Here is a 59,648-nt window from a genome sequence, read left to right on the forward strand (position 1 = left end):
ATTTCAATGTTTTTTTTTTCTTGGTTATATTGAACTTTATAGCAATAACGAGGTAGGCGGTTTTGGAAAGAATGAAGAGGCGAATTTGATTCTGGTAACGTAATTGGCGTTGGATGAGGGATGCTTAAAGCGTCAAATGAATGAATGTACAATATATTGTTGTTGAGAATTTGAATTGCATTTATTGTTACGCGCTTTTTTGCCGGCTTCCGGATTGAAAATGTTTGTTTCGAGTAAGTGACGGATCCAGAGGGGGATGATAGGAGCGATCGCTTTTCTGCCCATTCCTGCGAGAGAATAAAATATAAAAATATTATGACACTTTTTCAAAAACTTATCGATTATATAATTAACGTAAATTAAATTATTTAGCCTATAGTATCAGATAGAGATATTAAAGTGTAAATTACAAGCAAATTTTAAATCTTGAAAAAGCAGGTTCAGAGATATACTATACTTTTACACATATCGCCTCCACCCAAGAAAGACTTCTGGTTACGTCACTGTTTCAAATGAAGAATAGGATTAAGGTAGTGGTACTACTATTTCTGGTAAAGATACACGAAAGAATAAACTGAAAGTGAGAAATTGAATTTTACGTTATCAAGTTATACATGTATTATATTTGGCGTATTACATTCAAATATGGTATTTTTAATAAAAAGTATCATACAATTTTTGGAAAATAAATATATAATTATTTGTTAGTAATGTAGTTAGTATGTTCTCTGAAACAAATGCAACAAATTTATGTAATGTGTTACGTTTATTACAAAATTATCCAAAAGAATAAATCCATAAGAAGTTTATAACTCCAAAAATTAAAAATGCCAATATTTGAATATTCAGAAAAATAATTTTGGTAGTTTTTAAACAAAATGTAAATATCCAGTAATTAACCTATTCTGTTAAATAATATCTGTTATTAATAATTCTGTAATAATTATTTTATTAAATCGCTCAAAGTTAAAAGTATAGATAAGATATTAAATGTTAAAATAAATATTTAATAAAAGAAATAAGCGTTAAAATAAATAAAATTGATTACAGTACGCTTTATCGGCACAAATGTACGTGATAGAATATTCTACAATTTCATGTAGAGCGCATTAGTATCGCGAACAGGTATCAGCGCATGTTGAATAGTGTGTTGCTGTCAAGTTCAAGAATTTACAATTCGTTTCTTTTTAAAAAAGTTATATTTTTTGATAAGAGTAGACGTTACCTACGTTAGAATTATTGTGAAGAACTAACATAATTTCAAACGGTATGTTTGATAGTGCTATCGATTCCTGTATATGATAGATATCTAACCTACATCAAAATATTTGTGCACTTTGACGTAACTATTTCATATATCGAGGGAAATTGTACCGTTATTATTTGAAAATTTATATAAATGCGTTTTACTTAGTACGTACATGTTATAGATACAAGTTGTGTATCGTAACGTTAAATTCGATTGTATTTCGATAATGTTTATGTAACCTGTATACGCTTGTAATTATTTAATCTATATTATGTCGTTTTTGTTTTATCAATCTTTATCTTAGTAAATTTTACTTTAACATTTTGTATAAATTTGTTTTGTTATTTTTATAATTTTTTGTTAATGATACTTTATGATAAATACAAAGTACGATAAGTTGAAAGGTTATGTTAATTGCCTTAGCAATTACCAAATACAAAGCATTAGTATGTGATTTAAACCTCTATCAAATAAATGAATGTTGTTTATCAACAGGTTGCTGTTATTTATTCATGCTATTTATATTAACAAACTGATAATAGCTAATAAATTTTATATGCAATTAAGATAGCATCATTATCATAATTAATATGTTTTCATAATTTTCTGTTATAGGTTTTAAATTTCATGCTGAATTTTATTGGATTTTTCATCAAATGAAATATTATTAACATAAAATGGCTGATTGTAAAGATACAGAGAAGGCTGAAGATTCTATGAAACATTATAAATTCGATGGGCAATCTTATATATATAAAGATCCTACAACTAATGTTACATATAGATTTGACCGAGATAAGAATGAATGGATGGTAAAAGATACAGAAGAAACAAAGACAAAAGCTTCTGATGATAATGAAGTTAGGGCACAAGAAGGAGTATTTGGCTTTGAAAATGATACTCATACATATACAGATCCTAATGACGGCAGTGTGTACTTTTGGGACAAGGAAAAAAATGCCTGGTTCCCAAAGGTGAGGTGTGTTTTTCATTAAAGATCTTTCAATAAACTTTTTGTTATTTATATAGCCCATAATGTATTATCATTAAAATATTTTCAAATAATTATTTTTCAGGTGGATGAAGATTTCATGGCAAGATATCAAATGAGTTATGGGTTTACAGATGCGAGTAAAGTAGAAACAAATACTGTGCAACAATCTCAAGCACAAGTAAAGATCGATAAAGAGAAAAAGAAGATGGAAGCCAAAAGAAAAGCACATGAGCCGCCAACCTGGTTCGAAGTAGACGAAGCCCATAATACTGCTATTTACGTGTCTGGCCTACCATTAGACATTACCATGGATGAACTCACAAAGCTTTTCAACAAATGTGGTCTCATAGCACGAGATGAAAAGGGAAAGGACAAGATCAAGTTATATAAGGATACAAATGGTCAACCAAAGGGCGATGCTCTCTGTATCTACATAAAGGTAAGTGATTATTTATCTGGTTTTTGTTGTCAGCTGTTTTATAAATAATTTCATTGGACTTGGAGTAATGATAATATTACTACTGATTAAATTCTTAAAAATAATTACTTTGCACAATTATGAAAATATTTATTTTAACAAAAAGTTAGTAAGATATATGTCTACTATGAAACGTGTAGTATGTTGAATATCACGGAACTCTTTTTATAAAAGTATAAATTTTTTCTTAATTAATTATCTAAATTATCTAAAAAAAGTTTGTTTACTATCACACTTTAGGCTAAAAATTAAATTTCATAGTGATGATTTGACATAGAATTTTTATTGACGTAATGTACATCATGTTAAATGTAGAAGATATGTTTCAATAATTTGGGTATTTTGTAAACAAAACTTAATTCTTCACGAATTAATCGTGGAGTTTCAAGTATTATGCAACTTAATGGCGAATGGGTTTTTTAATTTTGAAGTAACATTGTACAAATACAGATTAATATGTAAATAAGAATGTAATGTACGTAAATATAAATGTTTAAGTACATCACACAATATTTCTCGAATCACTTAGCTTATAATTAAACGTATAATCTTTTTTATCAACTTATAAATCCTGAAACGTTCCGGCCGTAAAAAGGTTTTATTCTAACGGTACTTATATGTATATACAATATCATTAAATTAAAGCATAAAAAATAAAAGTCTTGGGAAATTTATATCGATATATACTGATAACATATACTAAATAATGCGTTCTAGATAAACATCAAATATTATATGCATATATATTTTTTTCTGATATTTTTTGAGTAACATTGATATGCAGTCAGTGCATTATCCATTGGTAGTGATACACGTATGCTTGAAAATTTAGGTATAGTCAACATACAATTATCGATATTTAAGCAGTTTGACTATTTGTGATATATTATCTGCTGCTATGATTGCACTATGGTTTTAAACATTTAGTTAGCGCGAAAAATAAATCCATTGTTTTAAATTGCTTTCTCGTGCTACAATAAACCGAAGGCATTCATCCAAGAAATATTTTAGAACTTATTTCTGTAAGAATCATTTTTTAATAATAAAAAATAAATTAAAACAAAGTGAATAAATAGTTTTTCTACAACGAGTTATTATTTTAAATAAAACAAATTTTTAAAAAGTACATTTGCAATTAGATAATTCTATCTTTTATTTCATTGTAGTTTTGCATTTTATAATTTGTTTCTTCGTATAAATGCCTTCGAATGCCGTAATACTTAGCGACAAGCAAAAACTAACATTGCAAATATAGTTCGCTAATGGACGATCCGCGTTTCATGCAGATTAATTAAATAAAAAAATACAAAATGAAATCTGAACACACATCGTACGCGATACACGAACATTGAAGTTATTACTCTACCGATTCGAGGTAACGTTATTAACTAGACAAGTACATCTTCAAGAATCTAACGTCTATTTAGAAAGAGAGGAACATAAGAAGAGACTGTTTTGAGCCGAATAAATTATATCTCAGTCTATGCTCGACTTTAGTAGCGCCTAAATAACTTCATCATCCACAAATTCGAAACGAAACGAAACGAAAATTATAACTCTTTATTTGGCTGAATGAAAGCTTCGATTAATTCAATTTCTAGCAAAATGCAGAATGGAAGAAAGTGTGTGAAACATAGATACAAAATGATCTTTTAGAAGAATAATGATCGATGATTAAAGCAACCAAATAAAGAGTTAAAATAAATAGCGCTTTGTTTATGGCTTTAAAATAACTTCTTCGCTCGCTAGGTTGTTCATCTTGCTCGGGATTTGTGGCAAAATGTTGTTTACGGCTGTTAGACTTTGTGGACCGTTACTGGGCATATCAGGTGCGAATGCACTGTATTCTCGTCCTTGAGGCAACATCTGTGCCACTTGTGGGTAATTCAGTTGAGTTCTGTTCGAGTGATGTCGCATTCTTGTTCTCGGATATGATCCTTTAACGCTGCAATTAGAATTTTAGTTTACAATTACGAATGTACTATTATGCTATAATATAGTTACGATACATTGATCTCATCATTGATCTCTCATTGATCATTGATACATTCATTGATACATTGAAGATTAGATTTTCAAATGTGGATTTGTGTGGGAACAGATACCAAATACCAAACGGTTTGATATATGCATAAAAATACCGATATATACATTTAATAAAATGTTAATTCTATGAAAATGCATAGCGTTCAAATTTTTTTCGAATTTTACTATGAATTTTCCGGGCAACGTAACGGTCTTTAAGAGAAACCACTTGTCTTCTATGTACAAAATAGTATACTATTGGCAAACGGTATATTTCACAACTTACTATTATTTTATAGGTAAAAGAACTTACCTAGGTGGCCTTGAACCTACATTCACACCATGTGCCCAATCTGAATATTGTTCCGCGTGCTTCTTTCTCCATCCACTTCGTTTCTTATTCTGTCTGTTTGATTTCTTCTGTTCTTTCGAGTACTTCTTGCTCTTCTTTCGAGGTTTCAATCTTTGGTTTTGCGGTGCGTAGGGATCTATCGTTTTTTTACGTCTTCTAACTATAATTTAAACAAAGTATCTAATTATAGATGTCCACTTAATCGCTAAAAGGTTCAACAATCGTATGATTCTTGTATGTGTAAATTTTGTTAGTTTTAAGACGAATGTCTTGACGAATGATGGTTTAAGTAGTATTTGAGCTAGAAACGAGCGTCAAGAAAGTAGAATGTTACCTATACGTCCAGCTGGTACTTCGCACACGTAGTGTTTTCGTTCGACGCAACTTCGTGGGCTCCATTTATACCTTAACGTGGGATCGATCGTGATGCAGTGCCATGCATATTGTTGTTTAGAGTGGTTAGATTGAGGTAAACCAAAATTTTGGAACACCACTTTCTCCCCGGTCACTCCCCATTCCCAAGCCATTTGCTGCCAATTGTATATTCCACCGATCCATCTCTCTAATTTCGCTGGGATATAATATTTCAACCAGTTTAGATATTTAACCAATTTCATCCAAATTTAAGATCATATATTTTGTATCTTTTTATGATTGTAAATATAACTTTATGATTGTATAATACGAGTGGTTTGAAAAGTATCTATTAGGTAATATGTCTTTTTTTATTTTTATTATTAAATATTGTATTGTAAGACGAGTTTTACTTACTGAATTGATCGCTCGACAAGTATTTCCTTAGCATTCGATCTTTACCATTTCTATCGAGAATCGCTAGAGTAGCGTTTCTATCTTTGCAGTGAAAATAGGCCTCTCTCCAAGGTGCCGTACCTCCGCTTAAGTAATAGCAATATCTTTTCAATCGGAAGAATCCTATAGGGCACATGTACCGCCTTATGATTTCATTTTGTCGGCCGATTCTGAGCCTGTTCGTGGCTGCTGGATTGATACTGTTATTGTACGGCTGTGCCACTACTGCTGATATGCCTGTAAAACAATGAAGTCGTAAAGAATAATTAGCTAGCCTTCATTATCTTATCTCATTTATCATATTCTCTTTAACACGGAAGAAAAAAGAAATCATTTTCAAACATTTAAATAGTATTCTCGTAATTTTATCTTTTCTCGTATCATCTGTAGCTGAGAATTTCGCATATTCCGTAGAATGGCAATGGCATATTCTATCTCGAGAATATTTCTCGTTCAAGGAAATCCTTGGGGACGACACAACAGTTCAACAGTTTCGCCTACACACTGTTCACATAAATTTCTCTCCCGGTGCATCTTCTTTGCATGTGACGAGTATTAAACGAATACCTTACATTTATGTACGTTTTATCCGTCGGTAAAAATTGATATCCACGGTTTTAACGTAGGTAGGAATGTGCGATAGCAAATTCATTACGTCATACGATTGCATGCTGTAATATGCGGCGGGACTAAGTAGTTCAGTGTTACGGCCGTTCTCTTCCCCGTGCAATAATTTCTTTCGTCTCTCGTGGCTCTGTCCTTTTATGGAAACAATTGCAGAAAATCGAATAAAACGTCAGACGCAGTTTAGTCGCGGATCCTTAATACCTATCTCTTGTCCTTGAGCGTAATTTAACGATTATGTAAACCGTTTTTACGCATGAATAGGCACAATTATACAGATGGAGTTATATACATTACATATATGAAAATAATTTAGTGATCGTGACGTTCTAAAAGGACATGACTGGTCATAAAATTGAGATTTGTTACACAAACAAGGTGATAATGATTGCTGTATAATAATGTCCTCGTTTATACAGATACCGATTAGGAAATTGTTTAAAAAATCCATTTTTCCAATTTTAATTTTAAACTTGTTTTTAAGTCTCTGCTCTTTCTTTCAATTATAAGACGAAGCATGTCGAAGGATGTCGATATATGTATGGTACGATAATTGCAAAAGATTATTTGTATTGCTGTTTGATAGCAAAAACGCGGAGAAGCTTATTTGTCGGTGGTTTAGATATAGCTAATTACCGTGTGAAATTGAATACACGTGATATAACGACTGCTACAGCTAAAAAGGTTAATAGTCTTTGGTATTTATTAATAGCTGTGACAATCTATCTTAAGAGATATATATGACACTATAATTTACACCGATGATAGACATAAGTCGATTACGACCGAATTCCGCAGGGAATGTGTTAATCTCACTGCGTTCTCTTTAACATTTGCGACCGAATCGTATTTTTCAATCATTAGAAAATTTCTCGAATTTGAGAAAAATAAAAAAGACTTGTTATTTATATGCGTAATTTTTCGTTTCAATTTTTGCTTAAAGAATCATTTTACGTTAAAGATGTTTATAACGATAACTTTTTATAGAAGGAAATAACCATTATATGTACTTTAAAGATGCAAGTTTGAAAGTTTTCTTCTAAAGATTCTTACGCCGTCCGTGCTCAAGTATCAAACATCAGTTAAACTTCCGTGTATTACTAAGTATTCCTAACCTAGTTGGATGCGTTTGATGTTGTCCGGCCTGCGAAGTGTGAATGATATCATCCGAGAAAATTATGCGATGCATTGCTATTACGTCCATACATGGGAATTATTAGGGTAGAAATGCGAAGTGCCAATTACACTGTGCATCTTCCTCTTTGGTTTATTATCATGGAAGAACTCCGGGAGTACGTTAACACGACGAAATAGGTTACTGGTTGATCGAGTTGTTTTCATGAATTCAAACTGCAGTACTCTAATTAAATCATGCACCAGCTATTCTCGTAGAATTCTTCCGCGGTTTACGACCATTGAAAAACTTGTTCTATGGACAGTTTTATTCTTTTTTGAGACTTATTCCTTTCACGTCTGACTGTAACGTAGATGTTTTATAGATGTTCCGTTTCCATGAGTACCAATAATGATACTAGTTTGCATAAAAATTTGCAATCTACCAATCGTTTGGGATTTTTTTGAAGTTGCAACGTCACGTTATTTATTTTCCAAGTAATAGGTAATATTACCCTTACACGTATCATATTTGCAATCACCTTGGATAATGTATCGCAATTTCTGTAATTTCTAATTCTGTAGGAATAACATATTCAACTATAAATTATCACTTTAGGGAACGTTTGTAGGAACACGAATTATACGGGGAAAAGTTTCCATCCGCTGAACACGTTTGGTTTGTTGAGCACATTTTGTTTGCTTGTTTCTCCGGCTGGAAACCATAAACGACAAACAGCCGCGGTAATGTTGCAGCTTTATCTTTTCACGTATTCATTCGCAATTGCGTCGGATGTAGCTTCACCGATATTTCTGTATACCCAGGACACGCATTGAATGTAAATCCGCCTTTCAGCAGATATTGCGAACAACTTTTCATTTTATCCGAGTTGTATTATGACAAATTAATGGTCGATATAATCGAAACGAACGTTTGCATCTTTTTAGTCATACGTTTCTGATTGATAGCAAATTTCGAGTTTTTAAGATTCCATTCCTCTACCAATTAGATATCTTTCATTTTTATACATAAATGTTGAAGATGAAAGAGATTTGTTCAGGATTTAATTCGAGCGATGTCAAAGCAGTCCGAATGGAACTTGATTGAAATTTGGAAATTTTATGAATGCGAATGAATCTTTCACGTGTAAAATCCTTGTTAATTCGACGTGTCTAATGTAACGATTACAAATATTTGAGAGGAACAGCTACCAAGGTTCATAATCTTGTTGAGGTATGTGATGACGTAACGGACTATAGAAGTGGCTCCTTTTGTTAAGGTTTCCAATATTTTCGTTTCTTAAATCTGATTAATTATTTAAGGATGAGATCATCTGATTAGTTTGAATAGCGAGTAAATTATTCGGCTAATTGTTCATATTTAATCTGTAAATCCGTGAGAGAGATCATACATATGACAAAAACAGTTCTCTGTTAATTGGAAAATCAAATTTAACTTTAATTACATACTTGGCCGTTGCAAAACGTGACGAAAATTAAAATCAAAACGTGAGGAAAATGAAAAGATGGTTATACTTGATCCTTATACATGACTCGAAAAATTTACTAGGCTAACATTATCTTAAACGAGTATTATCGAAATTATACAACCACATAGCACGTATATATGTCAGCTGTTTTATCTATTGTCAATATTCGCATATCAGCAGAGCCATGCGATGCAAACTTGCTTTAACCCAAATCGGTGACTGACTTTGAAAATGTGCTTGTACTTAAACGAACGATAGATACCGAGACTATGTTTCTAGAAATCCGCCATTTAATAAGGTGTAATTAAATACTGTACGCCGGACTTTGATATCATCGTGTTATGTCATGAACATTGATAATTAATACGAACGTCTATAACTGTTATTCAGTCATAATTGCGTCTGAACTTTTAATCAGCACGTACATAAGCTGTACCTTTATCTACGTAAGAATCATGTTCATCGATGCGTATGTTGCACTCATGGATAACACGTGTGTCCACAATTTTTTCTTTCATTGACGAGTTACATCTAGCACAAGGCTAACTTTACATGTGCTCTGCGTAATTGTTTCATATTGCTTGTATATTTTAGCTACAGCGGCCGATTTGTTTCACTACGGCCGATCAACAAGTGTCTCGTGTATGTATCTCTTTTGCTAGTCTTTAAAATAACAGACGTTTAGATTAACTGGTGTAATTATAATTTAATAATCTAGTATCAATCATGTATATAATCTTTCTTTCATGGCATACTTTAGTAAAAAGACTATTTTTATGAAATATAGTTGGGGATTGTATTCGTCATGTTTAAAGTCATTACTAGTAGATGAAACGTATAATCATTATAACTTGCTAACACTGCATATAATTCACTTATGTAAGTATTTTTTTGGGATTTGGTTTTTTCCATTAAGCACAAAAATAAAAATGGTTTCGTTATATGTTTATAGAAGATCATGGCGAATATTGATGTTATTAATGATAAAATTTATACTTATTTTATCACTGGTATTAATTCATTGATCTTGTACAGATATCTCCAATAATAACCGCGTTCGTGAATTTAATCCGTTCAAAGTTAATTCGATCCAAGTTAACTAGATCGAATAAAAGGTGGTGAAAAACCGATACTTACGTAATCCATTATTCTGCAGTTTTGGCAGTGAACACTTTCTTATGGTTATTCTAGTTTTGCGACACATTTACGGTGTGATTTAATACCGTTGTGTGTGGTCTTCTGACTAAAGATTCGTGTACTCTCTAACAAAAATAGATGGCCGATCTATTCACTTCGGGCATCTAGGTATTCAATGGTATATGTGGCCTTATTTTTATTAGCCCTACATTACATTACATAACGATAAAGAATTTAATATTTTAGCTTCAACTATTCACCTTATTATTTACCTTACATCTTAAATATGAATATTACTATTTTCATTAAAGATTTCGAAGATAAATATAGATTGCATATTGAAACTTATTTTTAATATTTATCAATATAATATGTCGATACGGTATCATTTAGAAAAGTTAAAGATTTTGTTTTGAAAAGACATTTAATCGAAATTTAATTTTCCTAATCTTATACGTAGAAGTTAATTATTAATTGTTATTATTATGTAGTTTAAAGCGAGAAAAAAAATCTAATCACGAACGTGCATATTTGTCTATCCTCTGGTATTAAATGGTGTGCATCGTGACATTGATTGTATCGTCGCTTCTTCTTTGTTATGTCGAGTTCTTCGGATAATAGTAGGTAAGAAAGATAGAAATCTCGAGTAGCGTTATCGAGTCTCCTAGTTTCGCTTAAAGGCGCCATTAGTAATGAATTTTTTCGTACTCACAAGTGCGTAACCAATCGATATTTGCATTTGGTAGATACATCCTTTTGTATTTAATGACTTGCATATTGCATCAGTTGAAGTTTGTAAATCGTTCTGTTATAACGTTTCATTATGCTCGTATCAATGTCCGACGTTGGCAACGTTTCCACATATTTTTTTTCTCCTTTCTTTATACGAGTTCTAGGGAGAAAATAGTAGAAAATAGAAAAGGAGGAAATGTACTGTAAGGGAACGTCCCATGTTATAAATTTTTAATCTTCCGTGGTGGAAGAAAAATAGGATGGACCGAACCGGCACTCGTTTCTCACCGTGCAGTGGAGTTGTTTCTATTCGTACGTGTCAACAAAATTCTTGAGGTGAATGATCTAAGTTATAAATAAATGGCTAGCTTCTACAATAGTGAATGAAGTTATTTACAATGTTTTCGTTATTCTCTGTTTTCGAAATCTTTCTTAAGATACGCTTCTTCTTTCTTTCTCGATTCGATATATCGGTACTATACGGCTTTTTAATTTAATTTATAGTGGTATCTGAGCGTTATATGTTTTTATTGTTTCATTTTTTATTCTTATTCCATCAAACGAAGTTTTATTTTATTTTATTTATTTCAATGCTAAAGGCGAATGTGCCGTTTTAATGGAATTTTTTCGATAGGTGTGTTAAACGAGTATCGACATATATAATTATCATGTTCGTTTTATCCAGCGATCTCTTTTATGTTTATACTAGCTCTATAAACACAGAGGAACCTTTCTTTCGTATTTCGCTTTACCTTGCAATTTGATAATTAATTCTATTCCTCTCATGGTTTGTTCTCTAAAGCTTTCCTCAAAGGATCCAGTCGCAGAAAGCTTTCACGACGACGACTCGTAAACGCACTCCGTAAATTTATTTCTAAGAGAAAAGCCCGCGTGTGTGCATAAGTTTTTTGATAAACGTTCACGCTTTTCACTCATAAGCAACATTGAGATAGACATTTCTACCGGAATGAAATACAATTGAAACTAAACCGAAGGTGGAAAAAATGTATTTCTTCCCTCGTCAATCTTTTTAGTCTCCTTTCACTTGATATTTCTCGCGTAAATCACAGGCGTTGAATTAAAATCGGTCGATTCATTGGCGAAACTCATTACCTGCGGCACAAAGAACCAGAAGCAAACACCTCCGCATGGTTTCCACCTGCTCTGTCGTTGATTTATTCGCCGAATTCGTCGATGAACAAGCAAAACGGTGCAAACAGAGTCGTCCTCATCCTCGTTCACAAGTTACACATTGATTCACTCATCAAGATCCACTTGATGTCTTTGTCAATTCGAACGAAATTTTCATAAAAATTCACGACCTAAACGATTCTCGATCACGATAATTCTAATCTTTTTTTTCTGTGTTGGCGCGTTCTCGATTTCTCTGTGTCTGAGACACTGATCAGAAGCGGACGAACACACGGGGAGAAGCTTTCACGGTGGAAGTTCGCGAGCGACTGAAGCCGCCGCTTCCATTCCGCTCGACGTCAAGGTACGAGGCGAGCTTTCGATACGAACTCGCGCTTCCCCCGTGTGCCGCATACTTTCTCGATCTCCTGGCATTTTTCAGGTTCCTCTCCTGGCTAGTTGTACGTTCGTTTCGTTTCGTTCGTCAAACGCATCGGGTCCTCTATCCCCATAGCAATGATATTCGACACTTAAGGAACTTCTCCTGTATTCGACTCTTTAAAAATCGAACCACGCGCTCCTCTCTCCCTTTGCCATTCCATTGAGATTTATCTATCCTCGAACGATTTGGGAATGAGATCTGTGGCTTGAATGCGAGTGTGATATTTTGGTCTAGTTACAGCAACGTTCATAAGTATCTCAGTTCTTTGGTCTATTTCTATTCAGTGGTTTAATTAAAGCAGTGCCGCTTATCTTTTTAAGTAAACTGCCCTTAAAATCAGAAATCTACAAATCTATAAATATAATACTTAAATATAATACTTAATATATATATATTAATAAATAAATAAATATATATAACGTTTCGTTCAGATAAAGAATGATTTTTCGCTGTTGCTATCACAATTTTTCCAAACACTTTTTCCCTCATAAAGTAAATATGTTTAGGTGTTTTTTGGGTGATAAATTGGGATTTGAAGGATTAAAAAACTTTAATGTTGGTTCCTTGTAATAAATCCAATATGTAAACGCATTCGGGAATACGCGTAATGAATCGTGCTTTAAAGTTTTAGTCGAAAAGAAACGAATACGAGGGATCGGGAATTATTTATGACTTTGCTAGACATTTTCCTGATCGTGTAAAAAGATTTAGACGAGGAAGAAAAATTACTTCCATCAGAATATTTTGTTTCTGATCTTTTTCTTTTTTTATAATAAAGTCACTAGTATGTACGACGATTTATTTGTATTGTGTTTATATAATGAGACAATTATATTATAATATTATAGTTAATTGAATTTATGTAATTGAATTATAATTTAATTGTTATATCTAATCCGTAGTTTCCTGGACAATTTTCTAGAAACAAATTTTGAAAAATTAATATTTAAATTAACTATTTAAATTGTACATCGATAAAGTTAATTATTCTTCTTAATTTTTAAATAAAGTCGCATACTTGTAGTATTTTCATTAAAATATCACTAACAAGTGTCGCGATCGGACATTTTTATCTCAGTCGATTTCTTTATCAGGCTGCTAAAAAATGATTATCTTTTAAAAAGTTATGCGTCAAATTTCTCTTTATCGGTAAGTAATCGCAAACACTGCAATATATCGTCACGGCAATCTGCCGTTGTATAGAATTATATTAATAATACGATATACCATACAAGGAATAAGAGAAAAACAAAACGATACATCATGGTTGTGCTTATTTTTTTATGCAAATGAACTCGTCAAGGGATGCACTGCCTTTTTCGAAGCGACGCGCGACGTGGTTAAAAAGAGATCGATCTGCACTGGACAGGGGCATTCCAATGCGTCGTCGTTTCTGGCGATTTTTCAGCTACGAGTTTCGGTTCGACGACTCGGACCTACGCTGATTCAGAGCCCGTGTGATAAAATCCGGAAAGAAGAAATATTCTGCTACTAGGAAGGATGAATTTAATCGAAATATATAAAAATTACATTACAGTATTTGCAATAACGATTCGTATACACATCTTTTTTAGTTCTTTAGATTTTTCATCTGTTTTTAACCCATTGATATATTTGTTACTATCGACGTATTGATTGCATTTATTTATCGAGTTATTTACGAAAGTATATACGAAAGAGAAATTACATCACATACCGTGCATGTATGAATACCATCGTCGAGTCATTAATATTCTCATGGAGTAAACGAACTGAACGGTAACAGCCGACAAAGTATCGATGTTTCTGAACCCTTCTCTAATTGGGATGAAGAACAGTTTCTTTCGAGCTCTCGTAGACCTCGCCGCTAAAACGTATCATCGAAAATTTGTCACACGTTTTCCGTCGAACAGACGTTGCTTTTCCTTGAAGATTCATATCTATAATTAGCGTATTGTTCCGTCTGAAAAATGAGAGAACGAGTTCCGATCATTTCTACTGCGTGTCTGAAAGGCGTGGTACCTGCCTTTCTCTTCTTTTTTTATGCTGCAGCGTGTGAAAAATTCGAGGACTCTTCGCGAATACAATTTGAAACGTGACATACTTATATCCCAGCTAACAAAAGTTTGTTTCGTGCATTAAATTACAATGCGTTCAAATAATCATTTTCTTTGGGAACTTCATTTTATAACCGAAATATTGAACATTTTTTTGTACAATTCTGGCTCTCTTTAGTTATTAAGAGTTTATGAACCTACTGGATTTTGCTGAATTTTATACTTTCATTTAAATTTATTCGATAGTAATGCAATTTAATATATGAGTAGTTTGGAAGCCACATTCGAAAATTCTATAAATTAAAAAATAGAGCAAATATGATACGTTACAAATATCTTCCAGAATTTTTCTGTTTAAAGCATGCCAGTTATTTATAAAACTGCAACCTTACTGAAATATTTGTACTATGTAAATAAATAAATAAATAAATATTTGTACTATGTAATTATCTCTGTTATATCGATAGAAATTAGAACGAGCGAGATATCAAATGCAGATCAGTAGCAAGATCAGTCACCGAAAATGTCCAAATAAGATAAAATACCAACGGAATTCAGTCTGACAGTAATCGATTTAAAGAGTAAATAGTAAATCAATTTCAGACGATTATACAAGTTGATTGTATTTGTAATATCGTTGATGTAATATCTCTCTACGAAAATTAATTCATCGTGTAAAACATGTAGTTCTGAAGTATATACGTATAAAAAAAGCTAATATCATTTTCATAGTAGGTTCAATCTCTTCTCCATTAGCGATAGTTTGGTAACTTCTTGGCATGCTTTCAACCAACTTTTCGGCTGAATAAAACAGCAGCTTTCATATTTTTCGAACACCATCGTTCTCGAAATTTATTCCTCGTTTATAATAAACCAAATATTTTCCACGAAACGTAATGATCGACGATAGAAACAGATATGAAACGAATCCTTGGAGATTTTTTATCGTAGTCACAGAAACGAAATTCGATGAATTGACTGAAAAATATTGCAACCGCGTTATTATCTTTACGCAACGTTGGCGATTAAAGAGTTAAGCATCTCCCAGAAAACGTTTACATTTTACTATTCCTCGAAGTCTCTCGATCTTTCCGAATCCGAAAATATTGGGACGGAGGATGAAGGAAGTATAAAATGAATAAAGGGAATAAGGGCTACGGGACCAGTAGCTCGGTATCACGAGAAACTTGCGAGTTTAATCAGTTTTACGAAAGTGGTTGTTACGTAGGTTGGAATAAGAGAAGACTAGCTTCCAGAAAATTGGAATACGTGTTTAAGTTCTGAATACGGGGCGGCTATTGATCTTCTGAATTGCAAAATAAGGTAGGGTTTCAACTGATCGTTGTTCTGTTGAAAATAAAGGCGGTGTTTATTTTTACGAGTATACGTCAGCGAACGTGAAAAATAAATGAAGGAAGTGTAAACTTTGTTCGCGTTTTGTGCAGTAACTATTTTCACTGTTTTTTTTTTTTTAAATAAACGCAATGTGATTCTAACGCTGATGAGATAAACGAATAAAATATTCTGAAACACGTGGAAGAAGTATTATCTTAATTACCGAATTCATTTAGAGCGATGTAAAATATTTTTAGTACCAATATTGATATTGGTATCACAATGAATGAATGAAATAGAAGGAATAAGTAAGAATGGAAACCGTTGTCACGAGAAACACGCGTTTTTAATTAGCTGTTTAAAGGAAACGATTACACAAGACAAATATAAAAAGATGTAAATCATGACTCGCTTAACTCCCGCTTTCACGAGGACTCGTTATTCATTTTGTTCTTTACCTTCCGTTTCATCTACGCAACTGCAGTGAGAGAAATCGCGTTCGCAAAATGTTTGAGCAAGTTCGTAATTTTAATCTATCTTTAAAAAAGATTACAAAAGGAACATTTTAACGCGAATTAAGCTTCGACTGAATTCCACAGTTCTACAGATTTTAATCCTCTTAAATTTAAAGGTCTGCCAATCCCGTATTTTTAATACATGCCCACAAAATTCCTTCATCGCGATGCTATTTGATCTTTTTTCTTCTTTTTTCTGCCAACAAAACTACCGACAAACGAGAAAACATTTATGGTAACTGATTCATTTACGATGATGACTAGACATTCAAGGTCGCAGTTTATGGCAACTGGTAATTAAGAATACAATGAATGATGCTCGAAAGAGGACGATCAATTCGCTAGCTACGTGCCAGCTTTTACTTAGCATCTATGTGTACAGTTATTTGGTATGCATCTTATCTCTGGATACTGATGGGACACGAGTGTATGATTTTTAAACGAGCATAAAGCAACGATTATAATATTTTTCGCGCGTTTCTATATGTTGTCTCGACGATTACACGTGCTTAAAAGACCAGCGTGTTAATTTCGTCAATGTACACGATAGTAATCGTTCCTCGTTGAGAAGTACGTTGTGAATTCGCAATTTCCGTGAAAGAAAATGTGCAGAATGTGGACTTTCCGGTAAACAGCTTTTTCGTGCCTCGCGGTTGGCAACAGCTGAGCAAATATCATTATCTTTATCGTTATTTTCTCGTCCTTGAATTTAACTACTTGCGGCAAGTTGTCGGCTTTTTGCATTAACAAAAATACGTTAAGAATATCTACGTGCGGAAAGAATTGAAAACATATGGCCTTTCTGTGACGAGTGTTTGTATGGTAAAGAAGATAGAATAATGACCCGATCTTGACAACCATTCTTCTCTGAATGATAGTTAAAAGAACATTGTACACATATTTGGAAAAAGGAAATGATAATAGAAAATTTGTACTTCTTGTTATAGAATTATCGTAGAACATCGTATATCATATTTCTATTCTTTTACAAAACCTTCATTGTTGTTCGGAATATTTATATCGTAACTTATTATACGTTTGAAATATTTTAGTCGATCGAGATATTTTATATTTTTGCGCGAACATCGGTGATGCGTTTGTTGAAATTAAATCATCAGTTAGATACAAGATATTTAGGAAACTCTATTAATATTTCGTAATTACGATTAGCAGCATATGAATCGTTTTGATCGTTTGGCTTATTAAAATTCCGTGCAGTTAAATATCAAATTCCAGTCGTTTAAATTTAAAGTACTTAAGAATTTCAAACATTTCGCTGCAATTGTAATTAAGCTACCTTTCATTCCATTTATGTGTAATGAAGCATGTGATGTACGCTCGATATTACCGTAATATTCTACAATTGTCAACTATAAATTACGCTCCGTTTACTTTATTCATTCAACTACTTTGTCCATAAATTACGTACGAACTGTTTGGTTGATATAATTAACGATTAACATTTAAAATTCCGTGGAATTTCATTTATTTGAACGTATTAAGTAATAGTTGATTGTAATAATGAACGTGATGAATAATTCGGTAACAGTAGTAATTTATGTAAAAAATTCAGCTTGTGGAACATTTTAAAGATTCCTGAAACGTTGGTGGCTCTCGCAGTTGTTAATCATCGTTTGCATTCTGCTGAAATACTTGTTCGCGCCGTTTTTCGTTTCTAACTCTGGAAACCATCCAGTAGAAGGAAGGAGACGCAGGGTTAATTCGTATTTACTGTCACGTACCCGACGTACCTTTATTATACTCTCGTCCTATCCTTGGTGCACGTATCCGACTCGCCTGACCGATTTTATCTTAATTACTTCGTTTCATCTCACTTCATTTTCGCTCCGATGCGACGTTTTGCTCGTTCTCTCGGTGCACTGCGTCTGTCGATTCGTTTCTCATTCTCCGTGTCTTATTGCAGCTCTGCGACTTAACAGCCTTTAATTTTCTCTTAATTACTGGAATTACAATAGCCAGTGACAGATCCACGATGTTTCTTTCGATACCAATGATTTATTGGTCTCTATCTTTGTTTATCTTTCTGTTCTCGCGGAATAACGAGCACGTTTCGCTTTCCCGAACTGCAATTGTTCGTCGAATTAGACGCATCACGATCTGCCACTCCGTAGTTCTTGAAGCGTGAAGAAATCGACGCTTCAGAGGCAAATAGGATGACTCTGTTCGATATAATTTCATTTGATACTAATGTTATCGTTTGTAAACGATATATATATATATATATATATCTAAATATATTGCAGCGGGCGTGTTTCTCGCTCGCGCGTTTGTCTGTAAATGACTACGAAAGACTTGATTTGTATTTCGTTTGACCAGTTTTTTGTTACATTGTACAGGCTACGTGATTTATGAATGCAGTAGGTGTAACGTCGGTTTTATTTAGTACTACGCTATTTTTCACTGCTAGCTAAGCTGACAAGCTACGTATGTTCGAACGTCGCGAAGAAAGTAGAACAACGTCTGTGAAATATTATCGGAACTGTGTCTTTCGGTTTTGGTACTTCGAGTATGTTTCGCGTGGAACAACTTTAATTGTTACAGGGCTAACAACAGCAGTAACATCGATGTATTAAAACGTTTCTTTTCTCTAAAAAATCTTGTGAAATAAAGATTATGTGGAAAAGAAGTCTAAGCAGCATTTAGGCACAAATGGTTTCTTCAGGGCAAAGGTAATACGTGTATCGGTACAGATGAAAAGCAAAAATGATAAAAAGAAAAAAAAAAGAACGTATAACATATATACATATCACGATCAAATGCAATGTATAATAACTAGAAAACAAATTCGATACAGAATCTTGTCGAGAATAGTTCGCTAGTGTTGGACGACCAGTCTCGTTACGAGATAAAATCCGGTGATAGATTACTCTTTGGAAAGAGTAAATTTCCGCAATGACTTCGTTAACGGAGGAATTGTCCTCGTAATTTCTGGAACAGGTTGTCTGAAAGCGTTTTCCCGAGCACGGAAGAGTAACGGTTTCGACGACGTTCCGGATTCCCTTGATATCAATTCGAACATCGAACAGATGCAGCTATCAAATAAACGTCCAATTGGCACGTAGCCATTCCTTGCAGTCATGATATTTTCGAAGTGGGTTTATACCCTTAAGTTTAGTCTATGTTTGTTCGGAGAAATAAGCATGTACATTGATACGTAGCTTCATTTTGTTGCGCTTTATTTAAGTTCGCTTCGTATGGAAATTAAATTCTATTTCCCGCTGGAATAGAACGAACGTTGCATTGCATTCTGTACCTTAAAGCGTAACAAATCATCGTACTTCTGCGTACAACGTTTTTATTTCAAATTTTGAACTTTCACGATGATTGTATGACATATTTGTAGTCCGGGCTTCGATTATATTTCTGATAATATGTTGCGCTGTGTTCTCACGTTCAATTAAAAAAAAAAAAGAGAGAAAAAACGAGAAAGCAGTCGAATAATATGATAAAAACATTTGTCAACAGGATTTCCACATTAAATACTTTTAGCGAAAACTCGTATGTTAGAAGCATGCTGCATCATGATTTAAGCATGAGTAAAATTCATTTGTATATTTGCGATGCAGCAAGCTGGCGATCATCAAAAGCGTATACGACAAGCATTTGTAATAAATATCTTTGTTACGATGGTATAATATCGATTTGGTTGGAACAGAGCGAATTGGTCTGCTGAACGTTTCCATATACGTACATACGTGTAACGTTTTCTACCCCACAAACCCGCTTATAGAAAATCCTGAAGCTGTTTTAACTGAATTTATTTGGGAAAAGCGTTTGACGAGTGAGAGAGAAAAAGAAAGAGACTTCGGAGCCACGATACGATTTTCAACGAGCTCTTAGTTGATTTTTATTTTTTCTTCTCTTCCTCTTTTTCTTTTTTTTTTTTTTTTTTCGAACATAGGAAGCCTGGTTGTCGAAGCAAAGTTAAAAGAGTTCGTCTCGTTATTCTCGATGGATGGAGAGAGAAAAAGGATTGCTTTTAACAAGTATGTCAAAGCGATCTCTATACATAGCCAAGGAACGTTCAAGTGTTCGAGTTTCAAAGGGCGTTTCGGACGCGTTTAATCATCAAAAATCATTGCGTGTTCGATCACCTCGCTCGATCAAGCCGTTTTGTAAAACTAAACCCTGTGCCATCGGAGTTGAAATCGTGAAATTCTCAGTTTTTTTTTTTTTTTTTTCAAAGAAACCTTTCGCGCTCCATTTCGCCATACTGAATCGTTCGTAAATGGCACGATGACGCACAAAGGGCGCCGTCGTAATTGACTTAACGCAATTTCATCAGCTCGATATCGGGAGACGCCATTCATTTTGATTTAAAGCATCGTCGAAAAGTAAAAATGTACTAAAAAATTACGAAATTTGTCTTTTTCTATGAAGTTTTGTATGGAATTTATTTCAAATAATTCAGAAGCAGATTTATTTTAAAGAAATTCAATTTGTTTATAAAAAAAAACGAAAATCAAACAGCATGAAATCTTCAGAAGCTTTTTTCATTATGATCAAATATAGTTCGAAACTTATTACAGATTTGTTGGCATGCAGGTGTTGAAAGTAATTTTCGAAAAGCCTATTGTCTAGTTTTTTTCTTGTTTTTCCCTTAGTTTATGTACTCATTGTTGTTATTTCTGTTCTAGTTTGATGCTTGTTAAAAGTTCATAATAGATAGAAAGTATAAAATTAAAAATGCAAAAATCTGAATTGTAATGTTGAGTTAGTTATCGCGGTTGTTTCAGTTTTTTCCAAAAACTTGTTAAACGAGTTACATGGAGCAAAAGTATGTATTGTCTCTTTTCGTTCCATTTTTTTAGTTTCTAAAAATTGTATGGAAAATTTCGGTGATGTAATTGGAACAATGTTGCAATGTTGAAACAAAACTGCGATTCTATAAGATTGTTAGAGCGAAGAAGAAAGAAAGGGAAAATGAAAACTATATTCGCTATAGTTACATTTAGTTAAACTTAATTCGATTAAATCTTTTCTTAGAAGGAAAAAGTTTATTCGATATTTAATTTCGTAATTATTTAAAATAACGAAAGAATATAATCAATTAAAAAGTTCACTATTTACTAATTGCGTATTGATTTACTAAAATTTCCAGCTGAAGTTGACCAACTGGTTTTGGAAAATCAACTGATTTTCTTTTTGTACGTAGCATTAGGGAGTTCGTTAATTACGGTATTATTATAGTTTTTAGGCGAAGATGATAGCTTACTGCATTATTATAACTTTAAAGTTCATAGCTCTCATTATAGAAATTATAACTTGAAAGCAATTTACGTGGAACAAGTGTGTAAAACTAGATATAGTTTATATCTCGTTTGTAAGATGACGCGATAAACCTTTTGAACGACGATATAAAATTCGAAACTTTTATAACATTTACTGAATATTTCAGAAATGTAAATACATTATGTTCTATTTTATATCGTTAAATTGTTCTTATCTTCCTTTCATATCTTTTTATTTTTGTTGCCAAGTTATAGTTATGTTCTATGCCAAGCTACAGTTAGAATGAAACACTTTTACTACAAATAAAAAAGGGAATGGGGCTTTAAAAACTTGTCGCATTGTATATACATATACGTAACAAAAAAAAAAAAAAAAAAAAAGAAAATAAAGAAGGAAAAGGGAGAAACTGTATTTTTACCGCTAGCGCGGGTTTGTAAATATTTATAAAGTACCTTGATTTAAAAATCGTATTTACATTATCGATTGTACATATTGCATAAAGAAAATTTGCGCTATTTTGTATCATAAAAACATGCAAAGCAATTGACTGATTAACGATATCATTTATGTTTTAATCATTAGCTATGAAATTATTCGTCTTAATTTTTTCCTTTTGCCAAGTATCTACACGTGTTTTATGCTGATGTGTTACCGAGTTATTCAATTCAGAGAAAACGGGGTCGCGTAATATTTAGGTTAATAATGTAAAATGGAACGAGGTTTCCAAGTAGATAATGTAACACGATCCGAACCCACTTTTTCTGCGTTGAATGCAACAAAATACGTGAATTTGAATTTTCCTTTTCTCCATAGTCGAACAAAATATCATTTACCTTTCTGCCATCCTTTTTATCATATCTCTGATTTTATGTTATCTTCATAAAGTTCCGCACTTCGCTTCAAAGCTTTTGAGATTCATAATTTTCTATTCACCGAATAGACTGCACAGAAGCTTTATGCTTCGTGTTCAAAAGTAATTTTTTCGGAAAAAGATACGTAACAGGAATGAGATGCCCTATTCGAATTGCAAATCCAAGAAATAGCCGAATGGTATATGTTTGCATATTTTTGAACATTTCTAAATATGCAATATTTTTCAAATATTTATCAGTAGACTCAACTCCACAAGACCAATCCACGCTCCACGCTCCACAAAATTCATTACTAGAAAGAAAATGCTAGAAAGAAAATCACGTTCTTTCAATTCTTTGAAGCAGCAGTCACTCTGAAGATTAGAAGAGAAGCACGCAATAAGTGAAACCTATTTTTTACAGGAAAGCGAGACTTACGTTTTTAGACCTATCGTGTGTTTCGTTTTTAGTTATGTCGTATTGAAATCCCATCAAGCAAATTATTTAGAAAGTGGAATTTCGTGTAGCCGTCAGTTATTTTTGCGGAAAGGAATTTTACAAAGTGCTCTCGATATAGTTGCTCGGTGTACAGCTCCCAGGCTCTTTCGCACAGTTAATCGTGAATAAATCCACGGGTGCTTTCCTGTATGACTCATAAGACACGCGAAGAATATACAAGTTTTCTCTTGACGGCGCGCCGCCTCGATTATTCAGATTTCAGATGTTGCATTACATCGTGGATATTGCATCGTTGGCTGTTTTCGCTGGTTCCTCGGCACGCTGTGTTTAATCAGTGCGGGGCGATCTGACCGAGGTCGCCGACGAATTCAGGGCAGACAAGAGCGAACGAGCGGTGAAATCGCGCGGTTTTACTCACTTTTTATCATCTCCGCGAGATATCGACGTTGTTCCGCGTGATCGCAGATAAACGAGGCATCTCGCGGACGAAAATCCTTTTACTGTTTTTTTTGCCGCTTTTTCAAACCAGTTCCGCCGCTTTTTAATAACGTTCCCTCGAAGTTTCCTCTGATCGTCCCGTACGTTGAACGCCTCGAAGAACGCGATAAATCTTTGAGTTTCGTCGAGTCTCGAAAGTTTTCGAGGAAACCAGCTTTGCTTCGACTTGAATTTTTCGCAACTTCTAACTGAATCCGGTTATTTCAATTATTTAGACTTGGTTGATGCGAATTGTTTGATTTCGTCTCTTTTATCTGTTTTGTGTATTTAACAGATTCGAGAATGTTTTCATCGACTTTTTATTTGAACATTGCAAGGCAGATAAGTGAATGAAATACGATTGAACGTATCGTTGGACAAATTAGATATACGAAGACTCGGCTCGAATATGTATATTCTCCAATTTATTCTCTCCTACTCGTTTGGATTTATCAACTCGGTTGCATACTCGGTTTTGAAACGTCATATTATATATCTTTTATATTTATAATTATTGCTGTTGTACGATATAAATTTCTGTTTCGAATGCATCTCAAAACCACGATAACATTGGTGCATGGAAATCGTAGAATTTAAAAAATAGTGGTAGTTTACACTTTACAGTAGATTTTGCACTATATTTTAGGTTAAAAATTGGTTGATATTTCACGATTATTTCATATTCTACGGGACAATGCAGTTTCTCAGAATTATCTAGAATTAATAACTAATGGAATACTTGCATTCTGGATTGCTACGTACCATGGAGGGGAATTAGCGTTTCAAATTCGTGGCTTGGCAACTTGTAACTCGGTTTCAGCTTGAAGTCGTTGCAATACAATGCGTTGTTGTATCCTGTCGAAAATTATTCTGTATGCAGTTTGGCTGTCAAATTTTCATAACAAATTTCCGTTGCTGCCCTTTAATTACGTACTTGATCGTAATCTCGTTATTACTCAAGTGATCGCTGCATATTATAAGATATTTTGTCAACAAATCTATTAAACTTTTATGCATTCTATACATATGTACATATATATATTACTTATTTTTCCACTATTCGAATATTCTGTTGTCCGAACAAAATGCCTGTTGATAACAAGTATTTCCTTGTGAAAAAAGTGATTGCTGTATTTTCTGCCAGATCCATTATCCGACCATTTTATACATCTAAGAGTCAACCCGCTGATCGTGCACGGTTGCACACGTTGTAAAACAATTCGTGAGAAGGAAAAGCGTGCTGGGGTTAATCGTCGGTGAACGAGCGTAGAGGAAGCGTGGTTTCGTCTGGGAAAGAGAGGAGGAGAACCGGTAGTCTTAGTCGTAGGTCGTAGACTGTAGACGAAGGGGGAGACAGCAACTCGATCTAGCGACGATCCCGACCGGATACCTGAACGGATACGTTCTTCTTCGCCTATACGATCGATCTCTGGGTCGTTTTCCACGAAAGGAACGCATGTCGCGGAACGTTCTCGTTGCCAGCTAACATAGTAGCGCAACTGAAACTGGAATTCGAGTATCAATAATTTACCGCATCGTATGTTCTTCGAGCAAAGTGAACAACCGCTGCGGAATTTGTTCGCGAATTAACGAGAACCGAGGAAAAATGTTAACTAGACGCGCAGGTGTCAAGCGGAAGATCGACACGAGGTTAACTGGTTCCGACGAAGAAAGGTGTCCTTTCGAGTTAGCAGTGTCATTTCCGGTTGAACGTGACGGAAATCCACGGTGTCTGTACCCGTGACGAAGGCGCAGAAACTCATTTCTTGCGAGAAAACAATCATTTTCCTGACACAAAGCGTGGGTCGTGGGCGAATAGAACGTTTAATTGTGATGTTAAATCATTGGATGAACGTAGCTCGTATTATACGTGGATGTTGAGTCTGTGGTCTTAGGATAGAAAGTTTCATTAGACAGGCTTTTTTGCAACTTTGTTCCTAGAGTATCGGGATTTTAGCGTTTTATGAAGTTTGATGTTCGTTGTGGAGATATCGAAGAATACGGCTATAAAAAGTATTTAAATAACATTGTATTTATTATAGCATTTACACACTAATTAATTAGAATCAAGTTTTTATCGTAAAACTGCTCGCATGAAATATAGAATGTTGTTGCAATTAGGTGGTAGATTTTATAAGTTTACATTATATCGTAAACATCAATATTCACAAATATTCCGTGATCAAAATATTCATAATACGCAGTGTTAAAATTGACATTTAGGTGTAAATATATTCAATAATATTAAAATGTAAATATTTTACTATACGATATGATAATGCATTTCTTGTTAAAATGTTGAGATTATTCCATTTTAATTCTTTAAAAACAATTTCGTCAAACGCGTAGGAAAGAAATTACATTTGCCCTAACGTAATAACTTTAACTGGTTTGTTCTAAAGTTAATTTCTAGAGACAGTAAGAGATGCCCAAATTTTAAGCAAACAATTTATTTACGAATGCCTTGTAAATTTCATAAGATATTTGAGAGGAAAATTACATTCATGGAAGCAGATGTAATTTCAATTTTCAGTAAAATGTAAATGCTCGTTTCATTTATTCCTCTTTCATTCTGTGCTCTTGGAATTTTTTATAATCGCATCAGAAAATTACTCGCGTTGCAAACTAAAATGTTCAAAGTGGATAGAATGACATAAATAATACGATAATATGTACACACGTTTTTAATGCAGGTTTAGAACTCATGTTCCTGTCACACTGTACTACGCTATACATAGCGCTCAAAAGTAGCGAGCATTATCGCTAAAAATATATTTCCTGACCGAACGAACGCACAAGACGTAATTTCAATTTATTTCATGCAAGACCTTCGCGTCATTCTTCCATACTTTACCACCATCTTTATCTTTCCTAAGCTCAACGATTGCAAGCAGGAATTTATATCGTCACCATTGCAATACTCTATTTTATTTAAGCATAAATCGAGAGAATTTAATCTCGTTCGAATAGCGGAATGCTCTTTCTACGCTATATACACTGTACTGTATGTTATTATACCAATGCAATGCCGGAAGAACGGAAGAATTTATGGCGATTCGATGGTTCGGCTGTGTGACCCTGCAAACCTTATAACTCGTGTAACCTGCCTTTTCGTCCACGATCGTCTGGTAATTTAATCTTCGCTTTAAATTACGATGTTCCTGTTGCTACGATGTTAGTTCTCGTTCACGTAACGAGTGACTTCGTTCTAATAAGTGTAATCAGCCAAGGTTTCTTGACGTCGAATGAAATTATCGGAACAATGTTGATTTCTCGATCGAAAAAAAAAAAAAAAAGAAGAAGGAAAAATATCGATCTGATCGTATCACGCCGGTTAAAGACGTTCCGTTGGAAACATTGCAAATTTTCATCAGTATCTGTAAATACTGATGTAATTTAATCGTTAACATAGTCAGGTGAGGACGGAAGCAATCGGATAGTTCAAATGATGCTGTGTCGTAATTTTAAGTTCTTTTCTAAAGTAAGTGGTTTGATACTCAATGGAATATTTAATGAGACATTTTATTTAATCATTGTTTTATTAAAATACGTATTTTAACGACCGACTGTGAACGTTTAATTAATACTTAATTTTATGAGTTACAGTGTTGGTAATTGGATTTAAACGGTCGTGTCGTAAAATTGTTTTTGCATAAATTGACTTAAATTGAAATTACATGAATTAGAGCGACGTACTATAGTGGGTTTTAATCTGTGTATAAATTTATGGTTAAATTATTTATATTTGTATGAAATTTATCTTCGTCAAATTTATAGAGAAATAGAAACTTACTTCTTCGATATTTTTAAAATGTTAAACCAAGAACGATATTTTTAATCTTGATAAATTAGATAAGCCAGAACTTCATTCAATAACTTAAAAATAATCTTGTTTATGGCCATTTTGTTCGTACGACATTTCTTCAGCGAAGTAATATTCCGAGTTAGAGAGTTAGTTCAGCGTACACGAAATACAGGGAATTTCACGAATTAAAGAATGCAACGTTGTCTCGGTGACTGGAGCTTCTATTGCGTTTTGAAAAAATTATGAGGACATATAAATTTTTGGCGAGCCGGTAGCGAGCTGCGAGCGTGTCGCATTAATTTCGTACGACTGCGCTGAAATTTAGTTACGCGCGATATATTCGTGGTTGGCGGCAAACCGCGAAATTGGATTCGAAGAAAAGACTGAACAATTTTTTCTTGCAAAGTAGTCCGTCATAATGCTAAAAACGAGTGAACTTTTCTAATATAAAATGCAGGAAAATATGCCACTTTTTAAAACCTGTAGGCCCTCGTTTATTAGAATGGATTATCGGAATATCGATTATTGGAAAATTTGAGGGTGGACCAGCGTAAAAAAGATTATATAACAAGGATAGAAACTGAAAGAAATTGTTACACTTTTATTCAGAAATTTTTGCTTCTGTTTAATATTAATATTTATAAGATAGGGTCGAACTCCATTTACCTACCTGAACTTCATTTATGCGAACGAAATTTTAATTAATAGCCGATTAAATACGCTTGAAATACAATTTGAATACTATTTATATTAAAATATGGAATGTACAAATTCATGCATAAAAGATTAGAATTTGTAATTAGAACGAGGACAAAGTGAAACGATGGCTACAAAAACTTATTCAGTTCATTAAAACGCGTGCGACTAAATCGTAGAGATAATTGCAAGACATAAATTCGAAGCAAAACTTCGGCTATTTCATCGGCCCAACGTAATTATACTGAAATTATGTTACTGAAATTGAATCTAAATATTCTGTTGAAATTATTTTATTGATCTGAATAGGTATATACGGATTTTAAGTGTGAAGGGTAAAATTCATTGGTTACTTCATGAGTTTCCAGGTCAGTTTCGAAAGTACATTAACATGAGATCTTTCTTTTTTTTGATTGACAATTCTATTGGTATTATCGTATTACGATTGTGAGTCATCCTCGTGAAATTGTGATTGACTCATCCATTCATGGATAAGCATAATTTGTCAAATACAAATTCGAATGACGGAACGATCGACTACTTTAAATTCATTGTTTCCATTCGCTTGAGTCACGCATAGTCTCAGTGATACGTAATCCCATGAATGGCCGATGTTCTCACGAAATATTTATCCATAGAACTTTCACGGTTAGAGGACCGTTATATGTATATTGAAAGTGCTCGCATGTCCCAAAGAATAATCTATCGAAACGATAGGAATTATTAAGCTTTCTCATTGACATAAGTTCTCTAGAAAGTATTTGGACAATTTTATTTTAACGTTGGGAACGTTTTTCGAAAAGTGAAGGACAGCTAAATCTAACGATATAAATATCATATCGTAGGTTAATCAAGTAGGAAGTTGAGATAAAAATTGGTTTCTTTGCTTTGAAAGGACAAGAATCAAGGAGCTGTCTTATCAACGTAATGTAAAGAATGCTACTGTTTTTCGTCATTTTTGAATTTTCCATCGCCCCGGTTACATTGCCTGATATTTTTCAACTTGCAACCAAGAAAAGTACTCAAAGGGATACGATAGCGTTTTCAGATACATAGATACTCGAGAGGGAAGTGAATCAGGCTGCTTCCACTCAAGCTACTCTCGTGCAAACACTTGACTTATCAGCCGTTTCGCTTTAATAAGCTAATCGATTCGTATGTATAATTGCTAATGGATATCTTATCGCTGCTGCGGTTATGTTTTCATATTTAATATGAGCTGCATACAATGTAATCTAAATGAATCTAGATCGCCATTACGTCTCTTTTCGTGATAGCTAACGGGATTGCGTATTGCGGTTATCGGTTTTCCAATGATAATAATACCGCGACCGAATATTTTCCTAATGATTATTCGTTACGATTTTACTATACTATTTTTTTTTTAAATGGATTATTACGAAGCAGTTTTGCAGAATTATAAATAGCATAATAGTCCACGGCGAGAACAGACTTTGCTTATCTTCGAGGTATTATGGCTTGGTACCGATATCTTGAAATCGTTTATTTCTTATTAAATGATAATACTTCGATGAATGAGTCTCTCGGAAGCGGGATTGACCAAACGCTTTTGTCGATTCCTTAGTTTCATTATATAAGCGGATGATCAATCTACAATTCTCAAGAAACAGAGTGGTCCATAAAGACCTTAATCGATATAAATATAATAATTTACAGAATAAACATTCAAATATCTGGAAGAAATTTATTTTGTCGATCTTTAAGAATGTTATCTGATACTTTATCCGAATATTACGTGAGTTGTAGGAGAGAAATTTTCACGTTCATATTTCTGAAATGTGAAACGTTATATAAAGAATCCCTTTTGCATTTAATTAATACGAACGCTCTTAGCCAGCAAATATCGAAGGTGATATTTCCACGAATTTCTCGGCGCGAACCGAATTCAGTGTGTTCGATGAATTTAAATTAGTTGCGCGCTATCGTGGAATCTTCCTTTCGCGTAAACATCCATGAATCCATGAACGATCTTCGCTGCATTTTATAATAACGTTTCTGGTTAATGGCATCAGATGAATCATGAGCTGCAGGCCACGTCTCGAAGCTGAAATCGCGTAGGCGTCCAGCGCAGCGTGGCCGAATAGTTCGATGATAACACGATCTCCTCATTTAGATAAATTAATCTAACTAGTACCTTGTGCTCTGTTCATACCCAGGCCCCGGTATCCTTTATCCATACATACTGCCAGCTCGAAGCTGTAATTATCTTTCACCAACGGCAGTGGTGTCTCTGAAGCACGGCCACACGCTTGATACTCGTCGATACCCGTTTCATGTCGATGCAATTAAAATAATAGCAGCACCCTGGATCCTAATTTCGCGCAACCTTATGCCAAAGAACGATAGGAATCCGGTGATACAGAGGTTTTCAATAAGAGATCGATGATATATTTTATTAACTTTCAAGAGAATATTGCTGGATTGTAGTTATCGATTTTGAGAATATTTTGGTATATGACTAGTGTAAAAAAAAATATTCAATGAATATTGACTTTCATCGATAGTCTCGCACAGCGTAGAGGTGAAAATTATCCTCCAGTGTAATTTAAGGGTTGTAAAAATATTTGAGTAAATATCTTGGAAATTATTACAGCTAGAGTAAAAGTGTAAATGGATAAACTTAAAATGATTTCGAAATCTAATATAATTCAATATAATCGTGGATGTTAATCAAATATTCTATAATTTTTATTTCGTAATCTTGTACTGTATAATTGACAAAAATTCACACCTCCAGAAATTTTCTATTTTTCTCATTTGTTGAGTATTATACGAATTTTCAATTTATTTTTACGCGGAAAGATACCAATGAGCAGAGTTAAACACCATCATTTCTTCGCGATGATCGGTGCAACGATAATTACAGGGTTAATGCCTACGTGCAACTGACTCACAAATAAGAGTCTACGAAAGGAGCAAGATTCCCTTAAACATATGTTCGTAGGCGCGCAGGACGTCAGAAGCGCGTTTTCCGCTCTGCCATTATCCAATTACCGAATCGTATCTACCTACGGGATACTGAAATGTAATTTAAGAAAATTACATAACGTCAACCGTTGAAAAGTTTTAGCGACGTTCATGACACATGATAATAGGATTTATATATTTTTCTATTAATTTCACAATGTGTCACCGAGATGTCAACTCGGTGTAATCTCAATGGACTGAAAAATTTCTCTTCCATCTATCCGTTTTATTAAACAGTTTCATGAAAAGGAAAAATCATTAAAGCACTTCTGAATACAGCGAGCGTCGTTTGGTTGAACGAAGTAATGAGAAATCTGAGTGCAAAAGTGATTTGAATAATTAGCACGATGTCATACAATTATTCATCCTCGACGCATAATAAACTGCAATCAATTATGTAAAATTTTTCATAATCTGGAAAATCGCATAAAAGTCACTGATTTAATTGTCGATATTCAGTTACGATTGCTGCACAATCTTGATGTAAAATCAATTTACCGCATTTTTATTATCGAAGGCAACTGCCATCTAAATCAATATCAACTTTTATGCATATCTTCGTTTTTCAATGATATTCGCATTCCTTTCGTATTTCCAATGATAAAGTGTCACAGTCAAGTGTTTTTACTGTCTACGATGTCTAGTTGTACTCGTAATATTACGCGATCACTTCAGTAGTAATAAGAATTCAGTAGTAAGATTTATTTAAAGCCATAAATGGATAATTTTCTTATCTTTAATATTCTTTTTAAATAATACACAATATTCCCCTTATCTTAATATTCCCTTATTTTTGTCTTAAAAACAGTCATTAAAGAATAACGTACAATTATTTTAACTTAAGAACACAAAAAGAGACACTCGTTTTTCTCTAGGGAAGGGAACTTGTAGTCCCTGTATAATAACTTTTATAATTTCTTTTCTATAGTATGTTCTATACTGTATCTTCTGTAACAAAATAACATATCCCACTTTGCTTTATCGATGCAATATATTTTATTCACACGGTTACAGTCTCCGTTTAAGGAGTCGATAGTAAGTTAATTTGCAAGGGATATTGCCTACTAGGACGTCGATTAGTTAAATACGCGAAGAATGTGGTTTTGATCGTGAGTTTCGGTATTGGTAAATTTCGCGCAAAAAACGTTCGCAGAAAAGAATGTGTGTGGTTTCTATGCCGCTTCAGATACGTTAGTAATAAATTAATGTACAACTACGGGAACACGTGTGTTTCTAAGAAAACCTGGATTTCATTCGTTTACGATATAGAATGGAAATAGTTCATGAATAAACCGTTTGGAACGTACGATATATTTTTAACTAGCATGTCACGTCGCAATTATGTCGATCCCCGATCAATGCTGTAAACATTTTGAATTTATTTTGATTTTATTTTAGTTGTTACTCTTAAAACGTCGATAATTTTGATCTGACGTAATTTCGTATTATTGAATTATATTCGCGAAAATGTGAATTACATAAAAATCCGCAGTCCACAAATGAAATGTATTTATAATTCAATGATCTGTTATTAATATAACCTCTATTAATATGACACCACGATAGAGATATTATAGATTGCATAATTTCATGATAATTACAGTTACAATATTATAATATTATATAATGATATTCTATTATCTTTGATTCGACATTTGTAATTCATTTACCAGGTCATCCTGGACGTATTTTGATTGCATTTTATACGTTCAAAATATTTATGCTCTCTTTAATGCTTTTCAAATGGATTTTTCGTGAAAAGTCTATAAATCGTTTTTCGTTTATATTATTCGTATGGGCAATTTACCATTTATTCGATTTATTTTTCTCGCGAATGTTAGCGCACGCAATTGATAAATATGCGGCGTTTTATTTTATCAGCTTCTGCAACGCTATTTTAAACATCACACGGCCTGTGAAAATGGCGTGTCAGTTCGTGCTGCACTTGGGTGCAGGTAATCAACAAGAGATTTAATGTGCATCGGTGACAGATTTGGATAAGCTCCAACTTCTTAATGATGATGGACATTCTCTAACTGTGTCTGCCAACAAAGATGTCACGTTCAATTAAAACTATACGGTGTCTTCAGGACCTTGTGAACCGTCTTCTCATCGATTATGATCAGTGGTGTCTTGAAAATTCGTCTGACATCGTTTAATTTATACTTGACCGTATGTATTAAAAAACGTGTCGAAGTATGTAATAAAAGCATGGTATAACCGCTGTTTGATTGTATAGAATCGAAAAGAAACAACCGTCTGAAATTTAAATGGAATATTTATTAAGAATTTATTTTTCTTTTTCCATGTTAAAATAAATTATCTATTCCGCGTTCAACCTGAAAGAATCCTTCAGACTGCACTTTGTAACATTTAATTCCATTAACGTTAATCTTTATATTCGTGATGTAAAAGGTTAATAATTCCTCCATACTTCTCACTTTTTCATACTATACACTTTTTCGATCTGTATACAATCCGTCTCGTGTTAGCTTAAATTTTAAGCGAACGATTTTTGTACGTAAAAACTCGATAAAAATACAACGTTATATCTGAAAGTCGATGGCTATAGTCTCGTTATTGATACAGAAATATTTATTTTATTAATTAATTATTAATTAAAAAACAATCGCATCAAATGCTATAATATTTAAATAAATTGGTTTCTTTTTAGATTTACGATACCATATTTAGTTACTTGGTAGAAGATATTCAACAAATATTCCTGATAAGGGATTGGGCTCTATAGTTCGCCCGATGGGAATGTTAATGCTTCTTTAGAATTAATGCGTTTTTTGTGTCGTGCATTGAAAAGGTAAATGGAGAGAGAAATTCATGCGAAAAATCCATTCTTTAAAACTTTGAAACTTTACGTTATCGTTGTACCGGAAGCTTACCAGTGATTTAATGAAATTCGTTGTCGTTAATTATTATCGAGCTTCATGACTGGCGTACAGACTCACGACGTATTCACGTTAATTAAAGTCACGTAGAGTGGTACACGTATCGACATCGACACAAGGGGAGAATCTTGTTAACATTTTTCCTGTTTGCCATTTTTACAATTAGTTATTTATTGCGCTTGTGTCACGCCCTATCACCGCACGAATGAGGTTTATGATTAATAACCGAGCGGATCCAGCTCGTTCTTATTAAATTGTAATTATGAGTGATCGATTCATCGAAGCTTTCGTACCTTACGAGATTGAAAGTCGAAGAACTTTGAAATTAAATTTCCTTGTCTTAATCATGATGTATTAACCTTAATAACATCTTGTTTACAAATCCGAGCAAATCCAAAAGTGGCGATAAAAATTCTTATTGAATCTTCTTATTTGACAAATGCAGAAGATGAACGCGATAAGTTGCATTTTCTGTATCTTGGATTGCTATCTAGAAATCCATAAAGTGCATGTAATACGCAAAAACATATAACATTGATATTATAAAAATTATAAAAATTATAAAATACAGTGCTTCTTATGATATGTAATAAGTAATATAATTCCTAAATTTTATTATCCTAATTATGCTCATAGGTATATGAATTCGTATAAATAGCCACATTCTAGTAGTACCGAATGTTTCACCTAGAGTCTGTTATTATCAATTTTCCTACTTAACATCGATTTCCTCGCATTTGGATTTAGTATAGTTGCAGTGCGATTGGTCACAGTCCTCGACGTAATTGGTCATTATTAATACTGGGAATTTCTTGTAAGAAGTCCGTCCATTTTCGATACGAGCCTTCCCTTCCACCAGTGAACGTGGACAGAGAATCAATTGTATGTATAAACGCGTATAAATAATGTTAACATTTAAATATCGCAAGTGTGCTGACCATTACGCAATGTGTTTTAAACACGAGCCAAATGCTGTATCCTGATATCTGAGAATCGTATTATGTGCTAACCTTGATGGTAGTCAGGAGGAATGGTAATTAGTATGTAGTATGTAATTACATAATCAAATCCAACGCGTCTGATATTTTGACATGATTCGCTGTTCTCAGACATTGGATTCTTTCTTCATTTCGTACATTTTCTTTTCTATGGAATTTAATTTATTGATTTCAGGACAAATTTTGATGGTGCCTAGAGATTAATCTTTTTATTGTTTAATTTTATCTTTTGTCTCTTTTTTATTTATTTTTTTTTTTAGAGAGAATTATGAGAAGTACAAGATTAATTAACACATGTTTTTCAACAGAGATAACATTAATAATTTAAGGACTAAAATTTGTATGGAAGCAATGATTGTGTGATACATGTGTTAATTACAATGAAGGGTAAGGAACATGGTTAGATCATCGAAGTCATTGTGTCTTGACCAATTGATATTCGATCTGCTTTAAATAGTTCAAGGCTACCTATTAATAATAACTGCCATTCGCTTGAAATTAACGGTATCGAATGTTGCTTACGCAATGGCTTAATAAAAATTACTTCCTGGAAAAATCCTAACGATATTTCCTTGAACTACTTAATTCTCCTATAATAAGAAGTGTTTTTATGCTGTACCTTATTAAAAGATTGCTAAAAGCATGCGCTTCCTTACTTGATGCTGATCCAAAGGAAATTTAACGCGTAGATGAAACGTTAAAACGTGCAAAATACTATTTGATCGAAGTAAATTTGCATAATATAAATTTGTAATATCGTATTTAATTTGTTTAGCGTTTAATATAATTATTTTTAAACTCCAAATTTATAAAAGTTTTCTTGTTACCTCGGAATAATACGATCAAGTTTTATATTATTTATGTAGCGTAAAATCATATTTCTGTGTGTTATGCTTTTGAAAAGAACAGAATGTTTATTTTAAATGCCTCTGTGTCCCTTGTGTCATTTTTTCAACTTGAAAAAGGTACGGAAAAAATGAAAATTCCAAATTCCAAGCGAAAAGATTACTGGTATCGGCTTGCAAGGGAACCAACGACGCATCGCGCAGGACGATACGATAGTAACACGCTCGATAATACTCCAGCCAGTGTGTAAATCAAATTTTACCCTTACGGACAGTTCCATTGATAATCGCGTGCACGAAGGTCAGTCAACTCCATGTGGTAATAATTTATGTGGTCAGGAGACAAGCTAAAACTGTGCATACTTGTGCACACACAGTCACGGAAGATGGGAAACTTCAGCTAGCTGAATTTACACTGCTCCGCCGCGCGACGTTGCGAACACAAGAGGAAAAGGGAAGAATGCTTCGCAGGTTTTGTTTGAAGTAGCCCGTAACCTACACGATTTTGCTATTTTCCTCCATATAAGAATCGAGACTCGCTACTTTCCTTCTACCGTTACTTCGTATTTTGTATTCTTCTTTACCGCTTCTCCTTCCTTTTCCGCTTTTGTTTACAGAAAGGATCGCAGCTGCGAACTATGGATTTCCGTCGTTTTTTCGATACACTGAAGCGCCCCGAAGTGCTACAGCTCGATTTAGAGACGTTATTTATGGGTACGGTTTTCGGTAGCGTTTCCACGAGGAACTTGTTCCATTCGTTGCTGAATAGGGTGATGTTTCTTAAAGCCGGCGATCCACTGGGGCTAACGCGACACGCTTATTTCGATGAAACTTTATAGATACGTGATGTAGCCTTTTATAATCGTAAGAATATAATGGCCCAGCGATAGAAATGTTAGGCTAATTTCAGTAAAATTTATTTTAACGTTATTCTACTATTTCTGTCTGCGTGTCAATGCCCGACAGAAGGAGCGTTTCAATCGTGCCAAAAAGATAGTGTCGTTGACTGAAATCATTTACGTTTAAACTTCTCGTGTCGATCGTTTATAGTATGAAATACAAGGAAAGCGTAGTCTGCCAAGTCTTTCAGCGGAATAAATGCAATATACCATGATGACTTCTCTTCCCTTCCTGATCGAATGAGCTCATTTTTTGTAATAAAATACAATATACGATCGTACAGGCACAGTTTCGATCGATTAATGTTCGTGAAATGCCATGCGTTTTCAATATGTGAAAGGGATGTGTTAAAGAAATTGTTACAGAAGATAACAGTAGAACAGAATATTATATGGAGAGAGAAACTAAACTAATTAATGAAAAATACGGTGTATGGGAGCAGGCGTATACAGAATTTTGATTGGTTTTTAACATTAGGGTTTTACATCTGCAACAACTGCGTCCTCTTCGCACGAAAAATTTATGGTCACCTTGACGCGTCTAATCAGTGGCTGATCGATACAAAAACGTAAATAAACGCAAAAAGAACGTAAATAAATCGTAAATAATCGATATAAGAACGTAAAAAGAGACGAAATATTTTATTAGATTTCCCACACGAAGTTAAAGAATTTTCATGTGAAATATTTTTCCATATTTTCAGTAGTTAAAAAAATAATGACGTGTATGCAAGTAAACCGGGTATTGCAATTGTCAGTGCTGTTTCAACTATTCACTGTTCGCTCTGGATCATGAGAGCGCCGTTTTTCCATGAATCGCCCGTTGTATTCGTTCAAAGTGAAACAGTGTAAATTCGCCTTAAGCCGATCCAAGCTTAACCGAACCAAACTGCGTAACGCTAAATTGCCACAGCTCTCGACATAGACCCTTTGTATTTGTTTCAAAAGGCAATATTTAACAGTTTAACACATAGCATTTCAGTTGCGAACAAGACCACCATCCGTGCTTTCTATTCCAACGGAATTTCTTTCCTAAAAATCAGTAAATTTGTAAGCGCAATATCTCAAAAATTAATTGAAATCGATCGTATACATGAAAGGTTAATGAATTGGTCTTCGGAAGCGGTATCGAACGATCTGAAGAGAAATAACACGAATTTGATTTGCACACTGCAAATTTAGGATGTGCACGGCGTGCCGCAATCATCAGGTCCTCCGCAGATGGCTCGGTTGCAGCACAATAGAAACAACAAGTAGCTATGGAGTTTCCCAACGGATGGGTCATGTAAAATTCATATAAAATGAATGATAAAAAAATTTGCTATCTGTTTTTTATCATCCGTATATTTATTAAATTTGCTTTTTTAAATTAGGACGTTCGGCGTTTACAACATTAAGTATTTAGCGTTAATTGTGTATTTATTGTTTATTCGTTTTTTGTTATTCGAATAAATTTTTATTGCTAATCGTAACAAGTTTATAAACTGGCAACTGACGAGCAGAAATACTAACGTGGCGTGGACTGAAAGGCTCCCGTGGTGGGCCTTGTGAGGTCTCCGAAAAATTATTCACGATGCAATCTCGTATTAGCCCGAGCCAAATGGGCCTTCCAGGTACTTGAATTTGGCTTCGATGAAAAAGGTTCCATGTATTTGTATCGAATCGGTTTTTCAAATGGCCCGGCCAATTTAGCTCGCCAATAAGAATGATTCCGTATAAATGCAACCTGCCGGTGGATCTCCGGCTTTAGAAACGTTCTGTGTATCGTATTTTATGTTTTCAACGTTGTGGCCATATTTACTTCTTTGTGCATTGACGTTTATGGATTTTCATGTAAGTTGAGACTTCTTTGCGGTTTTACGGCTTGCTCTTTAAATTTTGAAGTGTGGTTTTACGAATGCAGAATGGAATGGAACGTTAACGTAATCATAAAAGGACTAATAGAGATTCCATTATGATATTGGAATAAGAAGTGGTTATAAAAATTGAAGTAACGCAGAAAACGATACTCTAATTGCTTTCAGCAGAATATAAAAATACGTAATAAAATTATTGATATTTCGTAAATGCACATATATGCTGAATAATTTACCGTATTATCAACATATATCTTGCATAACTAGTTCTACTTGCATAAATATTCACAGTCAAGAGATTAAATAGCACTTTTAATTTTTCTTTCCTCGTTCTTTCCCAACCGGAAAAATTAAACGATACTTAAAATATACCTGTTCCTCTTACTTATAAATTTCACGATTCCAATTTGAAGATATACGTTCAGATAGAACCAACATACAGGGAATAAAAGTTTATCAAACTCGACGGTATTAAAAGTTGGCGAACTATGTTATCTCGAAACTTCTTACACCTGTTTAGCATACCAAGAACTTGGTTCACACGCTCGTTGCAACCTATGTAGGTGCTTCTTCTCCTAATTTCGTGCGCTAGGTTTGTCATCGCATCGCCGATCTTGGAAGTGCTATTAAGATGTGATTATTATCTTTGTGAACAGGGTAACGTGCAACCCCTTGAGTTACATGCTCTTCACGGCTTCTCAATTTTCGTTCATTACTTCTTTGCCATAATCGTGACTGTATTATTGGCCCCGAACGACACGAGCGACACAAGGATCTCGAGCTTCACGCGCACTATGCACACCGTGGTACAGTTAATGGAACTGATATCGTAAGATCGTAAATTCTTATACTTTGCAAAATTTTTTCATTAAAACTGTACTGCTTGCAGCGTCTCAGTAAAATTGTACGATATTAAGTTCCTGTCCGTCTTTGCTCAATCGCAGCCGGACTTTTATCGTACTCTTGGAAGAGACGAAAGTAGAAAACTCCGAGTTCTTGTCATATACTTCCTGAACTGCGTTCCTATGAAAATTTTTACGTCCTATAAAGAGTCACAAATTATTCGCTTTAAACGTATCCTCAATATTTTCGAACATACTTAATAATTCGAGACGTAACTTTACCTCTTACCGAGTTTATTTAGATTGATTTTATGATCTTATTATGTTTCTTGTACCGACTATACACCGTGATGCATAGTGTTGCATACTTGCCAGGCGAATGCATGTAATTCAATGCGAGGCAGCAATTGGTGTAATGTAAGTGCAGTATAACCGCGGGAAGTGCGCTGGGTGGTCTGATTATATGAGATCTAGGTCTAAGATCCGAGCATCAAGCGGCGAGTAAAGATTGCATGCCTGCTTGCTTACATCTAGCTGCGTCACGTGCGCAAAATTAGCTTTGCACTCCTAACGCCTTTTAATTCTTCAAGTCGTTGGAAAACGAGGACCTCTCGCTTAGAATCTTCCACGAAAGTGAAACGCGAGGGCTTTGTATTCTTTCGGGTTACCTACTTGTTGATATATCAGAAGATTAGGACAGTTTGAATCAAAATAATGAAAGAAGAAAATTGACGAGTCTCGTGACTTGTACGAGACTTTATATTCATTATTCTGCGTTTTATTAATTGGAAAGCATCTCTTTTCGAATACCTAACATATGTATGAGGAACATACTAATTACATGTAGCATACTTTCTATTACTTTTTCCTTGAAAGTTAGTTGCAGTAATAGAAAAGTGGTGTATCTAGAAGCTTCTCGTTCGTTGTTTTCTTGCCGCGACACGTTCTTTTCGCTTCGATCGAGCGTTTATTATTTATTTTTATCATTAGCAACGTCGACAACCGGTGTAGCTTTCGCGGAAATATCGCTGCTTTCAGCGACGATAGCTCAGTTTCGCTAAAATGTGTACAAAAACGGACCAACTCTTGGGTCTAGTGCTGTATAGGTTTTCGATGTTTATGATGAGAAATAAAAATAGTATCGGAGGCCGATAGTCTGGCATCTACTGACCGATCGTTAATCTATAAATGTCTGCGCTTGTATAATAACGATCAGCAGTCTGTTTCATCAATCCGCAAAAATGTTTTACAAACTTACTGCACAAGCAATGTGAAGTTTGTTTTATCGCAGATTTTTGATACGTTTGCTTTTATAGATATTCTATATACATGTATCAGTAACAATAGTTTAACAATTACATTATGTAATAACGTAATCGAAGATCTCTCCATTAGAAAAATTATCATTATTCGTTTAGATTGAGAGGTACGTGTGTGTATCTATGTACATATAACAAAATTAAAAAAACTTTTTTTTCGACAATCTCGAAGAGAGATATAACAATTTGTTTGGAAAATACTAATGTTAAAAGTATTGTAATTGATCATATTTGATATTGTTTTCTCTCACGTTATAAATGATAAATTAACTTTATTAATTCAATAATTTGTGGACTTCGTATGAGATTGAATTTCATTTATTTTATTAAATTATTCGTTACTTCGCTCTTGTTAATTGATATTCTATTGTACGATCTCAATAACTTACATTTTCCTCATTTCCGTGCCATTTCGGCAACACAAGTAGATAACAAAAAGGGAGACAAGTTCCTGTAGCTTGTGAAGCTCGTATTTATTGAATCTGACATTCACATTGAAATGTTTCAGATAGCTACTTCAAAGGGGCATTGAAACGTTTGAAGTCTTCGATTCTTTTAAAATTTTGTAATATTTTATTTTTTAAAATTCACAGAACATTTTATTAAATTTATGTGAAACGGAAAATGTATCGAAATTTTAATAGCATTATTATTTAAAATTAGAAAGGCGCTATTTAATTTGTTCTGCTGTGGCTAATTTACGATTCAACGGTAGCAGTCGAGCTCATCAAGTTAAGTGCGTATTCGATAAAGTCATTACACCGCTTTTTCTGTTATGAATAAAGTTATTTTGCTAATACGTGATATTATTAGTAAACGTTTTTACGTTTTACTTTGCAGTGCTGTTATTGGTAATGACACAATTCCGATGCTAATTTGTAACTTGATTCAAGCACGAATAAAATCCGTGTTGCTTGGTTTGTTAAAATCCGCACGTGACACTTCCGATGCTCCCTTTCTGGATATGACGATCTCAGGTCAACTATTCTGCCCCTGTGAATTGTTGTGTTGTCGTCATTTTCGTAATTACAAAAGCTTTGCTGTTTGACAAGTGTCGTCACGATGACTCGAAGAAAACTGTTGGCTCGAAAGACTGCCAATAAACTGCAAAATCGTAGAAAGTAACGAAATATTTGTTTAATACTTGTTAGCAAAACTCTTAAAAAGATGTCGTTGTTAAGTAGTTTCTTTTTCCTGTGATCAATAGCATCGATGAATAGTGCAATTATCGTCGATGATCTTACGTACATTGTAATATTTGTCATGTGTTAACTTTATCTTATACGACAAATGGATACGAAGTGTCTCGTTTACGATATTCCATTCCTGTTTGTCATTAGCTAATGACGTTAGGATATTAAATTAACGCAAGTGCTATTTATTTAGCTGCTTACGTGAGTTCTTTAAACTCTTTCTTTATAATGTGGGAATTATTCGAAAGATTCAGTGGACTTGATTTTTGTTCTAATTTTAATTTCATTTCGTCAACTGTGACAGTATAGTAATTAATATTGAAATTAAATCTCTGATTCGTCATCACGTTATTTTTAAACAGTTCGAGATAATCAATGGAAGTACCAGTGGATAATATAACGATATGAAATCGCAACCAAGAACCAAAAAAAGATACGTTTTGTCAGTATTATATGAATCATCTCGTACCTATATCTCTTAATACTCAGTTTTCTTACGTTTTCTTACGAGATAACAAACCTCTCGCAGAAGTATTTATCATCTGACATGAATTCATTAGTCAGAAACAAAAAGCAAAGAAGTTGGAAGGTTTATAGAGAAAAATGAACGTCTCAGTCGAAAAGTTCCTCGTTCTTCGAAGAATACAACTAGAGCAAATATTTATTTCGCAAAAATATCACGGCAAAATTTCGCTTTCCGACGAGCGTAATTCTTCGGCAAATAATCAGTGATTTCAACGATCATAAATCCGTAACAGAAGCGCCATAAATGCTCTCGCGTAAATTACGGTTGTCCGTCTTCTTTTTCGGTGAGAAACGAAATCGCGTTGTATCATCCGGCATAGTTGAACGATGACGTAGCGATAACGCGTATAGAATTTCCGATGAAAGTATTGTTCAAAGAGATGGTGTTTGCGAGATATTGATTCGATGGCGCGGGCGCTAGCATTTTGCAAACAGCGCGGCTATACGTACACGCCAATCTTGCCCAGGCGTAAATTCGAACGCGTCGTCATTTGAATCTAAAATAACCTACGCTTGATCCCTGTTAAAATTCCTCTTTTTTCGTAGCTTAACTCATGCACGTGAATTTACAGGCGAAAAGCTTAACTCGTGCGAAAAACTGAAAAATTTGCACGAAGATGAAATCATAGAATAACTATTACGAAATAATAGAACAATTATTAAATAAGAACTGAAATTTCTTAGAATCCATCCTGTTATAACGTTCTACCCCATTCTAACACAGGATAAAATCGTTCGAAGAATCTGTCCATATTTCACGTACTTTCGAGCGATAGTGTACACGTTCGTCACTGTATTTACCGAATTAATATATTCGATAATATACGGATCAAATGATTCGTGTTCATAGTCTTCGCTAGATACTAACCTTCAGTCTCAAATGGTCGATGCTTTAACTCACTCCTAAGTCACACCTATGCCCATGAACTCCCTGTTACTTTGACGTTGCTTCAGGGTCACTTTCGCGTGCGTTCCCCTTTTGGTCATGTCAACCCATTGAAACCCTAAAAATAGTACCGTAGGTGCCGCTTGAACGGCCGAACAAGCGACGGGAGGTGAAGAAGGGCGATAAAACTATGGCCATGTCTGTGGGTGTACGACGATACACGCGTATTGTGTCCGTTTAAGCGAGGCAAAAATGAAACTCTTCTCGGTCGGTGGCGCAAATAGTTGTAGAAAATTTGTACAAATTTATTGTAATATTATGCGAAAGTTTTTAAAATTTCGTTAGCATTGTAATAAAACAGGATTAGTCTTTGAAATTAATGCTAGAATGTTGGTAAAAGTTAGGAAATATTTCGAGAGTCAAACCGATCAATTTCATTTTTTATGAAACTCTCGATTTACATAATTATTACTCGACGTTTCAAAAAGAGCGAAGAAAGAGGCACTTCGTAAAATTCCTTCTTTCCATCTGACTAGTAGAAGTTATACCCTCGTGGAAAACTACGACCATTGTACTGTCAATATGCACGATATATTTCACCATTTATCACGTTACTAACAGCCAATTAAATAGTCTGTTTTTAAACGTAGATCGCTGAGAAATCATTCGTAAGAAATTTTTACAATAAAATAAAATATTTTCAAATACATTCGCGAAACACACACCGTAGGTGGAAATCAGAAACACGAACTCCTGGGAAGCAGACAATGAGCAGCAGCAGGAGTATCTTACCAAGGACGCGTGGGTTCATTCAGCGAGAAGGGCTTCTGATTTTTGCCTGTCTACGCGGTCGTTGATATTATATTCCTTGCGGCTATACGTCATCGCGTGGGCGGAAGAACGGCGATAAAACGGTGGGTGGGTCAGGCTATAACGTTTTGCTCTTCCATCATCTTTTGATTCGATCTTTGTCGTTCATGTCAGCCAAAGGATAGAGAAGCTTCTGGATTTCGTACGCGCCGATAAATCAGTCGTTTCGATCCTCTACGTCTTGTTCGCGCTGGCCTGAACCGACAGGTTGTAGCAGATACAAATTGCTTCGAGTCTTTTCCTCTTGGATTTTGAATGAACTTGTAGTATTTGCGGACGGTTTTTGGCGTGCTTCATGTTCGGATATGAATTCACAGGGATCAGAAACGTTGTTAGGTTCGTTCGATATGCTTGGAATTTGTTCGCTTAGGAATCCTCGCTTTGTTCTTCGTTTGCAGAATTTCCGCTAGTTGATAATTTGCTTCGAGCTTTTCCGCCTATCTAGAGAAATAATTCAAATGTTTTAACGCTCGCTTTAGTATATGAGCATCCTTAACTTTTCACTGTTGCTAGAAGGACTAAATTTATTTAATACATTAAATATTCTTCCATGACTCATACGAGATTTTCATAAGAATTATTTATTCTATAATAAATTACAACACACCGTTTTATTGATATTTTATAATAAAATTAAGCGATTTCGCAATCACATGATTCGCAAAAATTAATTTCTTTTACAAGTTGCAATGAGTTGGTTGAATTTTTTTGCTGCTGCTTTTAGCCGTAAATATCTTCTCTTATATTCTTTCGTAATTTTTTCCATATCCTGCCATTTCACAGCTATTAGTGTGGTTACGAGAAGCAATCTCCTACTCAAATGGCTTTCAATATCAGACTACGTCAGTTTATTGTTATTTTTCCGCCGTGCACATTACGGTCTGGCAATATACGTCAATAGTATCAGTATGATTGTTCTCAGCCAGTTATCTACGTTGCATGATCGAATTCAATAAGCAGTCTGTTATTCAGTGGTATTACGTGAGCATGATTCGAAAGTGAATTCCTTGCTTTATTTCCTGGACATTGAAGGTCGTTGGAAAATAAGAATACTTCAAAGTCCACGAAAGACGTAGACGCGATCGTGAAAAAATAAATTTTCCATATTTAACGAACCAACTGCGTGATCTTGTTTTCTTTGATTCAAGATTAAACGTAGGACCTATCGATTACAAAAGAGGGATTTGTAAGCGCCACCTCGAAATTTTACGCAATTCACTAACGAATAATTTGCCAGAGTACTTTTCTAGGTCATTGTTACCAGAGAGAGTCGTTTCGTTATCTCTGTTGCGTCATCGTCCAAGTTGGCGCCGCTAAATCTACATATTTAGTCATTCAATGAAATTACTCGGATAGCGTGTCTGCACGGCTGTTATATACGTCGCTGAGTTTTCGAAAGGTCAGGAAAATGGGGAAAAACGAGAAATTACGGTACGTTGCACTGGAAGATAATTGAAAAAGAATCGTGAAATAATCGTGCCGGAAATCAATTAAAATAGATACGACGTATGACGGAAGATTTTTTTTAAACTCGTTAATTGGATCGTAGCTATCTCTGACTCTGCATAAATTTGGCTTTCCTGTGACCGATCCTTATCAACGAACAAGTCTTGTACACGTTACGTTCCCGTTTATTAGCCAATGACGTTATCCGTTTCTTATTCGTGGCACGTCGTTCGTATAATTCGTTCCGCGATGAAGAGGCTCACCAAAAAACCATGGAAATCGTACACGACGAGATTCCAAGAAACTGTACCTGCACAGCGGTCGCTTGTCAATTGTGAAAGTTCAGTTGTTTGTCGGTACACGTCGCAAGCACGCACGAGAATACGAGATGCGTTAGGATCTAGTCGTTCCGTCGGTTTACGATCTTTCTGATTCAGGTTTCTATTTGACTGATTTACATTCTACGAAAATAAAATTACGTAGACTACGCTTTTTCTTCATTCTGTTTGTTTATTTGTTTGTATCTACAAAAGACAAGTTATAAATTGTAGATAATTTACAAGCCTCTACCTAAAAAGTGTACCCTCTATGCATTCGTTTCTTTGTTCCATATTTTGTCAGGCAGAAAACGACTCGATCAAAGTCTTGATGCGAGATAGCGAGGATGTACGGTGATCATCAAGCTGCTTGATATCTCACCGAATAAAAATTGCACCGAATAAGCGGTTGATTTATCCGCGTTCACCTTTTTGTAACCACATCCACCAGGTTAATACGATGATAAATTTAAGGAAAAACTCTACGTTCAAGATCTGATTCTGAAGGCTCGTTTCTTTACAAATGTTGTTCGCAAAGGTTATGAAATCACGGTTAAAAGTATAAAACTCGAAGCTACTACTAGAAAGACTCGGAATCGGCGCGCGTTTCAAAATAAATCTGACAGGCCCGCCGGATCTGTCTGTTCTGCGATACGATGTTCGCTATTTCTAGTACCTATCTGGTATTTTTATACGATTTCAGCGACGACTGCTGCCTGTGGTAATATGCACTGATTCCATTTGAATTTATTACTAGCCAATATGAGCAATTACGATAGCTACGATTTTTTTTTTATTTCAGCGTTCGATACATTTTCAATGCGATTTGTCAGTGATTCAATATCTACGTTTGTCGAATGGATGAAATATGTATCAAGTTGAGTAATACATCCATTTATCCTTCGATGATCGTATTATGTACGATCTAAATGGAAAGAATAATTTAAAGTAAAAATGTATTTCGGTTTTCATCACGATTTAAAACTGAAAGCGTTTCAGTAATATGAAATATAGGTCGTGAATGATTAAATTAATGGCTTTTTTTGTCAATGTGTTTAAACGAGTCTCGCCGAATCTGTAGACTTTCTGTTTGCGTGACCTGTTAAACAGTCGAACGTCTGGTTTTTTTGCATTGCACGTTAATTATCGATGGTACACGCCTTGCAAAAGGCAAATTATTCCTCTCGGTACACCGATTTCATAAATCATGGAACTCGTCTGGAAGTCAGCGTCAATTTATTTATGAGCGAAGAGGACGAATTAATTGATATCGTAGAGCGCAAATTGACAGCAAAGTGGCCTAACAGATGTTTTTTCCCTTCTCGATTAACACTTATCTGTAATATCTGTGTCCTTGTTTAAACGGTAGGTACTTGCACGCGTAAATTTTGTGAAAAATAAAATTTTGAAATCCAGTAATTCATACGGATTCAACGAAACATAGAAATATGTCGATTTACAAGATGATATCAAATCCATTATTTTTAAAAGTAGAAAACATTATATTAGAGAGAGTTTCGATTAAACAGAAATTACCTTTCTAAAAGTATGATAATTTTCTTTTCGCTTGATCCAGGACGAGAAGAAACTTCGTCGTTTTTATTAACCACGCTCTCTTCGCGATATTGTCTCTTGTATTTAATTAACCCTTCGTTTTTTCTTCACTCTTTTTTTTTATTTTTTGTTCAGGTCGAATCGGTGGATTTGGCGTTAAAGATCTTGGATAAGTCTCAAATCAGGGGTAAAACGTTGTCTGTTCAGAGGGCAAAGTTTCAAATGAAGGGAGACGCGTACGATCCAGCCTTGAAACCGAAACGGAAAAAAAAGGATAAGGAGCGACAGAAAAAGTTGCAAGATAAGTAAGTCACATACCGTAGATATTTCATTCTTTTTTAAGATGGATTTTTAATCATAAATTAGAACGAAGGTAAGGCCGTAACTGAATTACTTTGCTTTTCGTAATTTTATTATCATTTTTTATCGAGCGATAAGCAAATCGCTGTGCAAAGAAAGAAGAGAAGAAATTCATTTAGCTTGAAATACTGAGAAAGATGTAATAAATTTTTCAATTTATTGCGAAGCGATATTGCAGTTGTAGCTTCTATCTTATTGAGACAAATGAAAAAGGAAAGAAATTTATTTATTTTAAAATAATTTATTATAAATATATTATGAAGGAGTTTCCAATATCGATAATAGTATCGAGCACGGCATAAATTTGGAGTTTAAATTCACATTTTCACCAGTGTCTCTTACCTCGATATTGCTTTTATCTTATAAGTCTATTTCTCTACTGCATCTAACTTTATTACAGTGTTTTGTATTCTCCCTGTAAAAACTTTAAACAAAGTACATTACGTGATTTTACGGTTCCAAGGACACTGTGATTATAGAACCATCGCTTCGGTTTTTTTCACTGTCAGAAACCGTGAAGAATCCGCGATCAGAGCGAATTCTCGCATCGAGCAACTCCGTAAAATCGCCTCTTAAACCATTTCGAGCGTTTCTTTCCATTCATGTTGGTTCATTCATCTTTTCGTGTTGGCAGCCGTCTAAGAATCTGTATCGTATGTTACCGCTCAATCTCCGTGGTATCGAGATACGTGTCATCTTCACGCTCGATTTACGCTAGTCTCTAGTTACCGTATACTTTGGCTAACGCAAATATTATTCTGCGCTCTTCGAGGATTGATTTACTACCAGGTGTCAGCGTATTGACACTTCGATTGGACATCGTTTAACCTATTTTTTCATTTTACGTATTCCTTCGTTCAGAAATGAAATAGATTAGTATTTTAAAATGCATAAAATTTGAATACGTTACAGTAGAAAATTTGAAAAAATAATTTAATATCGAATTGGTATAGAGATTGTATTGTAAAATTATTTAACTGCTATTTTTAGGTCAATTAACTTCGGACGTTTAACTTGTATTTTTGTTTTATATCTTAGGCGCTAAATGCCACTTATAGCCTGATCTAACAAAGGCTAAAACGATAAGAAAAATTATGTAGTGACACGAAAAATTCACACAGCTAACGTTTTTACCGTCATATTTTGTATTTAAGGATAGATACCTCTCCTCCTTTCAACATTTCTAAAGAGAGAAAAATGACAAATTCTTTCTATCCTCGTACTTCTGAAAATTCCGGCCCTCCGATCTCGTTCCATCTAGCCTGACCCAGCTACGGAAATAGAAGTGTAACAAATTGTCCAAAACGAATCAAATCATTTCGCTGTTTCATTTTTCTCTTCGTTACGAAATGGAATGTGTTTGCCAGTGGCCATCGTTGAAACTCGGTTGTCTTGGCACGAACCGGATGCCACGAGGGTCCAAGTTGCTCGAGATGCCGCCAGACTGCTTGGCGTTGGCGGATTCCGGTAAAAGCAGCTGCACGAGTCGATTACTCACGTCGTGCCTGAACGTTACGGGCCGCGTGTATAACGCGCTTCGCGCCGCATCACACCGCTGTACTTTCTTACACGCGTCTACTTTCCTTTCTCAACTGCGAGCAAAAAGGCGCGGCTCTCTTCTCATCTCGAGGACCAGACGTATGCGATGCTGCATCACGATGCACCGTATACCTTTCCTTTGTCTTTTTCTTCTCGACGATCGACGAGCATCTTCCGGATGTTCGAGAGGCAAATGAATCTACTTGCTGAGTTTCTTGCAAGATCTCGCCTTTTGCAATTTTTGGCAATTTTTAAGGCGCTGTAGAATTCTCTTGGAAAACGAACACAGCGATTCGTATTTGGTTCAGATTTGGTAGCTTGGAACGTTGTCGCCTCGTAAGCTTTGTCGTTAGAAGAGTCGTTGGAAGTCGAAAGAGGAGCGTAATATAATGCGCATCACACAACACAGGTTTCATTTTTGGAATTTATCGCGCAAGAACAGGGAACAGTTTTGAAGTTTGCGTTTAGAAAATATAATTTTGCTTTCACCCTAAATTTTAATAAAGATCGTACGTTTCTATTTCACGGAGTGAGATTACATCGAATTCAAACGCAATTGGTACGAGCTTTCTCTCAAGTGCGCCGTGCTTTCCTAATACATGCAGCACTTTGATAAACACGTTGGCGAAATTTTCTTTTGAAAAGGAAGCTTCTTACAAGTTTTCCACGGGTTTTGCTCGCGTGTTGCATATAATCTTTCAATTGCATTACAAAGTTATTTTAATTGATTATATATGTCAGAGATGGAAAGACAGCGGAATTTCCCGTCCGGAATGTTGGGAAAAGCCCCCCTATGCACTAGTCCAGACTTTTACTATAGCCGCCCTTAAGTAATAAAAATAAGAAATAGTCTTAATGTTCCAATCTGACTTTATGACGATGGGTTTGGGCTCGAAGTGACATGGCGAGTCACTGGACGTAGCCACGGTCACGGGAAGGACATCTATCTGACAGAGGTACGAAATGATTATATGACTCTCCTTAAAAACAAAGATTGACCCGAGAAGTGGGGACAGGAGTATATAAGGACAGCCTCTTTTGGATTAAGGGAGAGTTAGTTTGTTAGTGAGTCGTTGGACGAATTGTCGATTGAGTTATCGGGAAGTTACCCGAATCGAGTAGCACGTTGATACTTGTCCTCCCGTGGACCGTGGATTCGTCATCGAACCTGAATTCGTTGTCACCATCATCTCGACCATCCTATTACCATTGCTCATAGCCTCTTGTAGTGTCCACATTCGTACGGATAAATATTAGCTACGTTCGCGACGGTAAAGTAAGTAAAGGTTCATCGAACGCCCCAAAATGCCAACCTGACTCCGACATATAAATATATGGAATGCAATTCTTTAATCGAGGAAGATTTTTATAAATTTTTATAGCGTTTTCCTCTCTTAATTGAAATAGGTATCTCATGACAAACTTAATAAACTGAAACAACCCAGAAGATAAAGGAGGAGAAAACTTTCAACAAGATGATTCATCACTTTGCGGAGAAAATGGTTTCAACTGTTACCGAGCAACGATTCGATTAGTTTATTTCAGTGTAAATCCATCGAGTTGCACGTCCACGTTACGTTACATTTCCTGTTTCGAGAAATACTCCAAGAACCTATCTGTGGAACACGCAGAGAAACGTTAGAATCGCTCTGTTTATCTCGGCACGATATTTTCTTCGGGTCTACGTCTTCGTTAAGGTTTCTCATTCTCTGTTTTATTACTTTTGAATTCCACGATGTTCTAGAAGCCGTGCAAGAAGAATATTCTAACGTAAGCATTTCAAGTTCTGCGACGATGAAAGTTAATATTTTTTAAAAGCGTTTCTCCGAAGCGGAATATTTTATTTTCGGTGGAGCCGTAAAAAGTGCGAGCAAAAGATAAACGGAAGATGACAAAAAGAACGAGTAAAAAAAAATCGTTAATTAAATATCGAAACTGTTCTTTGGAACTTTAATGAAAATAAGGTACTTGTGCGTTGCTGGAAAGATGACAAAATGAATTAGAGTGGTGTGGGCAAGGCAGGCGCTGCTTTGTATCGTTCGTCGTCACGCGTTGCTGTGTTATTTTGTTCGTATAGCTGACACTTTCGACCAATACGCGTGCTTATCCTTACGATCGTGTTGAGTCTATACGAAATAACTAATCAGACCCGCATTCCTTACGCTAGTCATTCTCCCAATACTTGCGCCGAGCTTGGCAAGTAAGATCTAATTTTGCTCGAAACACGTTCTTTTTCTTGTCCGTCCTTTTCTTTTTTGCATTCTCTTCGACTTGGTTTCTACGGATATACCGTGAATCATGGACTTACTTTTTGGTTACAAAACGAGGTCTATGTTTGGTCGGAATATTCCTTTTCTGCCTTTCCATGTTCCTTTATTTTCTGCAACTACGAGGAAGCGTATATTCAAATTATTTCCTCTATCGCAAAAACTTTCTTTATCCATATTTTTTTTCTCGATATTTTTACTATCGCGTGGAAGGCATCTGTAAACTGGATCGTAACTGAGACGTGGATCGTAAACTGAATCCACGTCTGTCAATTAATCACTGATCTCACCGTTCACAGTTCCCTATTGCCGTTTCAAGTCGAACAGCTTCGAGTTTGGTGACCAAGGCAAGACGTATCGGCTCTGAAATCCTCGAGTACACCTGGAACAGGGTCCTTATCTGCACGCGGTATCCGTAATCATCGGTTAGTCGAGCGTCTGCTGTCTTCATCGGTGCGCACGGGTATCTGCCTAAGGACGAGAGCAAGAGAGTTCGATGGCCTGAACTTCGTGAAAACCAGTTATTTGCGAACGAACCAGGCCCTCCTCGACTGTTCTTTGCCGGAAGTCGCGGCTCTAACGGTCTTTTCGCGTTCGCAAATCGACTGAATATCTCGTTTTCCTATTCCTACGATTTTCTCTTTTAGTCTGGATGTCGATCGGCCTGTTCGATTCCATAGCGATTCCCACGTTTTCGATCGCGCGTACACGCCTTTATATATTCGCTCTTGCTATAGAAAATTTCCTGACTCAGCAAAACGACCAAAAGAGACGCGAGGAAATAACTATCGCGTATAGCGAGAGTCGTTAGACTAATACCTATAAATCTGTTGGAAGAATGTCCATCCAGAAGTAAAGATTTATTACGCATACGTAGTAAGCGCATAGTGTGCAGCGTTTAACGCGTGTCCATTTATCAATACGTATAATTTTATGCGGCCCGGCATTGCCATGTTTAATAAGCTGATCGTATGGCATAACCTCGACAAACCTTGCACAGTGACACTTGGTTAATTTATCTTCTCAATCAGCTTGCGAATTTTATCGAGCGTAGCGATGTATAGCGGCAGATCTGCTCTATCGACTACCGATTTCACACTTGCTTAATCATGGCATAAATATTAATGATGCCTCGATCAGACGAGACCTCTAATCGACAATCATAACGCGCCACCTTAATTAATATTATCTGACTTAAGCTAATCGGAGATTAGCTTAATTGATTCCCGGGGGTAGAGATTAAGTCCGTATGTAATTGTATCCAAGGGTGTCATAAGTCATAACTTCCTGACCGGATAATATAGCGTACGTATAGTAATAATATATAATATGCGCGTATAGTAATTCGCAGTTGTACGTAATTGTCGATTAATTTAGCGTGGTATAACGCTGAAACGTTTATAAATCGTATCTCATCGTGTCATCGATTCTATTATCCATATAATTTGATAATTGGTGGTTAAGATTACGAATAGTTGGAACGTTTAAAATGTTTTCCAAAAGTCTATATTTCTTAGCTCCGTTGGAATGTTGGTGCGTTGAGAATTCGCCGAAAATATGATCAAGATTTGTAATAGTATTGTAAAGTACGTGGCATTCCTAGAATTTCCAGAGTGCTTTCCAACTATTCGATAACGTTGCAAAGCTCTCTGGGGTGAAATCGGCGCTTTCAACAATGTTACAAACGCTTTCTTGGTGCTGACAGAATTGTCTGCCACTTTTTACGCCAAGCAAGATGTTGCAAAATCGTGTGTAATATTTTTAAATCTAATACTTCTACAAGCAGGAACATCGTAAGTAAAAGTTGTAAGATATTTTTGAAAATCTCAATTCGATAGAACCTGAAAATGTCAGTCGATACAAATTATATCGTTAAATCGTAATAGCGCTGTAATACTAAGGCTCTTTCTTTGCTATTGTATCGTATTGTACTGTTGTAACCATATCTCGATGTAACTGTGAGTAAATATTTTAATTCGTTTGTTATTGCTGAAACGGTCAACAGTAGATCGTTGTTTATCCGAAGGGCAAAAACAGTTCGTATAATAGTTCTCTGATTCTCTCGGCTATATATGACTTTCCGTTCATACAGTAGGAATTCACGTTCAGATAAGTGGATTAAATCGACAGTTCATTTACTCAGGAATTAATTAAAATTTCGTTCGAATAAATGGAGCTGGGATAAACGAAGTTGCACAGCGTTTGAAATACGATAAAAACCTATGAATATCCGATGGACGCGAATTTAGAATTTATAAATAGCCGACGGCAACATGTCGAGAGCTGAATTGTGTTTTCTTCTACTAAAAAAGGTTAAACGCTCCAGTTGGAATGCAGTGGCGAACAAATGTGTTAACACTTGCCATAATCTTAGAACTCGTTGGGAGTCTGCCACACACGATGGCCGCAAAATGTTACGGCTCATTAGTTTGGCTAACCGAACCTTGTAGAGTTACGAGAGGATAAAGCGAGATCTATACGGATGATATAAACAAAAAAGCAAACAAAAAAAAAAAAAAGATAGCGGAATCGTCTTGTTCATCGTTTTTCACTTGTTCATCTGCGTCTACATAAAAATAACTTCAAGATGGTTGTAATTAGAAAAATTAACGCGTTAAAGAACTGTGTAGGATTTGAGAAAAATATTGTATCTGCTTCTGATCTTCGAATACTATTTAAATTTGAACGTGTAAGGTACACGTATCGATAGATATATCGATACAAAAGCTCGGGAAAAATCAGAAATTACGCGATCATTTTCATCTTTACGATCCATTGTTTCTGACATTTTTCAGAATAAACGTTAACAGCGCAAACAACACAAACGTACGTACATAAGTGTGTACATAAGTACGTACACATCATGATACAGTCACGTCACGTGTGTAATTTAAGTAAACGTTCTTCCATCTAAGATTCTTGCGCACTATGCATAATATGAAACGACTCGAACGATGTCTATACGTAGCATGGAATTACTGCGGCTTCATTGCAGTGTCTAGTTCACGCCTTGCAAATTACAAAAGGCTATACGTACTGCCCACTTTTACAACACACCGTGTAATATTCTCTGTATATAAATGTGATTATCTCGTTAAAGCTTATGCAAACGCGTTTCTCGATTCAAATTTCATATCTTTATTTTAAATGCAAATTCAGCTTTCCATGTTGTCCCATGAAATCTTTTAATCGATTCTATGGTTGGAATACGCATAATTACACGAGAAGGATATCTTTTCGATGAAAGTAACAGATATAGTTTGAAAGGAAACATAATTAGGTCATCAAATTTGACAAAAATTGCGGTACAGCAGATGGACAAAAGCTTCCAATTGTTGTATAAATCGTCGTAAAATGCTTCGTTAGTGTTATTAATTTTTTGTCCTAGATTGTTTGATTGGAGACCTGAACGTGTGTTGGGAGAACCGCTGAAGCACGAAAGGGTGGTAGTTATAAAAAACTTGTTTTCTCCAGAAGACTTTGATCAAGAAGTCTCGTTACTGCTAGAGTATCAACAGGATATTAGGTCCGAGTGCCTAAAATGCGGCGACGTCAGGAAAGTTGTCATTTACGATGTAAGTAATCTCGTATTTTCTTTTCCATTAACAAACCCGAGTCAAAGAGAATATTAACGAAAAAACAAAAATATACACGTTCGATTTAATTTTTTATTATCGTATTATCATTAATTTTTATCATAAATCCTACTGTAACAATAGCTTTCGAGGTATTACACATTTAGAACAATTATTTTAAACAAAGTACTTATTAAACGAGCTACAATGCAGGCTGATTATCTACTTTAAAATACGTAACGTGTAACAGGCACATAATTAGCTTAACCGCTTAACAATTAAAGTAGATACAATGAAGCAATTAGGAACATTTTAGAACAGAATTTCCTGTCCAAATCTAATCATTTGTTTAACCAAATTTTACCATAGTGGATAAAATATTAACTGTTACATTGTCACTTAGAAATTATAAATAGAGCAAAGAATGAAAAATGAACGTTGTATTAGGATTTCTGTATAATACCAATTACAAATTCTCAGAACATTTTTATTAGCCCGAATCTTACGTATAGTCTTGTTATAACGATGCTTTATAGATTCATAGATTATACAACAGATATAATGTCCAATATGAAATCTAGGTCAATTAGTACCGCATTCTGTGTCGTGTAGATCATCACTGACTCGTCGATAAGCTTTCCATTCTGGCCCTCTAATCTCACGGTTATTAAGAGTAACATACACGCAACGTTTATATTTCATAAATATTTCATCAAGTATAGAATATTACGTACGTAGCTTCTACGAAATAACGAGATTCTAAATTAAAGGAACGAGTAATATCGACTAGTCATCGACATTGAGAACGTAGCAGTTACACACAACCGGAAAAAATTGATCTCGCCGATGCGCAGATAGTGAACAATGAGTCGAGACAAGGTATTTAGAAGATGCACCAGAAAGATGGGGATAACAAAGAAGTTGCTGCTCCGTGGCCGACGCAAATAAACCTTCGAAAAGGGATGACCTAACCCCATAAATTCGCAACGAGACACTCCCAGTCGGCGCGTCTCAACCGTGAATCCATTCAATGTCAAAGTGAATTCCATCGTCTGCCATAGGACCGGTTACACCGTACCAAACGTCGCGTCGGAGCGTGCGAGAAACGCGTGTTCGAGATCAAAAGCGGCGCGTGAAAGGAAATTTCGTGGCAGCCAATTTACCCGTGATCGTCGCTCCCCGTATTTTCCAGGCCGCTTTCGAACCGCGCGTAACACGGTAAAAAGTTGCTCGATGAAAAAACGAAAGATACGAGAAAAAAGAACGAGTCGATCCTTGAGACCGAATTTATGAACAGACGATGCATTTTATGGCGTTCACCGACTTCTCGTCCATTCGGGCAATATCGTTCCAGCGTAATTTCCGGTTAGCTCCCTCTTCTTTTTTTTTTTTGTCAAGGTGGTCGTCTTTGCTCCGTGCTTCCTTTTTCTTGCTCTTTTTCCGTATTTTTTCATCCCGGTGTGGAAAACGCGCGATTGGTCGTGAGTTTCTGGAAAAAGCTTTTTAGACCATCCTTTTTTGTTTCTTTCTTCTTTCTTTTCTTTTTAGCGAATTCTGCGCGATCGAACGATTTATTCTAAATTTATACTTTGTAAAATATATAAAGTAATTATCGAGCGTATGCACATACAATTTTTCAGCTACAAATCCGAACGTACGTATGTTTATCGTGTATCTGTAACGAAGGCTAATGGATAAAACGAAGAGTGTGCCGATTGATCTAACGAGGTACAACGTAAGAAAAGAACAAAGAATGTCATGTCGCGCATGGGGTCAGACAGTAAAATTAATGTTCAAACCGAAGGCTCATAAATTGTGGTTTAAGTCCGAGACGAGAAAAGTATTGTGAGGGACTGTGGGCGACGCGAGGCCAACCTCAAGTCGTAAAAGGGGAAGACAGGGATTCATCTTGGTACAAAAGCGTGTGTGATGCGAATGGAAAGACGATGGGCGTATATCTTGGTTTAACTAACTAGGCCATTGTTTAATTATAGCGTACATTTTGTCGATTTGAGTTAAGTTCCAACAGTGAAACGAACAAAATTCTACGACTACAAACGCGACAAAATCCTGTTAGAACGAACCGTATGAAAGATAAAATTTCGAAAATAAAAGAATGATATAACGATCATTGGTTTCTTCTGTTACATACAGTGACTTATGAACGTATTCGAACGCTTTTCATTCGATATTTAATTTCAGTTTGATATTTATTTAATTTTGGTGGAAGGAAAAGTTGAGAAGTTTGAACTCAAACTTTTTTGTTCTTTACAGAGACATCCAGAAGGTGTTGCCCAGGTAACATTTCGAGAACCAGCAGAAGCACAGGCTTGTATTCAATTATTGAACGGTCGTTGGTTCAGTCAGAGGAAAATATCGGCAGAAATCTGGGATGGCAAGACCAAATACAAGTAAGTTTACCGGTTGCTTCTCCTCTCTGCTGTCGGTTTTACCGACCTGCCAGAGTTAAGTGGGGCTTAGTCGATAGTTAACCGTCCATCGAGATTCCCAATCCGCTGACGTTCTGCTTCTGAAGCCGCTTCTTCTTTACTCCTCGAGTCTGATTTATCGACACGAATTCTGTAAAGAATATGAAAGTTTATTTTGGAGTTATTTAAAAATATTATTATATTACAATTAAGAAGGATTAAAAGCACAGTAACTTCCTGCTCAGAATTATCATCCTCGTCGTGTCTTTAGTCGCACAGTTTCTATAAACACGAATAAGTATCATAGAATACCGTATTTTATTCGAAATTATTCGAATTATTCTAGATTCTATTCCATAGTTTGTCTAGGATTTCATAATTACATCTGAAACGAGCGATCACATTTGTCTTTGATATCAATTACGGATAATATTGTGATCTTACTCTGTGGCTTGATCGATAAGGTTGTAAGCTACACAGGAAAACTTGTATAAAATTATATTTATTTCTTTTTTGAATGTCCAATTTTACAGCAATTACAAAATGTATGCATTTCTATTGTTATTATTTCTCTAACGCGTCATAAATATTTGCAATATTATTTTTACATCCTGTTATCATATATAGGATTCGACATTGCCGACTTTCGTACAAGGCGTCTCTTTCGATTTTTATATAATTTGTTTAATATTGTGTTCATTTATTGCAGCTAGTTTCACTATAAAATATATTTTCAGTATTATTTATTCGTTTTATCGTCCAAGTCGGTTGATAATTTTATTTCTTCCAAAGCTTATCCAGCTATAATCCATTAACCTGACATATCGCCAATTCTTATTTTTTTACTAATGTATCTTTCTCATTCCTAATCATCGAAATTTCAGCTAACCGATAACCGCTTTTATCTTCCTTATCCTAATTTCCCAATAGCCTAATGATAAAACACGCAGAACGACGAAGCTTCGCGGAGTACGGCAGACGTTGACGGCGCGCTCGTCAAATCGATTTCCATCTTCTTCTTTTTAGGGTTACGGAAACCGACGCGGAAGTGGAAGCTCGAATCGCCAAATGGGATAAGTATTTGGAGGATGGCGAGGCAGAGAAGCGACAGGAAGCCGCGGACAATGAGAATAGAAAGGAGCAGAAAGGAGAGGAAAGGCCCGTGGTTCCAGAGAAAGCGGAATTGTCTGAAACGACGATAAAAGATTCTGAAAAAACGGGAACTGCGCAACAGACGGATGTTACGGAACGTTCAAAGACATTGGAAAGTAACAGTGAAACTGAAATATCTGCGAGTTCCGGGGATTTAGAGCATTTAGGGGAATCGCTTAAAAATAATGCATAAAACAAGGAAAATTCCAACGGCAGACGAATGAATAAATTTTTGAAATGGGAATAATTCAGAGTAAGATTGACGATCATGATTAAAGAGTATTAGAAGGTAACTTGTACCTCATTGTTGAATATCCAAGTACTGTTGTATAATATAGCTCCGCAGTCATGTTCCGGTTATTCAAATCAGATGAAATAAAGAGTAATTTTCCCTGTATTTTATGATTCAATAAATCCTCACCTTTGTAATTATTAATTTTCCTTCTGATTTTCCAACAGGTTGACATGACTCGCAGAATTTAAACTGTACAGGTTTTCTTAACGAATCGTTTGACCGTGGATGTTGGTGTAAATTCATATTTTTATAAATACCTATTTATAATTACAGAGTATAATTACAAATATAACAAGTACTTTGCGTATTTTATGTATTTTTCCATATTACGTGTATTTTACGATATTCGGATGTTTCGTTCGTCAATACAGGAATCGATCGCAAGTGCGTTTAATCCGATCCGTATGGCGATCGGTTGCGATATCAACGAGAAATTCCATCCTTTTGAAAGGTTTTCTTGATAGATTCGAACCGGTTGGTTCCCATCAACGAACACGGAGCTGGGTTCCGCCGCCGCTTCGCGGTTCAGCGACAGAAGAAGAGCCGACGGAATCGCGTTTTTTGATAGATCAGCAACAGCCTCTCA

General features: G+C 35.1%; 2 protein-coding genes and 1 long non-coding RNA gene across 7 annotated transcripts; 1 reads left to right on the plus strand and 2 right to left on the minus strand.

Moving 5' to 3' along the window:
* Positions 1 to 538: 538 nt before the first annotated feature.
* On the plus strand, positions 539 to 59,164 carry LOC126870990 (HIV Tat-specific factor 1 homolog). Of its 2 annotated transcripts, none has more exons than XM_050629293.1 (7): positions 539 to 616; positions 1,865 to 2,223; positions 2,326 to 2,682; positions 47,581 to 47,750; positions 55,000 to 55,186; positions 57,461 to 57,597; positions 58,642 to 59,164. In XM_050629293.1, exons 2-7 carry the CDS (start codon positions 1,927 to 1,929, stop codon positions 58,958 to 58,960), a joined length of 1,467 nt encoding a protein of 488 aa, XP_050485250.1. In that variant the 5' UTR covers positions 539 to 616; positions 1,865 to 1,926; the 3' UTR covers positions 58,961 to 59,164. The 2 variants fall into 2 exon arrangements, with proteins under 2 accessions (XP_050485250.1, XP_050485249.1); XM_050629292.1 differs by lacking the exon at positions 539 to 616 and adding an exon at positions 1,100 to 1,267.
* On the minus strand, positions 2,983 to 12,482 carry LOC126870998 (uncharacterized). Of its 2 annotated transcripts, none has more exons than XM_050629319.1 (5): positions 12,118 to 12,482; positions 5,870 to 6,145; positions 5,433 to 5,669; positions 5,060 to 5,258; positions 2,983 to 4,666 (listed from the first exon to the last, which is right to left on the minus strand). In XM_050629319.1, exons 1-5 carry the CDS (start codon positions 12,152 to 12,154, stop codon positions 4,438 to 4,440), a joined length of 978 nt encoding a protein of 325 aa, XP_050485276.1. In that variant the 5' UTR covers positions 12,155 to 12,482; the 3' UTR covers positions 2,983 to 4,437. The 2 variants fall into 2 exon arrangements, with proteins under 2 accessions (XP_050485276.1, XP_050485275.1); XM_050629318.1 differs by lacking the exon at positions 12,118 to 12,482 and adding an exon at positions 10,985 to 11,039.
* LOC126871009 (uncharacterized) lies at positions 13,752 to 19,540 on the minus strand. 3 transcript variants are annotated; one of them, XR_007691493.1, is made up of 3 exons: positions 18,215 to 19,540; positions 14,274 to 14,519; positions 13,752 to 14,065 (listed from the first exon to the last, which is right to left on the minus strand). It is a non-coding gene; the product is annotated as an uncharacterized LOC126871009 (long non-coding RNA). The 3 variants fall into 3 exon arrangements; XR_007691494.1 differs by having other exon boundaries at positions 13,752 to 14,068; XR_007691492.1 differs by having other exon boundaries at positions 13,752 to 14,519.
* Positions 59,165 to 59,648: the final 484 nt, after the last annotated feature.

Source organism: Bombus huntii, chromosome 11 (assembly GCF_024542735.1).
Source record: "Bombus huntii isolate Logan2020A chromosome 11, iyBomHunt1.1, whole genome shotgun sequence".
Taxonomy (NCBI): Eukaryota; Metazoa; Arthropoda; class Insecta; order Hymenoptera; family Apidae; genus Bombus; species Bombus huntii.

Excerpts from the sequence above, each read along its gene's own strand:
- LOC126870990 (XM_050629293.1), top strand. The coding sequence starts at position 1,927 with ATGGCTGATTGTAAAGATACAGAGAAGGCTGAAGATTCTATGAAACAT. Across the intron at positions 55,187-57,460 it reads GGAAAGTTGTCATTTACGAT|AGACATCCAGAAGGTGTTGC; the intron begins GTAAGTAATCTC and ends TGTTCTTTACAG. Across the intron at positions 57,598-58,641 it reads GATGGCAAGACCAAATACAA|GGTTACGGAAACCGACGCGG; the intron begins GTAAGTTTACCG and ends TCTTCTTTTTAG.
- LOC126870998 (XM_050629318.1), bottom strand. The coding sequence starts at position 11,024 with ATGTATCTACCAAATGCAAATATCGATTGGTTACGCACTT. Across the intron at positions 6,146-10,984 it reads TATCGATTGGTTACGCACTT|GCATATCAGCAGTAGTGGCA; the intron begins GTGAGTACGAAA and ends ATTGTTTTACAG. Across the intron at positions 5,670-5,869 it reads CTTGTCGAGCGATCAATTCA|CGAAATTAGAGAGATGGATC; the intron begins GTAAGTAAAACT and ends ATTATATCCCAG.